General features: G+C 49.0%; 1 protein-coding gene across 3 annotated transcripts; it reads right to left on the bottom strand.

Annotated features, from left to right (window-relative positions):
• Positions 1-7,821: 7,821 nt before the first annotated feature.
• Positions 7,822-47,756, bottom strand: JCAD (junctional cadherin 5 associated). 3 transcript variants are annotated; one of them, XM_047740765.1, is made up of 4 exons: positions 47,643-47,756; positions 35,684-36,022; positions 16,552-20,327; positions 7,822-11,547 (listed from the first exon to the last, which is right to left on the bottom strand). In XM_047740765.1, the coding sequence occupies exons 2-4, from the start codon at positions 35,962-35,964 to the stop codon at positions 11,513-11,515; spliced, it is 4,092 nt and encodes a 1,363-aa protein (XP_047596721.1). In that variant the 5' UTR covers positions 35,965-36,022; positions 47,643-47,756; the 3' UTR covers positions 7,822-11,512. The 3 variants fall into 3 exon arrangements, with proteins under 3 accessions (XP_047596721.1, XP_047596720.1, XP_047596723.1); XM_047740764.1 differs by lacking the exon at positions 47,643-47,756 and adding an exon at positions 36,609-36,704; XM_047740767.1 differs by lacking the exons at positions 35,684-36,022; positions 47,643-47,756 and adding an exon at positions 27,521-27,706.
• Positions 47,757-71,328: the final 23,572 nt, after the last annotated feature.

Raw genomic sequence — 71,328 nt, forward strand, 5'->3', positions numbered from 1 at the left:
AACTCAGACACAGCAAGACAAACACCAGAGGCTCTCATGGACATTCCACATGGAATCAAAAAAGTACTGAGAACAGATGGGTGGTGGCTGATTCTGGGATGGTGGGGGGGAAGGGGAGAAGGTGGTCCAAGGTGCCACGTTTGAGTGATACAATCCGCATGTCATGGAATGTTCTGTGCAGCATGGAGACGAAAGCTAACCCTGCAGGATGAAGTCCAGGCTCTCCCGCTACTTGAAAGTACAGTGTTCCTAGGAAATCTTTCACAGCAGAAATGGTGTGAACTGAAAAGGGAACGACCATTCATTTCTACAGAAAAATGAGTGAGCGTGCTCAGACACCAAAAGTTCTTCTCTTTGGCTCTTCTTGGGCCTCAGGACACAACTTCCTCACGGAAGCCCAGAGGGGATGGAGAGAAAGCACAGCAGATGCTCACACACCCAACAGAAAGCACTGGTGGCCGGATGTGGAGAGCAGCACCCCAGAAGGAGCCGGTTGGGGTGCACGCTGTCTCTGTGGTGGTTCCCTGCAAAACAGATGCTGAACGTGATGCCCACTTTTTGACTTTTTTCATAAGAGGGAAATCCTCTTCAGGTTTCTTCCTGCTACCGGGGCTGCGTAATAACATAGATCTTTCCAAAAAGCCAAGTGTCTTACCATGAACTCTGAGAAAAGTGGGGGAGACTTGTATGTGAAAGTTGCTGAGAGGGTAGAAGTTCAGAGTTCTCCTGGACACAAACATCAGCAGGTCCACTATGAAAGGCATCTTTTCAGTGGGTGGAACATGGACTACCTCCTTTCCCCAGAAACCTCCTTTGCCTCACTTGGGACAACCCACATGAGCTGGGAGTTACCTCAGTTCCTCCTGTCTCCCATTCGCAACATCGAACCCAAATCCTGTGAATTCCATCTTCAGTAGGTACCCGGAATAGCACTAACCCCTCCTTCCAAGGCCTCCTGTCTGATCCACACTGGAGCTCATCTCTTGCCTGAGTTCCCGGAAAAGCTTCATGATTGACCTCCCTTGCCCGTCCTCAACCCTGTGTCCTCTGTTCTCAACACAGTAGCCAGGATGGCCCAGAGAAACAGGGTCCCATGGGGTCACGGCCCTGCAATGGCTTTCTGTCACCCTACTGTCACCTCCCTGAGGTCACATCCTAAGCTGTCTCTTGTGGCCACAGGGCCTTCTTGCTGCTTCTGGACATACCTGGTATGCTCCTGCCCCAGGGCCTTTACATATGCTTTCCCTTCCATTTAGAAGGCTCTAGATGTGACATCACTCACCTTCTTTTGAACTTGACTCAAGCATCACCTTCCTAGTGAAGTCCCATCTGGCCCCTCTGTGAATAGCAAACACCACTGCCACCTCCCCTTCAGCACCCCAGCCCTGTCTCCTGCTTTCTATTTCCAGAGCAGTTATCACAGTCACCAGACCATCTCGGCAAGGGCGAAACAGAGCCCTACTCGGCTGGTTTCACCACTGACTCCCTCTGATTTCCTAGTCCAGTGCCCTGGGGGAAAGGGTGACCAGAGCTCTTGCACAGCCAGGAACCCCAGACAATGGGTCTCCCTATGGCACCATGAAGACCATCAGGAAAATGAGCCATAAGAGGAATCCACTTGCAGATGAAACCTGAAACCAGACAACTTCCTCCATTCCAGGAGAGCACACACACGTCCGCCCCTTGCCTGATGTGCTCACCTGAGATAGCTGAGCAGAGAAGCATCCCAGGGTCCAAATCTCCCTCTGGCCAAGGTCCTGGGAAACTGACATCTGTCCTCCCTGCACCAGCCACCTGCGACAGACGTCCAGCGTCCTCCTGTGCTGGGGCAGAATGTGCACCTGGGGCAGAATGTCCTCTTTCCTGGGACGTCATCTCAAAACAGGCTTTGCCGCACAGTTTTCAGGAAGGAACCTGCAGGAGCAGCCACCGCCCAGGTTCCGTCTCAGTCTCACACGCGAGGCCCCATGTGGAACGAGAGCTCCGAGGAGACTGGTGTGCCATGTGGCTTGGAACCTAATGGCAGGAGTTGAGATTTCAGTTCCTAATGAAAACTGGCCTCTTCTGCACGGCACAGCAAAGGGGAGGATTTCTCAGGGGTGTGGCTCTGGAAGAAGTGCTTCTGCGCGCTGAATTCACAGATGCCAGGAGAGGACACCTGCGGCGCCTCGTCCGAGAGGGGCAAGCTGGGCAAGAATCCAGAACGCTGCCTGTGGGCTGCTTCCCACCAAGCTGCTGAGACGAGGGCTGGAGAACCCAACAGGAAGCAAGTTTCCTATCACATGTGCAGCAGGAGAGCAGAGCCCTGTCCCTGGAGCAAGCTGGCCTATGCATCCAGAGCGAAGGCCACCGCCACGGCTCACAACCTCCCAGCTATGATCTGACTCCCCTGCCAGGCCCACACCTGCTGACATGGTCACTCCTAACACCTGGAGACGGCTTTCCTCCCCAGCGCAATGCTGCTCACAGAGAAGCCATCTCCAGCCTCGGAAACGTTCATCGTCAACTCTGGAATTCCCTGGGCTTGCCTACACTAGCCCACCCAGTGTAGGGTCCCTTCCAGATCATTCCTCAGGTGCCCTAGGGTTTTAAGCCACCTTCAAGCTGCCCTTCAAAAGGCAGGAATAGGTCCTTTTAGGCAGACCAGCCGGTGACTCTGTGTGTGGGAAACTCAGACCACATCCTCCCTGAACACCAAGCTTCCAAGTCCAGGCTTCAAACCCTCACTCGCTGGGCACAGAGCGCCACATCAGTGTGAATCCGGCTCTTTCAGATCCCTTGTCTCCCGTTCCTTCAGATCAGAAGCCAAGCTCCAGGCACCACCCTGTTTTCCCTTCGGAGAAGTGAGGAAAAGGAGAAAATAAAGCACTCCGTGGGCACAGCACTCTTCTATCCACATAGAATTCCGTGTTCTTTCTCATCTGGGCAGCCCTACGTTGCCCATACTAATGAGAGGCGCCATAAGTTCAGTCCTCATAGATGTATCTGACCTTGTGTTTTTCCTTTAGATATTTGTATCTCCAAGTCAATGTCTAGATGGCTTTCTTAAAATAACAAGAATAATGATGATGTGGTCACGTAAAGGTCGGGGTGTCCATAACCAGACAACATGGCTCTGGTTCAGACAAGGATGAAGACACAACCTCTTCCCACAAAGCAAAGCCCACACCCTCAGGGATCCTGACACGCCTCACGGGTGATGGGTTCCTTTGCTCCCTGGAGTTGTCCGAGTGCAAAGGATGCAGGCACCCTGCAGGGTCGATTTTGTTTTCTTCATGAATTCCCCAGTTCAAGCCACAAGTGATTCAAAGGATCAGGTTTCAGAGGCCCAGGATGGGCCACCAGGTGAGCAGCACCCGCCCCAGACCCCGCCGCCACCAGGGAAGGCTCACAGGGGCTTGTGTTCCATGGGGAGCACAATGAGCCACTCCCCAGGCTCCTGAACAACCAACACTCCTCCTCCATTTCTCCCCCTCATAAAGGTCACTTCTCATGACATTTGTACCCAAATATTGTGAGAACTCATTCCAAATATTGTGAGATGTCAAGGAAATCTCGTGAGATTTCAGTCCAAATCTCGAGAGATCGCAGTCCCAATCTCCTGAGAAATTATTCCAAATCTCGAGAGATCTCAGTCCCAATCTCTCGAGAACTTGGGCAATTCTCACAAGATTTCTACCCAAATCTCAGGAATGAAGAGGTAAATCAGACAGAGGGTGTTGGGCAGCAAAACAAAGTTTATTGAGCGATAGTACAAAGCTCCGGGAGAGGGAGGGGGCCGAAGGGGGCTGTCGTGTAGTTTTTAAGTCTAGGGGCTTTGATGGGCTTGTTGGCGGGCTGTTTTAATCTGATACCCCCTCTAGGAGCCTGCCACCCAATCAGATTTTTGTCATCTACCTATCACGTGGGAAAGAAAAGGGTGGAGGGCTCCTTCCAGGGCGATATAAAATGCTTTTAAGGGTTGTTTCCTTTTATTTACTTATTTATTCATTATTTTTAAAAAGATTTTATTTATTTATTTGACAGACAGAGATCACAAGCAGGCAGAGAGGCAGGCGGACAGAGGAGGAAACAGGCTCCCTGCTGAGCAGAGAGCCGGACGGGGGGCTTGATCCCAGGACCCTGGGATCATGACCTGAGCCCAAGGCAGAGGCTTTAACCCACTGAGTCACCCAGGCGCCCCAAGGGTGGTTTCCTTTCAGGGCATAAGGCGGGGTGGGGCTTGTCCCTTGCCTGCCTTTCTTCCAGCTACCCTCATTACCGACACGCTAGCCTTGGACCATCTGCCTCTGGACTCCTTTGAAATGTGAGAGAAATCAGCTTTCATCTCATTTAGGCCACCGCTGTTTCTAACTTTCTGGTGTTAAGCCGCTGAATCTGATCTTAACAAATCCCTTTGGGACTGTAAGCTGTTACCTTCGGGTTTCCTAGCTGGAGGATCATTGTGTCATCTTCCTGGGAGGCAGCAATCTAAGCGGCACAGCGTGGACTTCAGGTTGGAACCCTGCTGTGCTGCTAGCCACATGCTGCGTTGTATCTCCTCTTTTCTGTACCTGTGTCTTTCGAAAGGTGACATGCATTAAATTTGTGTATTCAACATACCTGTCGCACCACAGGGACCCAACAATGAGTCCACCATGACTCAGCACTCATCCCCGTGTTGAGCACTTTATTTTATTTTATTTTTTTAAAGATTTTATTTATTTATTTGGTAGAGATCACAAGTAGGCAGAGAGGCAGGCAGAGAGAGAGAAAGAGAGGAGGAAGCAGGCTCCCCGCTGAGCAGAGAGCCTGATGCCGGGCTCCATCCCAGGACCCTGAGATCATGACCTGAGCTGAAGGCAGATGCCTCAACCCACTGAGCCACCCAGGCGCCCCGAGCACTTTATTTTAAATACTCAAAAGAAACGCTTGGTAAATGCACACTGGAGTTCATTTCTCGACACGCTGACCCTGCCGTCATCTGTAGGGAAACACGGGTGGGGTTAGGTGAGGTTAAAAACAGCCTCAGAGAAGGCAGCGGGAGCGCAGGCTGGAGGGAAGTTGCCAGAAGGAGAAGCGAATGGAGTCTCCTTGTGATCTGGAACCTCCTCTCACTCAGAGCAGAGCTGGACTCTCCGCCTGAAACCAAACCAGAGGCCCACGGGACCTGGGAGGGCGAGTGCCCCCCATACCCCACGGAGCGGTTATCCTCTAAAGGCTCAGCACTGGGGTGAGCGACTGCATTTCCAGCTGGTGGGACACAAGCTGACCAGTGGGGGAAGATCTGTGTGTGGGGTAGAGGCAGGAAGGCCTAGTGAGCCGGTGGGGCACCGACATCTGCGTTGAAAACTCCATTTAAAGGACCCCGAGCAGGCAGAGTGTGTGCGAAGCGCTCTCCACGGACACTGCAGATGAATGCTTTGGGCTGCCAGCCAGCATCGTAAACGCCCTGTGCCCTGCTCTAACATAAGAAAAATAGGCTTGGGAGAATTCAACATTGTCCGTCTCTTGGCTGGTTCCGAAGTGCGGCAAGGGGGAGAGAAGTAAGATAAGTTACTGGCATGGGGAAACGGACCACCCTGGTGAGCGAAATCATGGCAGGGCTCCCTGCCCCCGCAGGGACCCAGTCCACAGGCCTCTGCAGTGGCGGTTTTCACGTCAGTTTCCTCTTGGACCCTTCTGGCGGGGCAGAGACCGTAGGGACTTCCAACTTTGCCCAAAAAAATAACTATATGATCTTAGAGTTGGAAGAGACCGGTTAATTGAGTTCAGTCCCGCTTTTCCACTTGCGAAGTGTTCCAGAGAGAGCGGGGGAGGCAGCCAGAGTCCGGGCTAGTTAATGCAGAGCCAGGCCCGGGACGAGTCCCCCCGATCCCTAGGTTGTGTGTTCCATCTTATAGCATTAATCTGGTCAAAGGACTTCTCAGTTTTATTTTCTTACGTGGATTCAATTACCAACCAGCTGGGAACAGCTCTTACTTTAAAACCTGCATTTGAACAGGATCTGAAATTTCAGACTCCTGAGAGGGCCTTGGAACCCTCGAGCGTGGAGACCCATACACATGGGGCCAAAGAAGGAATGAGAACAGGTCTACAGAAGCCAGTGGGGAGGAGAAAGAGCTGAAGCTGGAAAGAAGGACCAAGTCATTTTTTAAAACTCAGAGACAACAGCTTCTAGGTTTCCTAGGCTACTGGAAACAAATCGAGAGCATGATGGGGTACGGAATTTGCATCTGCTTCCAGAACTAGGATACTAGAAATGAGGATCCCCATAAGAGCACTAAGTCCTGGATTTGCAAACCTACAAGCTCGCAGTCAAGCATTTCCCCCGTACCCTGTAAGATACAGGTCTAACTCCATGCTCCATCCATTAATGATCCAAAGTGTGGGCTTTTCTAGATGTTTGGTTCTTATATTCATGGAGTAGGAGAGGCAGGTGGGGAAAACAGAGGCCAGGGAAGGGACACAGGCAGGGCCACTTGGCTAACAATGGAGCCCAAATTCAAATCCTGTCCCCAAACTGACCGTAGGTCTCTTTCCACCCTGTGGTTAGTCTTTTGCGGGAGATGTGAGGGGAGCTTAAACACCCAGGAAAAGCTCAGGAGACCAAGAGGCAGTGGAAGTTTGTGGCCCACCCATCCCTGTGTTGGGGAACCATCGAGCGGCCACCGGCGCAGGGCCCAGCCCTGAAGGCTCATGGGGCAGCTCCTGAACCCACAGCCAAGGACAATGGACAGAGGTACTTTCATGCAAAATGTTTATTTGGAATACGTGTGCTACTGAGCAGGCCAACCATCCGGAACTAGCAAGTCTTTACATTGTGCAGAGAAACGAGAGCTCCCCGGGGACATTTATCTGGGCTCTGCCGGCATCATGACTTCTCCTCACCCATCTCCACCTCTCATCACCTTAAGGCCTCTGGTGCTGCCTGATCTGGGGGCGGCGAGCCACAGCTGGTGACTGGATGTGACCCATCGTTGTGTCTTTTCCTGGGATCCTCTCTACCTGCCTCCTTCTGCCTTCGTGGTGCCCAAAGAAATGATGGGCACATACAGACCTTCTGTGGGGTTCCAGGCCTTTGTGGTCACCACACTTGGGAAGGTATTTTTGGTTCTGTTTTGTTTTGTTTTGTTTTTTTTCTTCAAGATGCCTCTGTTTAGCTTTCCTGACAGAGCTGAGCGTGAGGGCTCAAATTTCAGCTGACCCAAGTGGAGAGTAACTCATTGATTTTTATAATCTGTAGGTTCCCGTTTTTCTCCCTGGCTAGGACATATGGTTTTCATTTCTAATTTCTGCCATATGCTTCTCAACTTGAACTTGCTTTTGTCTCTCTCTTGCTCCGTGACAGTGAGTGTCACACATGTGGGCCCTGCCACAGGGTGGGGTGAAGGAGACAAGTCTCGCCCCACTGGTGGAGCTGCAGCCCCCGCAGGCCGGGCTTCTGTACGGAGAAGGGGACGGATCACCTTATGGGGTGTTCTTCCTCCTCACACACCCCCCCCATCAAGGCAATGGGATGAACGGTTGGACAGTCTGGACTTGCCTTTGGGTTCAAGTTTCAGTCACTGAGCTGAGGCCACAGAACAAGGACCTCCCTGTCTTCTGTAATAAACACAACTGCGACAGGGGCTCTCGAAAGTCAAAGCCAGGAATCTGCAGGCACTCTGCCCGCCTCTCCACACTGCTGATGAACCCAAGGACTGTTTCAGTGGGCAGCTGGCTAGACCATATTGACCTTTTGAAGAGGCCTCAATCGGGACTATAGCCTTCCCTGATTTTTTTTTTTTTTTTTTAATAAAGTGTGAAGGCTGGAGATCTATCTCTCTTTAACCTTCTTTCACCATCCCCTTCCTTCTTCACTTGGTGGGTCCCAGAGTGGGCCAGCCCACGCTCCTGGAACAGGACCTCCCACCATGCAGACTCTTAAAGGTCACTTGGAATCTGTCTCTTAAATCCTGTCCTGAGTAGCAACTCTCCTCCCACAAACAGATGTACAGAATCTGCAGTCACAAACAAAAGAAAAAACCAATGCGAAAATCCCCCAGGCCTGTAAGGCCGCAGCCGGAGACTCATCCCGTCCCTCGAGCACGGACAGATCTAGTAGAAAGTGGCCTGGACACGGCGGTAACTGGTCGTGAGAACTCAGGAAACCAGGAGGGCTGCTCTGAGCCCAGCTCTTTAGAGAGTGGGAGCTCGGCTGTACTGGTCACTTTCCAAGAGCTGCTAACCTGACACTTAATTGTGTCCTACTTCACCAAACAAAACAAAGCAAAACAGCCAAGACACACAAACACAGTCTTTGCGGCGAGGGTCACAGATGAAATGGGGGCTTCATCCTATTCTCCATCAGTCCTTTCTGCTGAGAGCTGGGAAGTAGCCGTGTCAGTAGCAGGTCGGCTGTACCCTTCTTCCTCAGAAACCCGAAGCTAAGCCGCCAGCGGGGTCTGTCATCCTGCTGCTGCAAAATGCGGTCAGGGTCGAGCTCCAGAGTCATCTGAGTTCACACACTAGAACTTCCATTAACCATCACACTTCAACCAACAGTCAAATAGAAAAGGTTCGACTTAGAAATTGCACTCAGATCAAGACCTTCACCTATGATTCTAGTAAGGAAACCAGGATCTCAGAGAGCAGATACGTTTTCAGGGACTTTTAAAGAATTCCACGTGACAAGCGACATGGACAAGTGTTCTGCAGATGTACGCAAGAGCAGTGCCCCTTGTGCGGGCAGTTTTCTGCGGCCCACAGAGACCTAAGGTTGAAAATGGTATAATGAAGATACTTGGTTTTTGGTAATTTCAAAATTTCCTTCAAAGCAAGCCAGTTAGAGCTCTATTACCAACCTGTTTTCCCTTCTCTTGTAAATCAAAAAGTACAAATACATTTCATGTGCAATTCCTCATGTAACGTTGAGTCCGAATGGCCAAAGGTAGAATTTTTAATTATAGTGAGCCCCAAATTAGGAAACACCAACAGTTAGCATACATAGGAGAAAAACAATGACAAACACAAAATATGAGAACTTTTTTTTTTCTGGCCACAAATAATAATGGAGAGTTATATAAGCATGAGAAGTAGTAATAATAAAAGAATAATTCGCATTAAGTTCAAAACTTTTTGGGAAAACTATTTTGGATTAGAGAATGTATTATTTACCTCAAAGTGTGCAGGCTTAAAAGTCAAATTGTCAAAGTTATCCCCCCCCCACACACACACCACAAGATGTATATACAGGCTGGAATCCAGAAATTAAGGTTCAAAGTATAAATATTGATAATTTCAACTGAATTCAGAATGGTCTCAGAAAGATGGTACAATTTAGGATAGAAACTGAAAGAGTATCCTATTCTCCTTTGTGATATATGTAGGTTACCCTATTTTTTCTCTTCAGGATCCTTTTCTTTCTCTTAAGGAATAAGCTAAAATTTAGTTATTTTCATTCAAAGAACTTCTTAGATGCAATCAACAAATTGTAGAGGAAGTCAGGACAGAGGTCACAGATATGTATATGTGCATGTGTCTCTGTGTGTAGGTCCGTCTACAAATACTTTCTCCCATTTGCAGCTGAAGGAGGGAGGCATGCCCCATGAAGACCTCCAGGTCGCCACCCTCGTTTGATTCTACAGATGACTTGAGTGATTCACCAACTATAACAGACCGACCTCTACCTCATTAAATGTTTCTCGGGAAAAAGTTCCCGTCATTCCAAAATGCTGAGACTTGGCCCATCTCATTTGCTGGGAAAGCAAGAGCCTACTACAGCTTTTCACCAGAGCCAAAATCTGGAAAGAAGTAAGAGTAAGAACCAAGAGTGCAGATAAGTGTATTTGAAATGACTGTTCAGTATGACTTCGATTCTGTGTAGTTTATTACAGTCCAAAGACATGAAGTTCTTATGAAATAAAGTCATATGGTACAGATAAAAACAGGCCAGTCAGAGTTGTTTTGCGGGCCAAACTGCGGACCACCCAACAGTTCACATTTTAGGAATTTGAAACGTCTAAAAATAGATAAGGTGGTTTCTCAAAGAAAAAGAGAGAGAAAGAAACAGGGAGAGAGAATAAGAGGGAAGGAAAGAAAAGCGAGGGAAGGAGGAAGAAAAGCAACAAGAAACCGCTCAGGAACTGTTAGCTAACAAGACACCTTACTTGGAAAGAAGGGGCAAACGCATAAAAATGCGTCATTTGTGCAGGCTACGGCAACAGTAAACACAGTTGAATACATAGGCCTCATAGTAATTTTGTATTGGCATATATATATAATGTCTCTGGCGCTTTTAAAAAATATGCAGAGACTAATAATTAAGGATCATTCTAGACAAAAATACAATACATGGTAACGGGGCAGGGGTGGGGGGAGGAGGAAAGTCTAGTCTCAGGGGAGAGCCCCACAGACATTCCAAGATGAAGCTATGTTTTTTGGTAATTCTAGTGGATATGGCAGCAAAAATAGTTGTAAGGGTGTTGGCTGGTTTTGAGCAAGTTATTTTCAAATATCACCTTACAGCTACATTTGCAAAAGCATCTTTGTTCATTTTGTTAACCCTGTAAAATGTCTATATGGACATCTCTTTCTAAGACAAAAGAAAAGGAGCTGGGCTGTGAAGGGGTAAGGGATGTGTGCTTTAAAACAGACATGAACCCCTTCTGGGCTCCTCTCACACAAAGGAATACAGACTCTTAAATAAAATAATACTTCCTTAAAAATCTGCCACCTCACAATTGTTTACATCATAGAAAAATAGCATTTTTTTTGTAAAAAGAAATATAGTTACTTTGTTAAAATGGTCTTTTTTAAACCAGCAATTATTTTTCATATAAAGAATTTCTAAACATCCATACAGAACATAAAAATAGATAATACTGAGGGCAAAGCAGACGATGGCATGTTTGCAAATGATCAAAGTATTTCCTCGCCAGATAAATAATACTCTGAGTACATTATGGTACACGTTTTAATCTTTTAGGAACTTAAAAAGATATTGCTTTTATTCTCTGATGGCAAGTTACTTATAAATAGAGTTACTTGCAGCAGCAGAAGGCCAGACTGATTAGAAACGGGTCGTATATATTCATCCATTTCCCCTCAACTCAAAGTGCTGGAAAGCCAGGCAGCTGGCCCAAGTCCCAAACTCCTTAGCGCGAGCAGGGATGACAGGCCGTAGAGATGCAGAGGGGAATTTATGACATTCACAGTCCTTTCAAAATCATTCACGTCTGAATTTTCACATAGAACCAGATTAACACCAAACTATTTACCAGCTTGGCGAAGTCCATCATTACAGAGAGTTTGTGTGGCTCCTTTCTAAATATAGGTATTAACTCTTCATATTATGAAAACAGATGGTTTCAACGGACTACTGCTTTATTTCCACAAAGTGACTCTGGAGTTTCTTGGTGGCAGTGGGAGAGGCTGTGACCGCATACTATAGGCCAGCAGGCTCCAGCCGACACGGGGGCGAGCTGGGCCGGCAGACCAGATGACACCCCGTGAGGAAACTCTAGCAATCTCGGGCTTCACTGGCATCTCCTTACACCCTCTCCACTCTGCTAGGGTCATAGGAATCTGAAAAAGCAAAAGCAAAAAAAAAAAAAATATATATATATATATATATATATTAGTGATATATTCAATTAGTGTGTTTTCTGTTTAATCCTCAGACCACAAGTAAGTATGCTGAGGGAACAAAAAATCCACAAGTGTAAAGTGAATGCTTAGATATTTAAACAACACTGATTTCACTGAGGAGTAAGAAACTATCATTAAAAGACTATTTTAAAAGGACACGTGTGATCATTACCTAATTACAGATGGAAACATGGGAGTTGCTTAATTTTTGAAAGTCCTTTCCTATTGTCCACAGTGGAACAGGAGGACATCGGGAACTTGAAGCACAACACTGGTAAACCTGCAGGGCTACGTCTGGCTGACGCTCAGGAGTTTTTTCTTTTTCTTTCTTTTCTTTCTTCTCTTTCTTTCTCTCTCTTTTTGTAAATTACAACTCTAATGAAATCTTGCTTTAAAAAAATGCATCCTTGTGGGGCACCTGGGTGGCTCAGTTGGTAAAGCGTCTGCCTTCGGTTCAGGTCATGATCCCAGGGTTGCTGGAGGGAGACCCACATTGGGTTCCCTGCTCAGCCGGGAGTCTGCTTCTTCCTTTCCATCTAACCCTCCCCCCACTGCTTGTGCTCTCTCTCAAATAAGTAAATAAAATCTTAAAAAAAAAAAAAAAAAGCATCTTTCTAATCAAAAGCAAGCTTGGGGACCCTGAAATCCTGACTGCCTGGCCGACAGCAAGAAGCCTCGGATCCCCGACCATCACCAGCCAGCAGACAGGCCTCGGATGGACTCATGACTGGTAACACCTTCTTCTAGGCCTTCCCACATACCCAGGTGTACGAGCCTGGGCCACCACAGCCCACACTGGAAAATCCCAACCTGGGCCCACGTGAGCGGGGTTTCCAAAATGGGACCCCATACACAAGGTCATGCAGTCGGAGGGCTGCGGCCTCCTCATCCGACTCCCTCCGGACTCACAGATCTCGGGGACCCGGGTCAGCCTCCAGCTCACCTGTGGGCCTCCTACAGCCAGAATTTCCCACCACAGCAGATCAAAGGCGTCCTGACTGTTTAAGACGTGTAACAAAACCTAGAAGGGCTGGCAGAACCTGACAGTTACAAGGCCACTGCAAACAGTCTCTGCTCTGATCTGTCTGGGCCACCGGCCCTGAAGAAAGCCATCGAGATCCTTTCCAATTTCTCCAGCAGCCAGACACTCTGCCGCGCCTCCTCACACCGTCTCAACTCCGCCACATCCCGGCTACGATCCCTCTGCGACCGTCACAACGAAGGCCGTGGGGACAGCGCGGAGTCGGGCGGGAGAACCCAGACGGACGTGGTGCGGGAAGCCGCCCGCTTGGCCTCCAACACCACCTGCTGCCCCAGGGGCCCGCGCAGCCACAAGCGGGCGGGGTGCGGCGGGTCTGCTCCTTCACATCTCTGACACTTGGCCACGTGGCATGTGACCACAGAGGCTTCGGACAGCTGGGCCCGCATCTCTGTCCTCCGTCAGCCTCCCGGGTGCGGATTCTGAGGGTGACCCACTTGGAGCAAAAACCTCTTTTTCTCCCGGAAAATGGGGTGGGCGGTCCTAACGGAGGACGCGGTGGGTGGGGCGCATTTTCGGAGGCCAGAGGCAGGGAAGGGGTTGAGCGTCTAGGGAACCTCTGGGTCCGTATATAGGGCACGGGACCACCCACTTCCACCGGGCAGAGGGAGACACCGCCACACAACAGGCCTGCACCCCAGGGCCCCGCTGCCGAAGCTCGCCGCCCGAGCCAGGCAGCCGGGGAAGAGCTCTGGAGGACAACAGACTCCTTCTGCAGATCCGGGAGGATGCGGGCTCATAACCTCATGTTAAATTTTTCTAGAAGGTGTGTTAAAGCAAATAAAAAGGAACAGGTACAATTAACTTCAATAATATATCTTATTTTGCCAAAGAGACCCAAATTATTATCATCTCAACAGGTAACCAATATAAAAATTGAGAACCCCCCCAAAAATGTTTAGACTAAGTCTTTGAACCCTGGTGTGTAGTTTACACTTGTAGCCTGCTGTAGCCTCAGCCTCGCTGAGCAGAGAGCCTGATGTGGGGCTCAATCCCAGGACCCTGGGATCATGACCTGAGCAGAAGGCAGAGCTTTAACCCACTGAGCCACCCAGGCGCCCTGAAAGGACCACCTTTAAATTGCAATAAAGGTATTTTGTGATACAATGGGTACTACGACACCACACAGATCACGAAGTTCTAGAAGTGCGCATGTGTGTACGCTGGGCAGGGGAACATCACAGATATCCGTGACATAAACTTATTTTAAAATTCCAGAACAGGAGCGCCTGGGTGGCTCAGTGGGTTAAAGCCTCTGCCTTTGGCTCGGGCCATGATTCCAGGGTCCTGGGATCGGGCCCCACGTCGGGCTCTCTGCTCAGCAGGGAGCCTGCTTCCTCCTCTCTCTCTGCTGCCTCTCTGCCTACTTGTGATCTCTGTCTGTCAAATACATAAATACAAAAAATCTTTAAAGTTCTAGAACAAACTCTGAATCTGAGTGGCCTGTGAATTCGGGCACGGTGAAAGGGCTCCTACCCACTGGGATGGTGGGAACAGGGGTGGGACGGGCACTGAGATGACGATTCCTGTGTGTAGAACGATAAAATATACCAAGGGGAAAACAAAACCCAAGAGTTTATCAGCAAAAAAAGCAATGAGACTTTATATTAACTTGCGAAGCAACAATGAGGGAAAAAGGTAACGTGTCTCCAAGTTCAACCATCTCGATTATATGATCTACATTCCTGTCAGAATGAGTTTGAACAGGCCTGGTGACTGTCATGTGAGGGGCCATGGAGGTTCATCTGAGCCCCGGCGCATGGACGAAACCTCATGGGGTCCTGCTAATTAATTATTTAATCATGCCAGAGAGAGCAGTGTGGCACCCCAGAAGCTCTCTGCCTTTAGATCTGTGGTCATTTTATTATGTACTAAGAAATGCATCAAATGGAGAGGGGGAAAAAAATTCTAGTGATTGTCAGTAACTATTGTTTAAAAAAAAAAAGTTCTCCGGGCACCTGGGTGGTTCAGTGGTTTAAGCCTCTGCCTTCGGCTCGGGTCATGGTCTCAGGGTCCTGGGATCGAGCCCCACATCGGGCTCTCTGCTCAGCAGGGAGCCTGCTTCCCCCTCTCTCTCTGCCTGCCTCTCTGCCTACTTGTGATCTCCGTCAAATAAATAAATAAAATTAAAAAAAAAAAAAAGTTCTCGCAGAGCTGTTTCTAAGGGCTGGCCAACATAAAAACTGGCATTATCTACGTGTTTTCAGATACCTGTCCCACCCGCATTCCCATGCCAAATGATCAAGCTGAAACGGGAGGGAGTGCCTCACTGAACTAGCTGTTTTGTGTTATAAAATCCTCCCTGAAATATGTGGGCCGTGTACAGGACACAGAGACCTGGACAAACTGGCGTTTATTATTGTAACAGGATTTGTCTTGTTTTAAAATCCTTACAGTTCTTAGGATGAGGCAGGACTGAGGGAGAAACTCATTTAACTCATGCTTAAAAGCACGTGAGCATATTTCGGGTGGGGAAGGAGGGAGCAGGAGAGGAACTGGGCAGAAACCCGATAAATCCCAACAACTCAAAAAATGGGCCACGTAACACCTTCTTCCATCACTGGGGCGAGAGTTGCACATCCTTACTGTTGTCTTTCTTGGCAAAGACCAAACTGGTCCAGTCGGATGACCCAAGAGGGCCCCGACAAATGGGTCATTTCCAACATGTATTTTGTGGAAGCAACCAAACAGCACTCACTAACGCTCCTAACAATCATACTGTATTTGTGGGAAAATGTAGAAAGTGCCATGGGCAAGTTCTGTGGAACAAAAATTCTGGACATTTCTAGCTGAAACAAGGAATCCTGTTTAAATCCTTGGATTTCAAAGTAGGAAAGAGAGAAGGGGAGGGGTGGGGGTCAACCCCACAGTGAGAGACCAGAGGGCCTGGCTCAGGACAGGGGCCCAGGGCTCTGGGTCAGCGAGGTCACACACACAAGGGCACAGTCTCCCCTTACTGTAAAAAGGTCTGAATGAATGAGTCAAGGTCCCTTCCTGTCTGCAGTTTACAATCAGGCCTTTTGACATGTCCCTCCGCTCTTCTAGAGTTCTAGAATTAGTTCTAGAGTACATCATTGCTGATTCCCCGGCCCCTGAAGAAAATGCTAGAAACAGAGATGCCTGTTTGTGGCAGCGCTGAGAGGGTGAGACTGCGTTTGGGGGAAATCCCTGTTGCTGTCACCAGGAACCCGCCTTGTGCTTTGGCCTGGAGCAGCTCTGAAGGCGTTAAGGTGATAGGAGGGAGAGGCCCAAAGGCCAAAACCCTCTGTCCTGGGCTTTAGCACTCAGACCTTTAGGGGGCCTCCTGGGACAGAGCTGGTGGGTGAACCTTTTAGGGTAGAGTGTTGAGAAAGTGCAAACTTCTCCTTTTATCTACTAAACCTTTTTCAAGTTTCAAAAAAGGTACGGTAGCAAAAACAGATAAAAGTGTGGGACAAAGGGTTTTGGAAGGTGCGCGGTAAGACCCGGCATCACAGGCTGCGTAGTTCACGTTGTTATCTCGGTACGTCTTTCTTAATCAGGTGAATAAAGAGAGTGCCGGTGGCCTGGGTGAAGGCTTGTTTGGGGCGAGAGCGCAGACCACCCACAGGACGGCCTCCTACAAGGTTCGTCAAGGTCCGACCAAAGCGGGAATGCTCTACTGATTTTCCTCTCCACAGTAAGGGGCCTAAAATTTGTTTCTGTAGGTAGCTGTCTATACTTGTTTGCATAGGTCATTTCCACAAAGATATAATCCTTCACAATATGCACAGGATCTTGATTCTTAAGCAAAGCTTCTGGATAATTCTTTGTAAAATAAAAGGAAGACTCTTTTGGTACAGCAATAACTGACAATCTCGGGATTTTCATCACCCACCAACCTCCGGTTTTCTGCACACCCGCCGGCTCGCCTGACCCCTCACCTGGGCACCAGAAGTCCTGCAGGACGTCATTCTCCTCCCTCTGTGCCGACGGATGCCCGTCTTCTTCCAGCGGGGAGCCGCCACTGGACACAGGGGGGCTGTTCCCAGGCTTCAGAGACACCGGGCCTCCGGGCGGCACCCTGGGGTCCCTCTCGGCCTTTAGGTCCTCGGCCTCGTCCACGGAGTCCGCGCTCCGTGAGCTCAGGAGTCTCATCCGAGACACTGAGTTCACCTCCTTCATCCTCATCAAGCGGTCAGGGTCTGCCCTCCTCGGGGGGGAGGCCAGTTTCTCTTGTAAACTTTCGATCACTTTGGAAGTGCTTCTGAGCCGCTTTTCGGAGCCCGGCACACTTGGGGTCCTTTCTATAAAATGGAACAGCGTGGACCTGAAGGGTGGTTTTGTCCCCACATCCTTGTGATTGAAGGGCTGGGACTCCTGGGGGCTGGGCTGAGGCTCCGGGCTGGGGGCCTCGCTGGGAATGGTCCCGTCCACACTGGAGTGCTCAGCGGCCAGGGGAGCCCAACGGTCACTGTCCCTCTCCCCGACAAAGAGAGGGCTTTTGGTCCAGCCGCACTTTCTCCTGCCATAAAAGGCATCAGTGGACAGCGGGGGGTCATCCGGCGGGACTGAGCTGGACACAGACTCCTCCCTGGGGGCTTCTGGCCCGAGGGCACTCCCGTCAGGCTCGGGGTGCTGGTTCTGTCCCGTTCTCCTGGTGCCTGGCAGTAGGGACTCCACGGCCACCTCAATGCCCAAGATCCTTGCAGCCCTCGCTTGAAGGGACTCATTCGGGGGGATTTCTATTGCACTCGGTTCCCCTAAAAACCCATCTAATTTCTGGGCACTCTGCTCTCGTGCGGGCGGCAGCCCCACGGACCTCAAGTCCGGCGCCGAGAGTCCTCGGGGTTTGCTGGCAAGAGAGAGCTGCGGCGGCGGGCTCCTCTCCTCTCTGGCCCCCGCCTTCCGAGGGGCTGCTGCGCTCGGCTCCGCGGAGATGGAAACGGCCGGCAGCTCCTCACCTCCCTGGGGCGGCCGCAGTTCAGCCGGATCTGACGAGGGCACTGGTTTTGTGTCACTTGACCTAGAAGATGTCCCTCTGTGCAGCGGACCCGGGCCGTCCGCCAGCTTGTATGCTCTGGGCTCAGCCTCCTGGTGTCCCTCCTCCGTGCCCAGGCTTCTGTGCACCCACAGCGAGGCTGCACCCCTGCCGCCACCCACTGTCGCGGGGCCCGGGGACAGAGGCGGGGCCGGGGACCAGCTGGGCTTCTGCTGGTCACTCCAGCTCTCAGACTTACTCTTCACTCTCCCCGGCCGGGCCCCGGGCTCGTCCAGCACCGGCCTCCTTCGGGGCTCCTCAGCTCTCCAGGCCCGGCTGTCTTCACCGAAGCCCCAGGTCTTGCCCAGGACATCAGCGTGGACTTCGCACGGCCACTCTGTGTCACTGTCCTCACTGCGACTGTCACTGCTGCTCTGACCACTGTCCTCCTCCTCCTGAAGCTCCTTGTTAAAACTTTCTAGCTGGCTGATCAAGTCCCAGGGCCGCCGGCTAACCGGCTTCAGGAGAAACTGCCCGAAAGGCTGCTTGCTGTTGTAGGGGCCGGTGGTCTCCCCCTTCACCACCTCGCCCTGGGGCCTGGGGCTGGTGCCGCGGCCGCGGCCATCCATGTCAGCCTGACCCGGCACTGCTTTCAGAGCAGGTGCCTGGTGTGTGCAGGACATAGTTCTTGAGAAAGCGCTGTTGCTGGAGGGGCTCAGGGACATCTGACCTTTGAGGGGAGGGGCCTTTGGCCCCTGGTTCTGGTCCCTGGAAGCTAATGCCACGGGCACGTGAGCGTCAGAGGCCATGGGGTCTGAAAATCTGGGAGTCAGTCCGGCTTTGGGGGACCCTCCCAGCTTCTCGGTGGGGGGGTGCCGTGGGCTCTTGGAGTCCTCAGTGAAAGTGGTTTGTGTTTGCTGATCTCGGTACTGGTGCCCTGGCCACGAGCCAGAATACTTGAGCTCTCTGTGTTTTGCAGGGGGAATGAATCTGAGGTCATCTGTTTGTTTGCCTTCTTCTGGTTCCCCCAGATCTTGTTTCTGGAACTCTGTTCTCCCAGCCATGCTTCCTGTGAGAGCCTGCAGCTCCAGGTCGGTGGAAGACAGGCTCAGCAGACTCTGTTCTTGCAAAGCCGTGCTCTTATCAAGCCCATTCTTTTTCTCGGTGCTCTGTTTTAAGTCATTGTTGTTCGTATCTGTATCTGGCAGATGTGATTCGGATTTAACTGGGATGGAAACCAAACAAAATATCGTCTCATTCATTTTTTTCTTTGAACTTTTCTTGGCCTGAATCCCAGTTTCAAACTTCTTGAGCTTGGTCCGAGTTTCCCAGGTACTCTCGCCCTGTGGGCTTGGGGAGGAGGCTGGGCCTTCTGTGTGTCCATGCTGGCCGCGGCCCACAGCAGGCCACCGTCCTCTTGTGGCGCCGTGGGCTCTGTGGTCAGGAAAGCCGCCGTTCTCCACATCCCTGGGGAGCTGGCCCCACAGCCGCTGGGGACTGGGCTCGGTGGTGATGGAGCCGCTGATGCTGCCTGGCAGGGTCGTCACCATCTGTGAGCTCAGGGTGGCACCATCGTGCTGACTGCGTCCGGGCGCAGGTGTGGGGACGGCGCTGGGACTGCAGTTGTAGGACTTCTCCTCAACCTTTGTTTCCTGACAGAAACCCTGGGGGTGGGCGAGTTTAAAATGTCGGATCCGCGGGTCGTCGAAGGGAATATAGAGAACAGAGCTGTCATAAGCGGTGGTGGGCCGGGGCTGCCGAGGGGAGCTGCGAGGCGAGCGTGGGCTCACCCCATACGTGCTCCCGGCTCGTGGGGGACTGGGAGGAACCCGACAACCAGAGCCGGCCAGCTCCATCGGGGCCAGCTGCTGACGGGGACCACCACACACGGGCCGGGGGGCTGGATCGTCCCCATAGGGGTTGGAGATGTGCTGGGGCGGTGACCGGTATGACGGCGGAGGCACGTACACGGGCGGCTCCAAGCCAGAGTCGGACACACACGGCTCCAGCCGGGGCTCGTGAGTCCTGCTCAAGTAGGAGATGCACAGGTCTGCCTGCTCACTGTCCGGAGAGTCGCTCTTCTCCACTGCCACCCGGGTGTGCTGGTGAGTGTCGTAAGATGGGGGCTTGAGGGGTCGCCCGAACTTAGGCCGGGGTAAAGGGGCCGAGGAGGCGCTCTTCTCGGGGTTCCTTGTGGATTCCAAATTTGGTGCACAATTTGGGGGATAAAATGGCATTTTAGGAACACCTGGAAAATGTCCATCGTTTAACGGAATGGGAATGTCCATGCAACTCAGGCTCTCAGGCAAAAGAACCCTGGGCAAGGACTGGGATTTCCCTTTGCTTTGGGAATTTAGTGCTCGCTCTCCTTGCATGAATGGGTACAGATCTTGAAACAATTTCTCCCCATCACCATCAGACATCTGCCGCCCTAATTTCCTTGGCTGATTCCAGCTCTCAAGGCTGATATTCTGCCACTTGGCAGGTCCCGCCATTCTTAGCTCTTCTTCCCAAACTGTCTTCTTCATCACATTCTCTGTCCTTCCTCCAACTTCCCATGGACTCTCCCTCATGTGGACAGGCAGACTGTGCGCCTGGGCCATTCCTCTGTCCTCCAGATCTTCTCGGTCCCTTGGCCCCAGCACGCCACTGACCTCCTCTCCTCTTCTTCTCCGGTGGGTGTGGTTGGGAGCAGGCTGGGGCTGAGAGGACCACCTTAGCACGGGCTGATGATAAAACCTACAAAACAAAGAGGCACGGAAGTTATACCTGGGGAGGAACCACACAGAAGAAACATGTCCTTCTCTGCTTCTGTGACTGGTGTTCCAAGTCAAACTCAGGTCAGTAATTCTGCAAAATATCTTCCCAAGCAGAGTACTTACGGACCTTAAGGAGAACATGGCCCACTAATTACGGCCGGAAGGCAGCCATGAGTTTTGCCACCACGGGCCTAGGAGTGGCAGCAACAGGCTGCCCACAAGAACATCAGGACGTTGGTGGTACTTGAGAGGTCAAGGCTCTTGGAACTCTTAAGTGCCTAAGGGAACAAGGGTCAGCTGGAGAGCGGTATTCCTCCAAGTGTGCTCACGGGCCCCCGGGAGTCCCCTCCCTGCTGCATCCTGACCACTGAGCTCTCCTGGGAGTCCATCTGGGAACTTGCTTCTCAGAACCCTACCCTAGGGCAGTGGCTCTTAACTGCAGTGTGGGCAGGAATCATGAGAAAGGGTTGCTCAGGCCCATACTGCCGGGTCCCATTCCCAGTTTCTGATTCAGCAGTTCCGGGCGGGACTCTGCAGAACTGTAATTCTAACACCTTGCCAAGCGATGGTGTCCCAGGCACCCCACTCTGAGAACCATCACAGCCAGTCGCTGTGAACCATGACTGCACGTTAGAATCCAGAGGGACTTCCCAAGTCCTGAGGCCCACACATAGCCCCGCTCCATCACGTCAGAGTCCGAGAGGCGGGAGGCAGACCTGGCAGTGGGGTCTCTCCAGGCACTCCACACTCCCAGTGTGCAGTTTGAGAGAGAACCACGGCTTCAACAGAGTTCCCGTAACTTCCTTGGTAGCAGGAAGCCCCCAGGTCTCGTTAAACACATACGTTACCAAGTCTCTTGGGTAAAAAGTTCCCATTCGGGAGGTCTGTTCAGGGTCTGGTGCCCACAGGTGATGTGGGAAACACTGCTCGTGCGACTTGGAGATGCACCAGGAGGAGGGGGGCTCTGTCCGTGGGGCAGGAGCCCTGGGCAGGTAGGAGATGGTAGCAGCCGGTGCCAGCCTGCTACCAGCTCGGCCCTGTCACCTGGCCACACGGCAGAGTTTCCTTGGGAGTGCCCCCGTCTGGCTAGAGGGATGACATTGCAGCATCCCCTCACGTGATTCCAGCACGCACTGGAGTTCGGAATCACTGCTCTAACGCAGCTGAAGAAGAGATCTGCACAGCACCGTGGCCCGGCGCGGAGATGGTCGCAGGCTGCTACGAGTGACCGGGGGCTGCGAGGCTCGCTTCTCGGAACTGTGGAGAAACCACCAGCCTGAAGGCAGCGTGGCCCGCGCAACTGCTCTGATTAACAGACAATGATCCGACTCCAAAACCGTCGTTTGTTTTTGAAATTATAAAAGCAATATGCATGTGTTGTCAAAAATTTGGAAAAATAGAGGAAAGTACAAAAGGCAAAAATTGCTTGTCATCCTTCCACCCAGCAAGTTATTTTGATATATACCATCGAGTCTTGATGTGGGTGAGAATGTGGATTTTCGAGGAGCCCTGGTTCCCGCTAGGGTCTGGTTTACGCAGACACTTCCCTGCGCACACAGTGCAGGCAGCGCGGGCGCCTACGTGGCTGTTACCATGTGCTCAGTCCACGCCAAGTGCCTTCTGTCCGGTAACGCACCAGCACCCCTGAGACAGGAACTGCTGTCCTTCCCACTGGACAGAGGAGGAAACGGAGGCACAGAAGGTAAGTAACTTAACACTAACATGCACTCGGGCACTTATACCGTGTCAGGCACTGTGCGAAAGATGCCGAACGAACTGTATTTCCACTGTTCTCTCTCCCTTTTACAGGTAAGGAAACTGAGGCACAGAGAGGTTCAACATCTCTCCCAAGTTCCACAGCTTGTAAGGAGTAGGGACAGCTTCAAAGACAGTTACGTGTGACCCAAATAAAGCCCATTCAGGTAGCCACTCCGTTTCAGTTCTTCCAACGTAATGCAAAATTCCTCAAGTGCATAATTTTAGCAGATGAAGTATTGTATCAGATCCCTTTAACCACTGTTGGGCCTCTCTAGAGGACATTCTGAGATGCTCTGAGGAATGCTGTTGTTCGCAAACACTAATCAGGTCTCAGCTTAGAATAAATCCTGAGAAAATGACAGATGCTGGCGAGGATGCGGAGAAAGGGGAACCCTCCTACACTGTTGGTGGGAATGCAAGCTGGTGCGACCACTCTGGAAAACAGCATGGAGGTTCCTCAAAATGTTGAAAATAGAACTACCCTATGACCCAGCAATTGCACTACTGGGTATTTACCCTAAAGATACAAATGTAGTGATCCGAAAGGACACGTGAACCTGAATGTTTATAGCAGCAATGTCTACAATAGCCAAACTATGGAAAGAACCTAGATGTCCATCTACAGACGAATGGATAAAGAAGATGTGGTATATATACACAATGGAATACTATGTAGCCATCAAAAGAAATGAAATCTTGCCATTTGCGACGACATGGATGGAACTAGAGGGCATCATGCTTAGCGAAATAAGTCGATCGGAGAAAGACAACTATCATATGATCTCCCTGATATGAGGGAGAGGAGATGCAACATGGGGGGTTGAGGGGGTAGGAGAAGAGTAAATGAAACAAGATGGGATTGGGAGGGAGACAAACCATAAGTGACTCTTAATCTCTCAAAACAAACTGAGGGTAGCTGAGGGGAGGGGGGGTGAGAGAGGGGGGTGGGGTTTTGGACACTGGGGAGGGTAGGTGCTATGGGGAATGCTGTGAAGTGTGTAAACCTGGAGATTCACAGACCTGTACCCCTGGGGATAAAAATACATTATATGTTTATTAAAAAAATAATAAATTTAAAAAAAAAAGAATAAATCCTGAGAAAAGGAATTAGTAGACTGGGGGCATTATGTTATCTATATTGTCAAATCTGCCCTTACATCCACGGTTCCAACTGACTCTCCCCTCTGTGGTGCCAGGAGAGCCTATCCTGCTGAACCTTTCCCATCTCTGGTCATTACAATGAAATTGTTTCCTTATTTGGTAAGTGGAAATAACTTCTGATTGGTTTTAATTTGCATTTCTTTGGTTCCTAGTGAGCTTAGCTGCTTCCCCCCCCCTGGTGCTCAGGTATCATTTGTGGTTTCGAAGGCTTCCTACAACACAGCCCACTTTTCGGCTGACAGACAGACAGTGGCGTGAGGATGGTGGGAATGTGGGGAGCTCTGGAGCCGCTGGTTCTGGGCAACAGCAGGTGAAGGCCTGGGCGGGGGCTGTGGGGGAGCAGCTGCCAGGGACGGGCTGAAGGGGGACCATTCCCAATGCGCGGGCAGAGGCTGCTGTTCGGCGGGGGCCCGGGTGGTGAATGACTAATAAATATCTACGAGCATCATCATCGTTAACACAGGCATACCTCGCTTTACTGTGCTTTGCAGACTTGTTTACAAACTGAGCGTTCAAGATTTCGGGGGAAGAAGTCGGGCAGACCGGGCGGTAACAGCAAGAGAACAAGAAGTAGGGGCGGAGCCTGGAGATAGGACTGAATCATTGCCATCTTGCGAGAACCCAGGAACGGGTGAGGCGTCGCTTTTTATGGACGAACAAAGAAAGCGGCTTCTGGAGGTGGAACCCACTCCTGGTGAAGACACCGTGGAGACTGGTGCAAGGACAACAGAGGACTTAGAACACTACAGACACTGAGCTGAGAGGCACAGGCCTTGAGAGGGTTCAGTCCAAGAGTGGAAGAAGTCCTGCGGGGGGGTCCCATGCTGTCAGAGAGCATCACCTCTCACAGAGAAAGTGTTCACGAAAGGGAGAGGTGACTGGTATGGCCAACGTCACTGCTGTCTCTTATTTTAAGAAATGGCCACAGCCACCCCACTTCAGCAGGTACCAACCTCCAGGCAAGATCCTCCTCCAGCAAAAGGACGATTTCGCTGAAACCTCAGATGGTGGTTAGTGTTTTTTAGGAATATTTTAATTTTTTAATTTTTTATTTCGTTAAGTAATCTCTACACCCCACATGGGGCTCGAACTCACGACCCCGAGAGCAAAAGTCGCATGTTCCACCAAGGGAGCCAGCCAGGTGCCCCCATTTAGCAATATTTTAAATTAAGTTACGGGCTCTGCTTGTTTAGACGGAACACTGTTGCGCACGTAAGAGACCATGGTGTGGCGTGCGTGTGACTTTAGTATGTGTTGGGAAACCCTAAGACACCTGATGGAACCCGCGCTGTCCCCAGGCACGCCATCAGCAGTGCGGGAGCAGGAATGGTACTTCGGAATTACTTCTTTTGCCTCAAGTCCTGCTCCCATCCCCGTTCCAGATAACTTCTCCAGCAGCTACTTAAAGCAAAACTGAGCTATGGGTTGAAGAAGTAGAAAATACGCAAAATCAATTCAAGGTAAAGCATTTGCACGGAGCGGCCCGAGAGCTTCTGCGCGGACTCTTCATACAGAGTGGCGGCTGTCCTGACACTGGGCCTGGCTGAAGGCCGACTTCTTTGTCTGCTTTTGTTGCTACTGAAATCTTGTTCCGAGCCCTTAGGATTTGAATGCTTAGCAGAACCTTCTTGGGGCAGGTTCCACAGGGACCTGGCAGGGTGGAAGCCATTGCCTCCGCCCTCCTTTCGTAGCCCTGACCTGGGGGGGTGGGCAGCAAGTCGCCACCATGAGCTCTGGAGGCACAGGCCCTTCCCTCAGGAAGTCCTCTGTGACTGCCCGTCCATCACGGATGTCCTGAGAAACAGCAGAAGACGAACGGACTCTGGGGTCTCAGACTCTATGCACAGCCCAAGGGCAAGACTTAAACTCAATAATAAGTGACAATTGTCATGGACCCAATTAAGAGAGAGCGAAGAATCTCTCTTGCCCCCGTTCTTCAGCAGCTGGTGAGTGGGCTTTGTAACCACATGGCTTTAATAAGCACCGCGCTTACTCCTTCCAGTCCTGTGACCATTTTCCTGGGGCACCTGATTTTATGAAAAAACCACATTGCGTGGCTTTCGCTCATTTTCTTAATGGATAATCTGGCTTCTCAGTAAAAGTGTGGGGTGCTTAAGTGCCAAGAGGTGGCCGGGACCCCAAGGTGCTATTTGCCTATGGACGTACTGTGAGCACGACGAGAAGACAAATAAAGGAGGACATAAATAGGGCAAGAACACAGATCATAATTACCTCCACGAGTTATGTAGTCCCTTTTCTACCCCACCTAAAAAGGTGATGTTGTATCACCCTAACTTTGTCAAAACTGCCCTATCTAACCAATCAAAATGGCTAAGCATTCTGGATTCAACTTTTTTCTATTTGTACAAGACACCCAAATCCCAATTTAAGGTAAATACAGGTCATCTGGGAAATATTAATAATATGATAATAGAAAATGCTAAAGAGCCTATTTAACAAACATCTACTGACTCTGGCGGTTCAAGTGCACCCACCCAGGAGCAGTTCTGGTCAGTTTCTCCCTCAGACAACTTATCAAGCATGGGTATCTACGGGCTTCGATATCTGATGTCCATTCTCTGCATGGCTTCAGGGCCAAGAACAGATTTTCTCACACCTTTGAGGAAATGAGATGAGATCAAATTTTTCTTTTTAAAAAAATGAGAGCTAATAATTTACATCTTAAAAAAGTTAACAATGGGACGTTTTACAAAAACAAGCTGAACACATTAATCAGGGTGGGAAAAAAGATAAGAAAAACAAAGTGGAATGTGAGAACTCAAATAAATTGTGTGGCCAAGTTCAAAGAGACAAGCAGGGTCTTTCAACGGAGCCCCTGGGAAAGCAGGACAGAGGTGAGACAGACGTTACACTTGCTAACAGCCCCACCTTATCACAGAGAAGAGACCTGATGTCAGCCAAACAACGGATAAAAACTGTTTGGAAAGTACCTGAAAGGTGAACATGTGAGAAACAACATGTCCAAAGGAAAAGAGACAAGCGCATTCACTTCATATATAAAAGCTAATGATGAGGGGCACCTGGGGGGTTCAGTGGGTTAAACCTCTGCCTTCAGCTCAGATCATGATCTCAGGGTCCTGGGATGGAGCCCCGTATCAGGCTCTCTGCTCAGCGGGGAGCCTGCTTCCCCCTCTCTCTGCCTGTCTGTCTCCCTACTTGTGATCTCTCTGTTAAATAAATAAATAAAATATTTTAAAAAAAGTCTACTAATGCCTTTAAAAAAAAAAGCTAACGATGAAAAAAGTTAGGAGACATTTCTATTAGTACACTCATGACTCATTTTCAACCACAACAGACAATACTGTCCTCCTTTAAAAAAAAAAAAAAGCCTCCTCAGAACGGCAGTATGGGACGTGACTTGGAACCACAGTTTCACACACTCCGGGACCATCTTCTCTGTGGACTCAGGTCCTCAGGAGCTGAACCCACTTACCATCCAGGCACACGAGAGCCGAGCTCTGTGTCGATACTGTCGATATTCCTCCATGAACAAGATCCTGAACCTGGTTCCCTGGGGGGCAGCCCCCGGGGTCTGGCCAACTGTGCTTCCTGCTGGAGGTCCAGGTGGAGGGTGGCAGGTTCCACCGACTCGGACTCCGGATCCCGAGAGCTCTTCCAGTTGGCAAGCCTGCCAGTCTAGCAGACACAGGTGCTGCTGATTGCCCTGCTACCCTACCGGTCATGTCCTACGGGACGTGAGGGACAGTCGTGGCGCTCGGCCAATGCTATTCCTTCAGAAGCCACTCCCTATTCCAGCTGGGCCCATCCGACCCAGACGCACAGTCTGAGCGTAAAGGCCACTTAAAGAGCCCCCCACTCCTCGAAGGGAAAGCTCTCTCCATCCAGACTGGGAGAGGCGTCGGGCCATCCCTTCAGAGTGACTCAGACTCACCAGTCCCCGTGCGAGATGTCTGACATGCTTCTGTGATCGGTCAGCCATCTACTGCTGTGGAATTTGCTCTCGATGCCCTCCAGGCCTGGAAGCCTGCAGTTTCATTTCTCAGTGTGCCTCGGTATACTCAATGCACTATACTGTGGAAACCACCCGCCCACCCAGGGTAATAAAGAGGGGATTTTGGAAACGGGGAAACATGAGGGCAAGAGAAGATTAAGACTCACATATGGAGGGCAGCATAAAGATGGGAGAAGATAAGGCGGCTCTGGACACATTATGGATCAATATCCCTGTCGAGCAAAAATTCAGTCTGAACAAGAATTGTTACCTGTACTTACTACCGGTTACTCATCGCCATCTGATCAATTTCCTAGCTTCGGGAAGACGACAGAGCAGAGGGCAGAGAGGAGCTGGCAGCTGCGGTCAGGCCAGAAGGAGCCCAGCGAACCCGGGTCCGCCCCCAGGGAGGGTCAGGGCCTGGGCGCCCACACCCGGCTACAGGGAGCATGGCTGGCTTTGGGTTTCTCCGTGCACCAGCAGGGAGGGTGTGCCAATGCCCTGAGTGGAGCCCGAGCACCTGGTCTGGACGCCGGGCTTCCCCGCCTGTGCCTTCCACGACATCACTTCACTTCGCTTTGTCTCTGATTCTTCATTTCTACTCAAGGGATGGGAATAGTTCCTTCCTAAGTTTCCTGGGAGGGCTTAATGAGAAAATACATTTAAACTGTTTGGTGAAGCATCTAACACAGTAAGCCCTCAGTTTTTTTTAAAACAAGTATCACTATTATTAACCCAATTAAAATAAATTCTCCGCAGCGACGATCATTTTGAAAATTCTTTTCCTCACGTCGTCCGAGGAAGGAGGTAAGTGGCACAAAGGAAAGAGAGAACTGAGTGTTTGTCTTATGTGATGATTATTTTAGATTGGTATTGTCTTTTTTGAGTCCTAATCAATGGGCCTTCACAATAACAGGAAATGATGATAAAGCTGACTGTCATAACAAGAATCCGCCCCTCCGGGGACGGCTGGTCTCTAAGGAAGAAGCTACACCCGCTTCCACAATGATCATGGAGAACAAACCAATTTAGTTTATTAAAACAAAGCAGGAACAGCAATCTCTGATCCATTTTTTTGCATGTAACACCAACAGGTGAGGCAGATACTGAATTTTCATGTTTTCTCTTTTTTTTGTTTTAAAGATTTTATTTATTAATTTGACAGAGATAACAAGTAGGCAGAGAGGCAGGCAGAGAGAGAGGAGGAAGCAGGCTCCCTGCTGAGCAGAGAGCCCGATGCGGGGCTCGATCCCAGGAACCTGGGATCATGACCTGAACCGAAGGCAGAGGCTTTAACCCACTGAACCATCCAGGCACCCCTCATGTTTTCTCTTTAATAAAGACATAGCTCTACCGTGAAAACGTCTTCACCGGTGCAGTCTACACAATGTCGCCATCAACAATGAGGAAAACCACCCCTAGTCTCTGGCTTCTCCCCCACGATCCTGTCACCATGCACAAGGACATGCAAGGAGCGCTCTCCATGCCTCAGAGGCTAAGCTTAGAGCAGTGCCAAGTGGGGGAGCCAGCCCCTGAGAAAGGTCAACCTGAGCCAGAAGGGGCTCAAAGGAACGAGTCCACTCTGCGTAGACAGACGAGGACACTGCCCTCCGTCAAGTACAACAAGTACACGTCAGTGCATCCACTCCACTCTGGTCTCGGGCTCTTTGACCCTCCTCAAGAGCTCAGAGGTATCATCTCCGAAACAAAGTGAGCCAGAACTGCAGACACGCTCAAGGCTCTGTTTTGGACCCATGTTTCATCTCCTCACCACCCAGTGCCTCTCACCTGGGTATCTGCTGGCTTCTCTCACGGACCCAGTTCTTTGGTGGAAGAAGGAATTCAACTCAATTCTCCTGATGAGGGCCCGGCTACCCAGGTCGGTCAAGCTCTAGGCTGTGCTGTTGGAATCTCCCCATTAGCTCTAGGGGCACCTCCTCATCCTCATGGCTGATATTCCAGAAGTCTCACGTTTAAAGGATCTAACCTGCTTCTTGTCGGGAAGCCCTGGTAGCAGGAAAGCCACATGAGAAGGTGTGTGGTGGGGGACCGGCTGCAGTTGTGTCTGGATGGTGGCAGCGCTTAACAGCCAGAACAAGGCACCTCGCGAGAAGGGTTTACCAGAAACACAATGGGAAACACAGGGGGTCAGAATCTTCCATGTGTGCCCATGAGCTCCTCAGCTCAAACAATTCGGACTCTCCTCTGTGAAGAGGTCAGGATACCACCACCCAATAATTAGGAAATGAAGCAAGCAACTCAAAGACAAATAATGTCTGTGGAAATACAATTTTGTGAAGAAAAAGAGATACAGGGAAACAGATGTTAAACTTGAGGCCTTCCTTTTTAGAAAACCATTATGAGCAGGCGATGTCCTGAGAGAAGCTTGAAAGGCCTCTGAGAAGTGACTGTTTACCACACCCATTAGCCCTATCGAGAACGGATGTTGGCTAATCAAATGGAAACCTCCTCAGATGAGGCCCGACCACATCAGAGCCCCTTCTAGATGGTGTGCCTCTCCTGAGCGACGCCTGCCGCTGATGACCAGATGTAATTGCTAGTTATTCTCTTGGTTAGCTAACAAACAGCTTTACCAGAATTCCTGGGGCCACGCAGAGAAGAACCTACTATGGTATGACTTTCAGATCCAAACTCCTGCTATGTTAAGTTATTTTACAGCTTCCTCTGATTATGGTCTTTCAGCGGAAACATAGTAAGGAAACCGGGAATGCCTGATAACGGCCTTTTACATATTTTATAGGTAGCTAAGTATTATTCAGTAATGGCTACTTACATCTTAAGCATGCAGTTTCCTCCACGTATAGATAACAGCTCGCTCTTGCCCTGTGCCCGCTTCCTCTGTTCTCTCCTTAATCTCGCTGCGTGCACATGCTGACAAGCCAGCCTCGGAACAACATAGGACGTGCAGCAGTAGCTCAACTTTGTGCAAACTGATGAACTAAACAGTGCTTCTCATTATTCTTTGAACACAGATGCAACCGTGAGCTTTAATAGCACCACTTCCAGACTGCCGGGGGGAGGACACAGGCGCCACACACGATGCACTTGAGAAGTTATCTGTTGTCGGTTATATGGCAAAAATGGGGACATGCTAAAAATCTAGCACCAACTCATCTGGTATACAGAACGCTATCTGGAGTTTGACGACAGCCACGGTCTTCCAGCTATGAACGTGTCAATCCTGCAGTGACATCTGAAGGGACCCACGAGGCTTTCCCTATACCATGTGAGCGGCTTTGGTGCAAAGCCTGCAGCTGGCTTCGTGGCACCATCTGCTAAGCCTGCTAATCGAGACCACTCAGGAGTGGTTAGCCTCGAGGTAAGCGCTCGGAGTATCTGACTTAAGGGGGAAACGCCAAGTATACGGAGTTACTAAACGAACGACCTGTGAAAAGGGCAGGTTTCGGGATGCATGCTCGGCACCCCTCTCCCTCATCCACAGCCCCTTTATGGAGTGTGGGTAAAGATCACATAGCCACATCCGGTCACCTCTCCTCCCTGTCCACCTTCCCTTCCCTACCCAGCCCCTGCTCCCCATCCCCCTGATGGGATAGGGCTGAGACATGCTAAGCAAAGCCCAAGCCTGACCACCGAGTCCTTCTCTCAAAAATTGAAGAGGCTGGGGCAGGAGTCATGAGCGGCGTCTGGAGCTAAAGCACCGTGTAGAAGCAACAGCAGAAGTAAGTCACCGTGAGTCAAAGTTCCTGGCGAGTAGGGGCTGCCGGTGATAGGAATCGGCTCCTCTGCAGAGTTGGGAGCAGAAGCAGGGGGAGATGCAAGCCCGGCGACAACGGGCGACAGAGAGCGAAGAGTCCCCCAGGGGAACAACTCAAAACCCCGAGGGAGGTTGACTGACTACCAACCTTGGGTCCCAGGTTTCTCATGCCACATCAGTGAGGCCCCGCTCATCGTTGTTCCTCCCCGCGGGTGCTCCCAAGACTCCCCCGTGATAGCCTTACAGCAGCTCGTCCCTCACCACCGGAGTGGGCTGGGGTCTTGCACCCGCAGAATCTACAAAGGAAGGAAACTTTCCCTGCCAAGGCTATTCAGCCTCTTGGGAGTTGTGCTACGTCCGTGTCTGTTCCTTCCTTTCCCTTCCTCCCTTTTGTCCCCCAGGAGGTAGTTGTGTGGACAAAGCCATAGAAACTACCATCTCAGCTGCTCAGCCTGGAAAGTCAGTGCCCCTTCTTTCCACAACGAAACCTTCCCAAGCCAGCCCCGCCCAGATCCTCTCGCTAGGAAAAACCTTCTCCACTTCCCATCCCGTCTTATCTCAATGTTCCGAAACACTCAGCATTTCCACAACCACCTTGGCACGGAAGTACTAGGTTTCATCGGATTTATTTAAAAATTTTTCTTGAGTGTTAATAAATACAAAATTCCTTAATAGCAGTCAGCAAAACGAGATGAATTCGCAATAGTGTCAGCTTTTGGGAGGCGGACAGTGCTGGGGACCAGAAGACAGCACTGGCAGAACACCCAGGGGGAGCTGCAGAAGTCCTCAAACTGATAGGAGGGGCTGCCGGTGGGAGCTAGCAAGGGGAGCTCTGGGTGCACCCAGGCAGGGCTTGGTGCCCTGGGAGCACACGGCAGTGTGCCCAGAAGAGGACAAGGGTCTGGGGCTTGGAGGAGGAGGCCTGTGGGCCGCTCCAGAGCTGGGGGATGATGTCGCAGACAAAAGGGACCAACGAAGGGACTTCAAAGCTCGCACCAGCCCTGACACGCACAGAACACACCCAATGGAGCTTTGGAAAGCGGTTGCTGTCTTCTCACTGATCCGGATACCTGTGTACAGGAAGCGACTCGGTCCTGTCTCTACCCCCAGCACAAGAGTTTCTGGGCGAACCAGCGGGTCCCTTCCCTCCCCACACAACACAGTTGCCAGTCTCCTCTCATCCCGGGAGCGCAGTGTCACCTGATCTGGGAACAGTGCCAGCCGGGAGAGCAGCCCCTTCAGCGCGCTGGGAAACACGCACACGGCATGTTGGAAAATCGAGTCAAGACTCCAGATGTGAGGGCTGTGTTTGTTTTGTTTTGTTTTTTTCTTAATTGAACTGGATCTAAGCAGCCCTTACCTAAGGAACTCTGCTGGAAGACAAGGTTAATTCCTGAAGAAAGACCGAAGTGCCAGCACGCCCACCACCAATCTTGATCTTCCCGGCGCGCCCCCGACGCCGGACGATAGCGTCCTTACCAGGCACACAGGGCGGCAGCCTGCGCACGCACATCTCCTCCAGGTGCCACCGCATGTGCTCCTTGGGCAGCTGCCCGGACAGAAAAGGGACGCGGCTGTGCTCCGAGAGCCACTGCACATCCTCACATGCCGGGGGGGAGGGCAGAGGATGAGGAAGCGAGTGAGGACAGCCCACTCCTGGGGCAGCTTTGACAGGGGCTCACAGAATCCTGCGCCCCTCCTGGATGGGGGCAGGCCTCACGTGGGCAGTGCCTGTCCCGGCCTGACGCTGCTAACCATGCAGCCGCCTCCAGCCTGCCTGGCAGCCCAGAGCCTAGGGACTGAGCCAGGCATCAACCGCTGTGGCACCGAGTGGCCCTTATGGAGTCACCTTCATGGTGGCCTTCGTGTCCTTTGGCTATAAACTAAGGACACTGCTAACTTGCCATCCCACCAGAATAAAACAAATGCACCTTCTTCCGCCCCTGTGGCCTTTCCAACCACTCTGACTACCCTCTTCTCCAGGGAGGCCCCAGGGTACGGAGGACTGGCCTATGGTGTGGGGATACACTCTAGGGCAAACCTCACCTCACCCGAGAGAGACACCGCCAGAAGAGGAGGCCCTCCTGAGACTTTCTTGTCTGCTGGCTTGGGGTTGGGGGCCCCACTGGCCCCTCCAGGCCCGGAGATCAGCCCCGCAGCATCACTGTGTGGGACAGGCACGCAGCAAGACCTCAGCTGCACTGGTCCAGACCGAAGGCTGGGACTTGGCAGAGTACCACTCATTCATCCAGATTCAGAATTCACATAAGCCAAAGTATTGTTGGGTTTTCTTTTTCTTCAACTTCCAGGCTTTAACTGCTAGCACCTATTTATTTCCTCCCGAGGCATTTTTGTTGTTGTTGTTGTTTCCTGAAAAGGAAGTCTCCTGCCTACCTTTCTGTTCACTTTTCTGTTTGCCTCCTGTTTCCAGCTCTGTATAAGCTACTAAAGAAAGAAAACACCTTTTCAATTCAACCCAGGAAGCTTTGCAGCTGGTCTCTGAGCTCTGGGCACTGGCATGGAGTTTTGCAAACGTGTAAGCATATTCTCTTTTTACCGGATAAGGCAAGCTTCCATCTGAAAGCTACCCTGCATCTCATAAGTTAATCAGCCAACCTCAGAAATGGGCGGAAATGGCCAGATCTGTCGAGAACTGGATGTCAAGACATCCAGTGCTACCAAAAGCTACCCGTCTGAGCACTTTACTCAGGACAGAAGGAAAGGCTGCCTATGGGTCCCATTATGCCTACTGGCCTGGAGGCTGGGCTGTGAGCGCTGGTGGTCCTCAACAGCCTGTCAGCACAGAGGGACGAGAAAGTCCTGAGGAGGTTGTGGACAAGGCTGCGAGACACACAGCCCACCCAGAATTCTAGAGGGGATTTTACTGACCCGTACTCTGATCTCCGAGTCGGAGGGAGACCCACACAGCCAACCAAGCCCCTCTGCAGGGATTCCACCGCCTCGAATTGTTACAGTTGTTACGATGGTGGCAGAAAGAACTGAATCCCTGAGCACACATTACACACACTACGTGTGCAGGACTGCAACAAGTTCTCTGGCAGATACACAGGAAGGGGCTGACAAGGTGGAGAGCCTCAGTGCCCTGAAATCCCAGGTAGAAGGTACAGACACATTCAGCACAAAGCTAGAAGACAGAAGGCGGGACAGAATCCGGCACAAGTCTGCGTAGTGTAACTAAGGCTGCCTGTCTCCGCCAACTCATCTGTAAGCAGCCTCTCCCCAAATCCAGGGCGGGCAGGTTTCTCCGGGCATGGGGTTGAAAGGAGACTGAAGCCCAAGACAGTAGTGGACACAAGTGTGAGTCTGAAGGGCAAGGTTAAAAAGGACATCTTCAGGTCCCTTTCCATCCCGGTTTCCTCCTGAACTGGCCACATCAGCGGTCGGAGACACGGCACTCACGTGGCAGCATCAGCTGCTCGGACCAGCCTGGGCACTAGGAGGGCAACTGATCGCCTCTGCTTTCCCTTGAGAACCAAGGTGCCGAATGCTCCACATTTTTTTTTTAAGATTTTATTTATTTATTTGACAGAGAGAGAGAGAGAGAGATCACAAGTAGGCAGAGAGGCAGGCAGAGAGAGAGATGGGGAAGCAGGGTCTTTGCTGAGCAGAGAGCCCGATGCGGGGCTCGATTCCAGGACCCTGAGATCATGACCTGAGCCGAAGGCAAAGGCTCAACCCACTGAGCCACCCAGGCACTCCTGGAATGCTCTATATTTTAAGAATAAAATCCCTCCCGTTTTCACGATCCCTTCTGTGAAAAGGTGACTTTGAACCATGGAAGGCAGGTTCATTGTCTTGCGACTGAATTCACTCCACTTTTTGTTTGCTTGGTGTTTTGTTTATTTGTTTCCCTTGAAGACCAGCCTCTGCTTCCATTTGTGTCATTGGTTATGCACAATTACATGACACGCTCCGCCCCCCACAGAGCCCTCCTCCCCCAGGCTGAGCCTGGCCCCAACACAGCACTGAAGACAAACACACTTTTATGAAGTGATGACACGGGTTTCCTCTCGGTTGAAACTGTGTGCGTGGGGGTCGCAGGGCTCCTCTCCCATGCTGGCTCTGTGGCCAGCTGCCCGGAGTCCCTCTCTTTTAGCCCTGCTTTCCCAGCCAACCTGCCTTCTTTTTGGTCGTAAGAAACACCCACAGATACAGCTGTGTTCAGACGGGACACCCACAGTGGGGCCAGTGTACACGAGGGAAAGATGGGTCAGAAGCCAGTGGAATTATATGAATATACAAGAAAGGTTTTCTTCTTCACACACAGAGGGGAAGACACAACTCTTTCAACTCTGCGACGTACGCAGGATTGAAACCTATTTATAAGGAAGCCTAATGGACTGGGAATGTGCGCCCGACAGGAACTAGCTTTTACGGAGTTTTGACATGATTCGTAGCTTAGGCAATCCGAGGGGCTTCTAAGGGCAAACGGAGGGGGGATTAGAATGCCGTGTGTCTCATGTGATAGAATTCATTTACTCACCACTATTTACCGAAGGCCTGTGGCCAGGCCCTGCGCTCCGTGCTGCTGGAACACCCCACATACTCCAGTGGAAGGAGGTGTTTTTGTCTCTCACCCTCTCCCTCCCTGGCTCCTGCCGAACACACGGCATTCAGGACCTGACTTCTGCATCCACTGCCAGATCCCCGAGACAGAAGGACACGGTGGGTTCGCGCTGACTCTTACCCCAGCTCAGGAGCTCTGGGAGCCGAAGCGCTCTGGGGCTCTCCACGGGCTCTGGGAGTGCGGTGGCTGTTCTCTGAGGTGCTTGCGTGGCCCTTCCCCTGGGACGGCTTGCTCCGTGGGAGGGCGGCCCGGCCGTCGTCGCACCCGTTGGGCAGGTCCTGGCCAGCTCTGGCGCGGCTCCTGGCTGGCCGGCGGCCCTCGCGCTCATGCCCGGGGGGCGCAGGGACGCTCCGCGACACCTTGTACCCGTGAGAAATCAGGAGGTCTTCTACGCTGTACATAATGCACCTGCTTCATCAAAGCCCAGCCCCTGGGACCGTTGCGCTGGCAGGACCCGCACTGGAGGGACGACAGAGAAAGGGTTTGTGAGGAGTCACCGAGGGCCCCCGGAACGCGCCTGACACCTCCTGCTCCCTTTACTCCCACCAAAACCAGAGCCCGGTTATGCACACGGCACAGTGGCCGCCCCGGCCGGGAAGCCCAGAGGCTCCACCTCACGTCGGTCTCCATCCCACGGAGCCGGAGACCTGGAGGCCCCACCTGCCGCCAGGGCCTGCTGGAGCAGAGTCTGGACCAGTGTTTAAGCAACGAGATGATTAACAGTGTCCACCACTCCCTCGCCCGCGTTCTCTGAAAACACCGGGCATAAGCAGCCAAGACAAAATAAACACGGGTTCGGAAGCTGCAGTTTCATCCGGGAGTTTCTAAAAAGAGCGGAGACCAGTGCTGGCTTTACCTCCTGACACTTCGCGCTGCCATCCCAAGCCCTACCTCTGGCTTCCCAGGGCGGGCCCCGAGCCAGGAAGGGCAGCTGGGGAAGCCTCTGGATGGCACCACAGCGGGGACCCCACATGTCTCCCTTCACCCGGGAAATCTGCAAGAATCACATTCTCTCCCGCAAGAAGTCTTGGGGCAGCTTTCCCGCCTCTCTGAGCCTGGGGTGGCCACATCCCAGCTCCCCACGGGGTACATGAATTCCACTGCGCCGCCTCCCCTGGGGCCACCGTCCGAAGGCCCCAGCGCTGCTGAGAACAAAAGGAACAAGGAACTTGGGAGCCCAGTGTAAAAACAGGTGGGGCTGCCATGTTTATTTTTATATAAGGGAATCTTCTTTCCTGTGTCTTCCGGTGGTTCTGGGGATGGGCTGCGGGGCGGGCGGGGAGCACGCAGAGTCCCGGCCTGGAAGAGCTGCCAGAGCGGGCCCCGCGCCAGCCCCGGGCCACCGGTGGGCGGAAAGCGCGCAGGGGCAGCCCCCGTGAACAATGGCCAGGAAACGCCTGCTGGCCTGGGTGCAGGTGAAAGGCAGACACATGTGCTTCCTGTCGCTGCACATTCTGACTGGGGCCCACCGCCATTCTGCTGACCAGGCACATCCTCGCTCCTCATCACATGCTGGCTGACGGGGGCCCAAAAGCCCCGGCCGTCAGCACAGGGAGCATCGGACTTTGGAAGCGGCCGATTTTGCATTAGGTCACCCCATTTCATGGAAGGCTGACGAGCCCGGGCGGTTACTGCACAGTCCTGCCCTCCTGAGGCTCCTGTTACAGGCCTCGCAGGGGCTGGACCACGTGGGTCGTTCACACAGAAATGGACGGACCAGAGAGGCGAGCACTTGCTCTCTGATTCAACTGAGCACATCACTGGACTACAGTCTGCAGGAGAACGTGATCCCACGATGAACACAGGGCTAGGGGAGCACCGAGGCCAGGCCGTGAGGCCAGGGTCCTCGTTTGGTTCAGGGCTACCCCCGTCCCCAGCATCCAGCACACGGTAGGCTCTCTCAGATAAGAGAACACACAGATACGAGAAAGGGACATCCCAGCTAGGTTTTGGAGAGTGACAAGGAGCTCACTCTATCAACTGCATGCTTGGGTGTACAGAGAGAATATAGACTTGGGGAACGATTATCTCAGAAGTAAAGAAATGACATGCCAGCAAAATCCTGGTGGCCTACACCAGGGAGGGTCCCCACACTGACTGGCTCAACGTCACATGTCCAGGTGGCACCAGAGTTAACAGGGGAAGTTGGGCCTCACTACACTCAGCTTCTCTCTCTCATACTAAGTCAGGCTCTTTCAAAGCCAATCGGGCTGTCCTCCAAGTGGCCGCACTGCGCTCGGAGGAGTGGACAGCGTCCACCGAAGAGCCCACGGGGCTGCAGTCCACTGCGGGGGGAAGGAGCAAAGGCCCCACAAAGCATGCATGTGTGCATCGCCCTCCTGAGGCAGGAGTCGGTCTAGTCGGTCTAGTCTGGCCAAGTCAGCATGCTTACTCTGCTTCGCAAGCCCTCGAGGGGCATGACAATCCAGCCAAGCCGTCTTCCGAAAAATATTCAAAGTCGAAGAGCCATAACTTGACCTTACAGGTCTGAGGTCAAAAGCGTATCGATTACTGGAAACGTGCAACTTGTTCTGTCTCACAGAGGCCAGCAGCCCGTGGGGAGCAGGAGTACGAAGCACAACAGCGTGAGCACGCCCGGAGCCGTGTGGGTAGGCCGAGACGAGAGGGGATGACCCACGAGCCCCACGACCCAAACGAGTGTTCCCAGCCGCCATCCTGTCCACAAGGACTTCTCTCCCTTAGGCCAACTCTGCACCTTCTGATCCCAACTCAGAGCTGGGGTTTCTCCTCTTTTCCACACCCCTGCTCAGCATCGCCACACCCCTAGAGCCGATTTCTGAACAGTTACGTGGTTCTTCCTGATCCCGATCGGATTCGGCTTTCTCTCTTCAGCATCCTGATCTACTGAACACTTAACGGGCTGCCTCGAGAGGTAGCAAGCGCCTGATTACGGACACATGGGTCCCAGCGGCCACCAGGAGAAGACAGTGACGTGCTGAGGAGACGGGCCTCCAGGGAACTGCTGGGCAAAACGCTGTCCCTTTTAGAGTTTCTCTCTGACCCTGAGATACCAGCATTCTAAATCAACAGTATTTAATCTGATCACCCACCCACCAACTCAAGGCATTGCTGTAAAGAAAAACACAAAGCAAAACCTGACATAAATGTCAGTTATTATAACAAAAGACCTAACAACTTGGAAATGTATACGTACAGTTAAAGTGTGCAGTATCACGTGTGATGCTGACACCCGCCCCAGCTGGGACCCCTGCAGGCAGTGGCTAACTGCACCAGACCGAAGTTTTCTGATCTGCAGTAGCACTGATCTGAGTAGCACTGCTACTCTCTTCCATCCCACCAGGCTGTTCTGAGGACCAAATAAGATCTTGTGACAGTGTAAGTCACCACGCAGACACAAGACGGTGGATTTAGCATGCTACAGTGGCCTTAGTTTGTCTCTAAAGAGTTACTTGCCTTATGAAAAGACTTCACATTCGTTATTAATTTTCACTTTGAAATTCAGACCATTTCCCAATTCCTCTTATATCACTTAGGATGTAACTTTTGATTTCCAAGGTCATACCTTCTTTATATCACCCATATGTCCTGTCTTTTGCGAATGGACACTTCGACCTCCTTCCAAGTCACTTAGAACAGTGTTATCTTATACAGTCTGAAACACTAAGACACAGTTCCTGAGCACCTATAATGCACGAGGCCCTACAATGATAGTAATGAATAAGACATATTCTTTGTCCTTGAGAATCTTACTGTCTTACTGTACAGACTGCAGGAAAATAGGCAGAAGGGACCCTAACCTGATCTCAAGGGGTTAAGGAAGCTTCTGGAAGATTGCTTCTAAGCCAAACTAATTCTCCACATCAAGGTAGACCCACACTGTAAGTATGATTTTCCAGGCGGTTCATTTAAGAAAACTTTTCCTTTGCTACTTCTGTTTCCTTGTAGCAAATACTCATAGTGGAACATCTTGGAAGATTGGTAACAACAATGCAGGTGTCCACATACAACCTCAGCTACGGGGGGATTTCTAGCATGGGCTGGACCCAAAACACAAGAGACGAATGAACCCACTTTAAATATCTTTTTCATTCCATGAATATCTAAATACCATTCATACAGAGGAAACATTTAACATAAGAACAAACAACTTTATCTCATTATACGCCCTCAGCAAACTTCTAAGGCCTCCATGAATGTCTCCATTTTACAGACAAGAAAATTGAGGCTGAGGGCCTGAGCTTGGAAGCACAAATCTGAGGTTCAAACCAAGGTCTGTTTAGTTTCAAAGCCCTTGCTACTTGCTACTATTTTAGGCTCACCCATCTAAAGTTCCTTCCTATCAAACAATAGAAGTTTCTTAATTTACTAAATAATGCATAAAAATAAACAAGAAAAGATGAAGTCATGGCGGCATTAAAATGGAAACTGTATTTAAAAGGAAAAAAAATCTCCTTTGTTCCACTGGATTAGGATGGATCTTCTACAGGATTCCTTCCTTATGCACACCAGGCACACACAGGCCATGCACACACATGTACGTACATACATGCACACCTGTATGCACATATGTGTACATATGCACAGGGCCCGTTGCCTCACTTGACTGTGGTATTTTGAAGGCAGGGCTTGTATTAATTTTAAATGCTCAGGAAGACAATTCATTCACAAATAGACCGTGTCCTGGCTTCATGACCTTCAGCGGACCTCAGATCATTTTTGATTTCAGTCTCCTACAGAGCTATCATAAAACTTGTTGGGTGACTCTGAGAAGCAGACAAACTACATCCATGATAAATGGGAAAGGAGCGAGTAACTTTTAGGGAAAAAAAAAAACAAACTAAATTCTAAAAGAAAAATGATCGATATAGAAACAGTCACTTTACGTACAACACAGATAGAATTTGTACCTCGTGAGAGCAGGCACTGGGAAACCACAGGAGTGGGCAAACGGGAAAGACTGCCTGACAGTCAGTATGGTGGGGAGGTGGAGGATGAAAGTGGTTAGAGCAAGGACAGACGTGGGGACAAGTAGTTACAAGTCTCTTTACTGAACGTGCACAGGTGGTAACAGGGGATGGGGAAAAGGAGTTGAAGTACATGAATTCTAGTCTTTGGTGACTAAGCTAATGGTCATTTCATTGAGGAGAAATAAATCACAAATAACTGATAGCTATTGGTTGGAGGAGATGACAGGTAATTTGATTTTAATTTAACAAACCCAGTCCCATAAAATTTTCTTTTTCCCAAATCACTTTCAAGTAGATTTTCATCTGATTATTTGTCTCATACAAAAAATGAGAATGAGATCACTTCCAGTAATCTTACTTTGTGGAGGATTTCTACGTTCTTTAAACATCAGCCTGGAGTGTTTAGGCGCAGGGTTGCCTGCCCCTTCGCTGTGGGGGAGATTCTGCCGCTCCTCGTGGCTCGGTACTATTGTTCTAGTGAACTGAGCCTGAGACACTGCGCCAGAGAGGGAAGCTCCTTGGGCTTCAGTCTTCCCCAGAAGAAGTAAAATAAAGTTGAACCAGAGGTTCTTCGGGGTCCTTTTAGCTCTAGCCATCTGTCCCTCTCCCGAGCCTGTTCACCCTTGAGACGAGCAGCATGCCTTTCTAAGTCAGCTGGCCACAGTAACAAGGATACAGCTTGTGGCCATGACATGGAACAAAGCTAAGGAGGTCATGTGAAGAAAGAACCTCTGACCTTGGCCCCATTACCACCCAGAAAGGCCAACCAAGAGAGCTAAGCTATATGGCCACATGGGGAGAAGAGGTAGCAGTGGGGGTGGGTGCAGAGGCCGCAGGGTACAGCAGCTAGCAACTCTCCATTCAGAGGTCCCAGAGCACAGTATTGGACACGTCTTCCAACTTATGTTACTCAGGACACTTGCTTTACACTGACCGTGTGAGGCACGGGGCTCTGGGCTGGAGATCAGAAAGACAAGCCCCATCCACACCCTCCCCTGCAGACGCTATGGTCTACGTCGTGGTGTGTCCATTAGCGCACGCTCCTCATCAGAGATGGAGATGGGCAAATGAACGTTACTTCGTAACATGTACCGTTTCCTCCTCCCTTTACATTTATAAAAATAAAAATAGTTTTTATTCTCATATTTACAGTCATAAGGCTCCCCAAGGCAGTGAAATAAAACTATTAAAGAGCGCATTAGATCAACCAAAACTTTCCTTCCTTGTTAAAAATTGCCTAAAACATGAACTGAAAATTAATAAAGAGACAAATACCCGATTAAAAATGTAAAACAGATGTTTACTCTCACTAGTAATCAAAGATATGTAAATTAAACCAAAATGCTATTATTCACTGATCATATTACTGAAGCTTTTAGAAGGCAGTATTTGTTGCAGGTGAGGGCATGATGGGCTCTCCTATTTGTGGGTGTATGACTGTGTTGGGGGGGGAGTCTGTTGTAAATGGGTATTTCCTTTCTTAAAAGTGATTGATATGCTATAAAATCTTTAAAAATCTGAGACTCTGCGGGCTAATCATCTTTTATCTTGGAATCCATCCTACAGAAATAATCAGAAATATCCACAGTCATCTATAAACATACTTACTCAAGTCTTAATTATGATAAATAAAAAATTAGACCAAATAAATGTCCATTTAAGATATGATTTAAAAATCCTAATACATCTATATGGTAGACTTGGATATGTATATGTATGTATAAAATTATGTTTCTGGATATACAATGGCACAGGGAAATGCTTATAGTACCATATTAAATGGTAAAGACAGGATACATAACCTTATGTTAAGTACAATAGTAATTTCACACACACACATACACACACACACGGGAGAAAAAAAACACCAAAGAAAACATATCAAATTATCAAAGGTGGTACTGCATTCTGGTTGTTTCTTTTTTTTAATGTCCTTATTTATACTTCACTATACTTTATGATGTCCTGTCATGAAATATATTTGGTAGAATCATAGGAAGTTGCCATGTTGCAGGAGAAAAATGGTCAGATATTGGCACTTTCATGTACTTTAGCCTGATATGATTTCACCATCAGAAGAAAATTTAGGGGCACCCGGCTGGCTCAGTCAGTAGAACAGGCAAGTCTTAATCTGGGGTTTGTGAGTTCGAGCCCTACATTGGGGGATGGGTTTACTTTAAAAATAAATATTAAAGAAAAAATTTAACAACAGTTTCTTAAGTAGGATTAAGAAAATGTATGTTTGAACATTGGAAGACTTCATGAAAATAAAAGAAACACTGAAGAATAAATGAACAGTGAATTATGTAAGGTTCTACGTGTCTAGTAAGGTTCTACGTGTCTAGTATATGGTACATGTGTCGTATCTGCTACAGAGATTCTTAACCTGTTTCCAGTGAGCCAAAAGTTACATGTTCTGCTAACAAAATCGAATACAAGATTACAAACAGCATTCCAAGGGTCTTGATTAGACATTGTTACTCTTCTCGAAAACCTAAAACTTCTCAGTTATACTCACTGACATTCCATACTTAAGATGTAATTAGTCCCTCAAATTGTTGGCAGTTCACTGTAAATACTTCTTCAACTGACAACTTCTCAGCCTAATGTTATGATTAATATATAACAAAGTACTTTCTTTAAACAAGAGGTAAATAGCTAAGACCTAAAACAAAGCAGAATAGGACTCATCGCTAACTGATAAATGGACATTACTGCTTTCTGTGGGTTTCTTTTTTTAATCGTAGAACTATGTATTTTATTATGAGCAACAGGATTGCCATTTCTCTTCCCAGTCTTAATAATTCAGTCGAGAACTCCAGAGTCCCAGCTAAAGTGCTGGGCCAGTAAGTGCTCACACACCACTGTTACCATCGCACAACAGTGTGATGGCCAGCTCTTGCCAGAGCCCTCAAGTTGTTAGTCTCCTAAACATAAAAAGCGTATTTAATCTGTGAAGTAATAATTTTAGTAGAGCAAACATCACTGAGTTAAGTTTCTTTAAGGTGACAAAAAAAAAAAGGAGGTGGAAAACTTGGGTCTGAGATCAAAAGGATCCTGGAATGCTAGTCTTGCTGGGTTGGGTCAGTATTAAGGCATTGATTCCAAAACACAGAGAAAGAGAAGGAAAGTACCAAATGTTATGCACTTTATTTTTTTCATAAATATTATCTCTTCTGATTTTTTGCCTATTCTCCCAAGACTTGTGTGAACACACCCAGAAGCACACATACACCCATGCACTCCTATCATCTTTTTCACCTCTAAATTCTGCCATTATTGCTTTGGCGACCTCACCCTCTTCTTATGAGACCCTAAGTACCTCAGTAACATTTCTGGAAGATTAGCAGTCATTAAGAAAAGGAGTGAAATTGGATAAGATTTTTTAAATCTTCTGGAACTTTTGGCTATTTGTAAAAATAACTGTAAAACTTAGATTAGAATGTAATCCCACTACCATCATGTAAATCAAACTCCATGTGTTAAGATTCCTGATATGGTCTATTTAACTTAAAACACACTAGTTTTCTTTTAAAATATCTTTTGGATAAAAGAACCAAGGTCTTATTATAATGTTAAAGTTTAAATGATTTCATATAACTTGTAATTATTTTCTAATTGCAAAAGTCATGTATATGTATAAAGTTATACTAGCAGTAAACACTGCAAAATTCAGTGTTTCAATAAAAAGTAAAAGTTCCTAGTAACCCCACTCTGCCAAGCAACAGTCTGATTTCCATTTCTCCTACTACTCTTTCTATATACCTACAGTTGCTTTCTGCCTCTTCCCCCCCTTCTTTTCCTCCTTTGAAATATATCTTGGTGTCTCTTCATAATAAATTATTTCATTTATGTACAAAAGAAACAAGCTTAGAGGTAAGCTATAGAAAGATCACCAAGAAGCAGCAAATTACAAGGATATTTTGGGGTCTGATAATTCATCTTTACCAGCTTGGCCTGACTGTTCCCAACTATATTACCTAAGAAAGTTTTTGGAAAAATATATTTAAAGAAAGTAAAGGTAACAATCCAAATTTTATTTGACAGACAAGATCATAAGCAGACAGAGAGGCAGACAGAGGGGTGGTGGGGGAGGGGGGGTGGGGAGCAGGCTCCCTGCTGAGCAGAGAGCCTGATGCTGGGCTTGATCCCAGGACCCTGAGATCATGACCTGAGCGGGAGGCAGAGGCTTAACCCACAGAGCCACCCAGGCTCCCTACAATCCAAATTTTAAACAAGATATCATCAATTTAAATCAAGATAATTGAGATTTTAGTATCAGGGTGGTTCCTATAGTTTTTCAATGACTTTTACATTTTAAAGGCTATATCAAAGTACTGGAGACTGACCTCCCTCCCCTGCGCGGGGCCCCAGCCAGTGATTGTCCCTCAGCATTCCTTAACTCCATAGGCTCTTGAAACAAAGCACAATAGCAAGGTTTTAATGAGTGAGATAACCCCTGCCATCCAAAAGGTGAAAAACAACATCTGTTAAAAAACCAAATAAAGCACAGTAATGGGTTCAGCATAGGCCTGAAATAGGATTTCAGGGAGATAGTCTTCCCTTATCAAAATCAAAACCACAACAGAACAATTGTTTCAAATCCATCGCTCTGTGTTCTAAACTCTCCCTAGATTAATTAGCGTGAAGTCCCGCCAAGCTCATTAAAAGAGAAACTCTAAACTCCTGCAGCAGGGTTGGTGTTTACTGTCCTCCCAGACTAGAGGACTCTCCAACGAGGACAATGAGAACTTGGCGGAACCACAGACTTCTGGGCTTTCTTTACTGATAGCATTTCTAGTTTATTTTTAAACTGCACTTAAAAAAAAATTATACTCCAAGGATCTTTTCAGATTTTTTTTTTAACTGAAAAACTGGTCCTTATTTATTCTCCTTATGTACCTCCAATCTCTAGTTGCATTTTATAGCTATTGATCGATAGGCCATAAGCTTCTAGAGTCTATGACTACTCAGATGGCTCATTAGATAACTCTGATTAGATTGTCAAGCCTCCAGAGCACTTTTAAGTTATATTCCAAGGAGGTAGAAAGACAAAATTCTCTCTCTTTTTTTTCTGGCACAGACTTTCTCCATCCACCCAATCCCCTTAAATCTCTTGGGCCTGCCAAGGGCCTGACCTTCCATTCTCTGTAGCACAGGAGTAAAGTTTGCCAGGAGGAAGGCCCTGCAGATTAAGACCTCCTTCAACAAATATTTGCTCACCCACTCTTGGGGAAGTGAAACTGCTACATGCTGTCTACACACAGTAATAGTTAGGGACCTTCAGGACCGCTGTTCAGCTGGTAGCCAAGATTAAGACACTTAATATCAAGGTAAATACATTATGTTCAAAGCCACACAACAGTATAAGAAACGAAATGAATTTACTGAATTTTCAATTTCACGTGCAAACCATCACAACTCCCCTGAACTAGAATTTGCATGGGATTTCTAAAACAACGATACACACTTGCCTTGCTACATGCTCTTAATCCAGTCATCTTAAATTCTAAAAATGCCTGGCATCAGGCACTGTTTTCCTGAAGTTTAGCCTGTGACCACTCAGGTTTGAATACTGAGTCTGCCATTTTTGTCTAAGTATTTCTGGCTGTCTGAATCCTATGTCCCTCTACTCCCAGGAATCCTCTGCTCCCCTCCCTCCACACACCCGTCTTCCAACCTTCATCTCAAATCAAATTTTTTTGCAGACCTGAAAAAACAAGCCAAGAGACTGAAGACATGAAGATATAGGGAAAACCTCGAAGCTGTATGGTCCACAGGATTTCATCCCTCTTCCCAAGACAGACCAGGCAAATAGACTGAGGGAGGGACAGGCCAGCATGAGGGTAGGGGGAGGAGAGGCAGAGGATGGGGGTGGAGGGGAGGGTGTTTTGCTTAAGCGAATTGCCCAAAGTCCTCTGCTCCTACAGAGTAGCGATGAGCAAGGAACAGGGCAGGACCAGGCTGCGCTGGCGTAGAGTTCTCGTTTTTAAAAAATTTTTTCTCCAGTAGTGAAATCACAGCTTCTTTTTCAAACCCCCAGAAGAATCCGAGGCTCTGGGCACTACCTCCAGTGACAGGGAGCAAGAAGGGAGCTTTCAGCTGTAGGTGCTGAACCCCACTGTGGCCAGGGCATCTAGGCAAACCCTGGCATTCTAGGGTGATCTGATGGCTATTGGGAGGTTAGGGGGGTGGTGTGACGAGGGTGCTCAGGAAATCGGAGTGCGGAGACCTGGGCGGGCAGCCGGGCAGGCAGACAGGCAGGCAGGCTCCAGATCCCATAAACGAGCTGATTAAGGAGATTTACAGCACTCTCAGGCGGGGCTCTTTCCTTTCTCCCACCCCTTTCTCTCTCTCTTTCTTTTTCTTCTTCTTCTTTTTTTTTTTTTTTTTGGCTTAACCACCAGCTGCTCGGTGCCGGGCCGCCCCAGGCACTTCCTAGGAAGCAGAGGCGATTAGCGCCCTAATCCCCGGTCCTGACCCCGCAGAGCCGGGCGCGCAAGGCCCGGCAGAGACCCAAGCAGGGAGCGCGGGGCGCGGCGGCGAGCTCTCAACGTCCCGCGGGCGGGTCCGGACTGCGCGCGGGGTGGAGGGGGGAAGGAGGGAGGTGGCCACTGTGGGAACCGGGGACCGCTGGGACTCTGAACAGTGGCTGTCAGTTCCTGGGGTGATGTCCGCCAAGTAGGGGCGCGCAAGCGAAAGAGGGGACTGGTTGGAGCCGGGATGGCGGGGAGGACGCCGAGAGGGAAGCCCGCGACCCCCGCCGTCCCGGGCCCTCCCTGCGCAAGGGGCCAAGCGAGCGCTAACGCCGGCCGCGGCCCTGGGCGCCGGACCCTGGAGTCCCGCACGCCAGCCTGGCACCTGAGACACGGGGCCGCCCCCTCCCCGCAAAGCGGGCGCTCCCTCACCCCCAGGCTGCGGGCAGGCGGCCGGGCCGGGCACCTTGCGGGACGCCCGGGGCGGGGGTGCGGACATCCCCTAAAGCTGGGGGAGGCTCAGACCCGAGCAACGTCCGGACTGGAGAAGTTGGGGGAGAGCGCGGGAGGCTGGGGGCGAGGCTCGCGTAGCGCAGTGACTGCGGGCCAAATGGACGGCGGGAGTCGGGAGGGGCGAGAGACGCCGGGACTTACCGAGCGGCTCCCTCATGCTGCCCCGCGCCGCCGCCGCCGCCGCTCGGGCCGGCCGGGGACCAGCGCGACCCGCCCCGCTCGCTGCCGCCACCGCCGAGCATGCCCGGAGCCGCCGCCGCCCGCCCCACCCACCCTGGGCCTCGCCCCGCCCTGATCCCCGCCCACCGCCCGCCCCGCCCCGCCCTCCGCCCCGCCCCGCCCGCTAGGCGGTCTCCAGGCTCCGACTCTCTCCGCCGGGGGGGGGCGGGGCACCTGGGTGGGGAGCCAAGCTCCCCCGCCTCGTGCGGGCCCTGCCTGGGTGGGTCGTCCCAAAGGCACAGGTGAGCTGGACAGCTATCTCTCTTCCTGTCACTTGGGTTCAGACGGCTTCGACCCTGTGCTAATGTACACATACACACACACACAACAAAAATATTCACATACAGAGGCACCCACATTCATGTATAGTCACACACTTGCGCACCAACACGCCCATATGCAGTCACATACAAACTCGCACACGCATAGACATACACACACACAGAGACAAAAGACACTCGCATAAAACACACAAACACCCGTACACACCGTTTCACAAAAACACAATCACGGAAGTCTTGAAGAGCAGAAAACAGTGCCGGGGACAACAGCTTAGTGCTTGGGATTTCCTTGTTTAAAAAAAGACCTCTAAGAGTCTTAGCTATAGGGCTCCAGGAGACTTTAGAGGTCAGTCTATCCTCTCCTGGGACAGATGAGGAAACTACGGCTGGGAGTGGGATCTGCCTAAAGGCAAGAGTAGGAGGTGGTCAGTGGGAGAGTTCAGGCTGGAATGAACAGTTACCTCCTAGCCCACTCTATGTTTCCCTATGTTTCCCTGGCAGTGATTAGACTGCCAGGTCCGTTCAAGGGCAAAAGCCTTGTACTCCGGAGGGTGGAGAAAAGACATAAAGTGTTCAATTTTGCTGATGAGTTGGGGAGAGGGAGAGGGTGTCGGCTAAGTCGAGTCCCCAGGGCTGAACATGGATGGCAGAGCAGACAGGAATCCCTGCAGAACGAATTTTTAGAAAGCCTCTCAGAGCTAGGGTTGTGCTCACTGTAACACCACCAGTAATACATAAAGTTGTTTGGCCTCTCACTGTGGACGACCCCAGTCTGAGCCCTTCATATGCATTATTTTCTGGTAATCCTCACCACAGTCCTATTGTGGGAGTGGGGGAGGGTGCATGGGACACTGGGGCTCCGGGAGGCACACAGATAAAGTTGCAGAATCTGGCCAAAGACCTTTGCTCTGAACACTAGCCACAAGGAGCATATAAGCTAAGAGAGCAAAGAAAAAAAAGCCAAAAACACTAGTGCTGGAGAAGAAAAACCATATGATCCAGTGCTGTGTGTGGCGTTATCTACAGGGCTTCTGAGTAAATCCCATCGGGGAGATGGGGCAGACAGGACAGCATGATCAGCTGCTTGAGGAAGACACAGATCCCAATTTGGGGTGCTTCTGTCACTTTCTAGAAGTGTTACTTGACTTCTATCCTTCTCGGTCTCCTCTCAGACAAAATGGGGATAAGGATATAGTGCTCACGTCCTAGGAAAGCTGTAGTACTGTCACAGAGTGAACGTGCAGAAACTGACATCTCCTGCCATGGGTGGTTGTACTAACAAGTGTTCTGTGGGCTGGAGCCACCGGGGAAAGCTTTGTGGGGGGCCCGGAAGGACAGCTGCATTGGGTCTAGGCAGAGGCAAAGGGTAACATCTCCAGACTGGGGGAGTGAGATGAGAAAAAGAGAAAATGAATCGCAGAGGCTTTTGTGGAAAATCATAGTCCTAGGCGGTGGTGCTATTACTTCTTGCCATAAACATGTCTTTCAGGGACAGTGTTTCAATGACATACAATTCCCATTTGTCCTCAATTTGTCAACTCAATGAAATAACTTTTCCTCCTTGTGGAACACCTATACATGTCTAGCCCTCTGCAGACCCATATGGAGCCAAATGTTCCTGCGAGATCATTTATCAGCCAGCAAACCGATTAGAACAATATGATATTGTTGGGTTTTCTGGGTCAACCCTGCTGAAGTTGTACAATGTAACTGAAATGCTGTATGGTTGCAGTAGGAAAAAAAAAAATTGAAGCGATGCTAGAAACTAAGCTAAGCCCACCCAAATAAAGTTTAATGAGAAACTGTGTTTCAGCAGCAAGTTTGGTAAGGGCAGATTTAATTAGAAGAAGCTAATGAGATTGAGCCGCTGTGGGTTCTGAAGATGACTCTGCGGTTTTGAAGATTTCTGTGGTCGCTGAGCCCTGGTTCTTTATCACAACAACTTCGGTTCAAACTGTTTGGCTTCCCCCTTTTTCCAGCACTGATACAGCCCTAGCCCTGCTCTGCCGATTCCCAGCCATGACTAAGGCCACTTGAGATGAACAAGCAAAATGAAAACAGGACAGAACGTGGTAGATGAGCTGGGGAGTAAGGAGGAAGGTGGGAGATTTTTTTCTGAAGATTTGAGAATAGAATAATGATGAAGGAGGTTAAGGTTGAAAAGATACATAAGTATCGGAGGGTTGGGTTGTCTGAATTACAATGTAAGAAGACAGAGGCTCAGGGGAGGGCAGTGCTTCCCCAGAGGAGGAAAGAAGTTGGTAAGGTCGGTCCACTGGGCCAATTTGCCCCACTGGTGAGCGGTAGGTACACAGCTATGAGATCATGGACATGGCACATGAGAAACCAGCTCCACAGCCGCGTGTAGTCTCAAGTCGTCTATACATGCACGTATGCGTTTGTTGGTTGTTATGTTTTTAGGAAAAAAAGGATTTTTCTTTCATAAGTCAGGACTCTGTAACTCAGAAACCACCTGCGTCAGTTTCATCTTGACCGTAGGAAGAATCACAGTCCTTCTCCTCACCGCCCACCCCACTTTCCTGCAACTTCAGTCCCTTCCTCCTACCTACTTGATTTGGGGAGGTTTAAACACAGGGGAGAATATCTATCTGCTGCTTCTGTGATATGTGATCTAAATTATGATTTAAACCAACGTTGCGCATGACGCCCTTAGAAACCCAGCACTGGTCTAAGGAACGTGTGTCAGGACCGGCCCTGGGTGCCCGAATGTCCCCGCCTTCCTCTGAGTGCGAGAGAAGGGATTTCACAGACTCAGGAAGGAACTTGGGTTACTGAGTCATCAGGGCAGATGTGCGATGACCAGAGAAGAATGCTTAACGGCCGCTTAAGAAAAAAGGAAAAAAAAAAAAAAAAGACAAAACCGTTGTTTCTTTAATTCCCTGCCTTTTCAAGGACCTTAAATAACCCTCTTCCCTCCTTCCTTTGGGGCTGTTTTGTGATGACCTACTATAAGGTTTCCTTTAGTTGACTTAGATATTCTTTGATGTTTTTCTTTGTCTGAAAAACACTGCCAGTCCTCATTTTTTTAAAAGATTAATGTCTTTGATAAAACCTTGAAGTCCTTCTTGTTGACTCGTTCTAACAGTCAGACAATAATAATTATACAAACACTGGAACAGGTGCCAATAAACCTAATATTTTAGGTAGTGCCATGCTATATATTAATTCAGAGAGTAGTCTGCATAATTACTTTTAACCATGAACTAGAACTCTGTTTCTCAAAGTGCGTTCCATGGACCACCTCCTTTAGGATTAACTGGGGGTTTGATGGATAGCCAGGTGCCTGGGCCTAATCCATATCGGGCACAATCAGAATTTCTAATTACTACAGTTGAGGCCCAGCAATCTATACTTTACATACATGTCCAGTAAGTGTCCAGATGATTCTTACACACAGGTAAGTTTGAGATGCAGGGATAGAGCACAAGAAATAGAAATCGCGTGTCAGAAGCCTAACAGAATGATTAGCCCATGATAAACATTCAAGAAAGACCAGAGCAATGTCCTTGGGAATAAAATTCAGGAGGTGTCTGTTAACCATTGACTTAGACAGCAATGGTTAGGGCTGTCAGGGCACCAGCCCAGACAGAAAGCTTCTAATCCTGGGAATTAAGAGAAGAATAACAAATGTTTTTTAACCCTATACCTTCATTCTAAGGAAAGTGAATCTGCAGAGTTATTGCATGAGAAAAATCATTTTTGATTATTTGCTACCTCTTTGTCAGCTTTTTCCTCTCTGAGGCCACGCATTAATGGGAAACAGCCTCTTTGCCTCTCTCCCAAGCCCTGTCACCACCCTAGCGAAGGGTGGCTATTTACTAGTGGTTGACAGAACATTCCAAGCATCCCCCTGCTTGTAGGCTGCAATTCTTGGCCAGATTCATTAGGAAAATCCTGTTTTCCTATCCTCCCGGGAATGACAGTGGCTGGCTGGGATCCCACTGGTACAAGGGAGACACACATGTGGCCTCAAGAAGACAATGGTGTGGCTGGCACCAGAGTGGTCCAGACACGGGCACCCCTGACTTGCCTCTTTTCATCACACACAGGCTCATCAGGAACCAACAAAAAGAACTCTAGCATTTTCTTTAACCCCGTGTGACTTCTCATTTAAAAAAATGGGAACTATGTGAACGACAACAAAACAAGTTGTTTACCAACATTAATTGCAAGAAAAAAAGAAAGAAAAGAAAGCTTCCATTTGGGACGAGAATAACATATTGGCCTTTTAGTAAGACGGTGATGGCTAGCCACACAGAAATGACACCACATTGTGCCAGACTAGTGGGAACTACCTTTTATCTAATGTTTCTTCTATGCCAGAAGGCTGACTAGGCCTTGATCTGCATCCTTCCATGTCTATAAGGGCAACATCCATTACCGGAGTGGGATGACTTTGAAGAAGGGAGGCCAGCTGAGCGTTGAAGAGAATGGAAATCTCCCACACAAGAAAGCTTTCTATGACTTGGCATGTTTGCCTCTGTGAGACCCCTACAGCATTCTGCTTAAGCTGCAAGGATAGATCATGGCCTATCCTGCATTTCAGCTCCTAGATTCTGAGTTCCCGGGGAAAGGCTCGGTCACCCCCCTCCCAAACATGTTTTCCTCTGTTCTGCGTTTGTCTGTTTGGCATCCATGAATTACAGTGCAGAGCCCACCTACCAGCCACAGCTGTTTCCAGCCCCCCTGTGATTCAGAGCCCATTCTCTAGACCACCTTGGTACCAAACTGTCACACTCCAAGCCCGTATGTGCCCTGGCTTGGGACCGCCCCTACCACCCCAAAGCCTACTAGAATTCTTCAGACCAGCCGATCCTCAGCTTTTGCCCTAACCCTGCCTTGCCTTTTACACAGAGACCCCAATAAAGGCCGTGGTGTGTGCTTTCCCCGTGCTCCTTTCTATCTCCTGGTGGACACTGGTGGCCCCCACCCCGCCTGTGGCCCCTGCATGGCCTGCCACGCCTCGGGTTTCTAGGGGAACTGTGAATTACTTTACACTCGGCTTTCAGTGGCACCGACCTCTCCACGCTGTCACTCAGTCACCTTTGTTAAATCAAGACCCAGGTACAAATCAGTCCCTCTGTTTGCCCCAACCTAGCCCCATATCCTTGGCAGCTGGATGAAACAGCTGTCCATTGAACTGAATTGGTGACTATCTCTGAAGCGGAAAATGATCAGGAAACTCACACCGTACAAGTCCCGAGCAATAAATCCTCACCATGCAAATGGGGCCAAAACATTCAGCTGAGGGTCAGAGTTTACCAAAGGAAAACTGGCCAGCACTTCTAAGAAAATGACTAGTTTCCTTGAATTATTTATGGGCTTGTTGTGAATCTGTTTTTTGAGTGTTACTTTTGTTTTTTCCGCATTCTGCCTTAAAAAAGTTTACTGTCCTCAAACTCTGTTTATTGACCTCTTAAGTACCTGGGTGATATACCAGCCAGAAGGCACGCTAGTTGTCTCTTTGGTTTAATCCATCAGAAATTAAATTTTCTAAAAGCAATCTGTATGAAACATGCAAAAAAGAGAGGACAAAGGGAGTAATTAGTAGTTTGCAGGAAGGCAACCAATGGACACGAAACATAATTCAGAGAAAAGAAAACAAATCATTAGTGAAAGTCAGCTTTTCATCAGCAATGGTTAAAAAGTAACAATAAAAGTCTGAACCCAGTGTCTCATTCGGCTAGAAGGTTGGTGAGTAAGTTCGATAGCGGCTGCAATGTTTCTCTTGTCACCCACCCATCACCCACCCTCCCCTGATAACTTGGTTCATTCGTCCCCAGGCTTTGCCGATAAGACCCAGCAAGACTCCGCATTCCAGCAAGTGCCATCACTAGAGCCTCGGTCCTGCCTGGGAACCTAGAGTGAATTTCCGCCGTCCGAGGCTGTTCTGAAGTCAGCTGGAACTGCACGTACTTTTGGGTTTTGTCAAACTAGTGAATGTCTTCGTTCTTTGTCTAAACATTTTTACTGTCTTCCCTACAGTTCTGGATGCCGGGAATGTGCATCAGACCTTTTGCTCAAACCACCAAATACCTGAAGGTTACCATGACTAACTAGTCACAGAAGGAGTACGAAACCCACTCTGCTTCCCCGTCTCTCTACGGCATACACTGGCGCTATGATATTATATTCTTGGAACAGATGATACTCATGAATACATCTAATATCCTTTCCAGAGAACCTGCCTTATTTGTGGTCAAGGGCCACCTGTTTATCAGTAGGCAAACCTTTATATAAGGTAACAGTGGATTTTATATGTTGAAGGATTAATTTAAAATGTAGAAGAATATGTCCTAGGGGCGCCTGGGTGGCTCAGTTGGTTAAGCATCTGCCTTTGACTCAGGTCATGATCCTGGGGTCCTGGGATTGAGTCCCGCCTGCATGGGGCTCCCTGCTCTGCAGGGAGCCTGCTTCTCTCTCTTCTTCTGCCCCTCCTCCCTGCTGGTGTGCACGTGCCCCCCCACACACACGTGAACGTCTGTGTATGTGCACACACATGCACATTCTCAAATTTTTTTAAATAAGTGTTTCATAGTTATAAATTCTTTGCTGCTACCTCATAACAAATTGTTCCATTATTATTATTATTATTATTAAGTTTTCCCAGATTTGCTAATGAACTGTAGTGTGAACAGGGCACCAGCAAATGGGGAAGGGAAATCCTGACAGAGTTAGGAACATGGAGACCAAAGTTAGGAATGTGGGGACCATTTGCAGGATGGCAAATCTGATTTTCAGCCATTTGATGTAAAATTTTAAGGTCTTAATAACTATGTTTAAAGGAATATATTTAAAAGTTAAAAAGGCAGGGGAACCTGGGTGGCTCAGTCAGTTAAGCAACTGACTCTTGATTTCGGCTCAAGTTAAGATCTCAGGGTCCTGAGATCAGATCTAGCCGAGGGTCAGGCTCTGCACAGAGTCTGCTTGAGACTCTCTCTCTCCCTCTCCCTCTGCCCTTCCCCCCACTCATGCTCTCTAAATAAATAAATAAATAAATAAATAAATAAATAAAATCTTTAAAAGCTAAAAGATTTTCTCTGAGGTGTATTTGAAATGCCAATATAAAGATAGCAAGAAGGACCCCCACAGACACCAACGCTTGAGGAAGACCAAATCCTCTCCCCTCCTTCATAAAGGCAGGTGCCATGAACCATCTTTAGTTCCCACATAACTCTCACTGCTCAGGTAAGTCTATTTATTGAACATTCCCACTTATTAGTCTACTAATATCTCAAAATAAGCGCCCGCCTTCCTGCTGCATGGCTATGTGCCCAAAGGCCTCCTTCATCCCGCTAGATTGGGAGTTCCTTCGGGGCAAGAGAGCTGAGGACAGCTGCCGTTCACAACAGAAACCATGAAGACGAGAAGCGGCACCGTCTGAATCTATTGCAGTATGAACCCGCAGAGCTGCGGGCCGTTTGCGGAAGGATGAGTGGTGCGCTGTCATTGGCCAGGAACCTAGGGGTGGGGCCCGGGAACCTGCCTTTTAAGCAAGTTCTCGGATTCTAATGAGCCCCAAAGGTTGAGAGGGGCAGCTCGTGACCTATCCTAATATTAACTTGCCCCTACCGGCAGGTTGTCCTTGTCCCCCGTCTCCTCTGGCTCCGCAGGTCTGGTTAACCGCCAGGCAACCAGCCGCCAAGCAACCAGCTGCCCCGCTGGGGGAGCTCAGTGCGTTGACAGTAACGTGCCTCCCAGTTCCTCTGCTTGTCAGGAGGTGACACAACCTGAAGGAAGAAATACTTAGGCTCCTGGGTCAGGCAGATTTGGCTTGGAGCTCGTGGTGCTGTTTAAGAATTGGGCGTCTTGAGTTCTCTGAGCCTCAGTTTATACGATGACAAACCACAATCCGGTTTTGAGGATTAAATGAGATATTTTGTGGAAGTCTTGAGCACGGAGTCAGCATTCCATAAATGTAGGCTGTTCTTTCGCTGCCCTCTTCATCGGGTTCATGTGAGAATGAATGAGGGAAATGCAGGGCACCTGGCACGTCATAGCCCTCTGCAAACACGAGCTATTAGTATCTTCAGTTTCGAGCAACTAAATATAACTTATGAGCACAGTGCCTTCATTTGTTGAGAACCAAGGGAGGAAACTATTTCTATATTCATTTGCTTTTTATAGGAAAAAATGTTACAGAGATACTAGATGATTAACAAATTTTAAGAAAGACTGTTCCACTTAGCCTTTTAGATGGAAAGCAAGATTGGCATTTCCTTCCCTCCTTCCTTCCTTCCTTCCAGACAAGGGTACTGTATTGCAGAGAGCATGTGCATTCTCAGGTTAAAACAAAGTGTTAGAACTCCTTAAAGGTACTGAAATAAAGAGTTTAGTCCAGATACTATGTGAAGCAGGATATTTAGAAATAGCTTCATTTTTCCAGGGAGCCCAGGTATCACAAGATTCCAAGAGAACATTTTAATAAGAGGACTCTCGTTGGGGCGCCTGGGTGGCTCAGTTGGTTGAGTGTCCAACTCTTGATCTCAGCTCAGGTCTTGATTACAGGGTCGTGAATTCAAGCCCCATACTGGGCTCCATAAAAAAATAAAAATAAATAAAAGGACTCTTATTTAATGTGAAATGTGAATTCTCAGAGCTTAATCAGAGCATATGGCTCTGTGTGTGTATGCGTGGAGGGCAGTAAAAGAACTAGCTTTTAGGATTTAGAAGACCAGTTTTGGCCCAGTGACGAGAGGATGAATAAATGTGTTAGAAATCTTGACAAAAATACTGTGGACAAAATAGCCATCTGATACCAAGCCAAGCATATACTTTGAAGCATATATGAGCAGGATAAATTTACATGACTCTTCTTCTAGATATTAACACCTACTGTACCTGTGGCTAGCCCATTACCGCACTACCTTTCACCCCTTCCTTCCAAATGTAATGGAAGGACGCCAAGTAGGCAGCTGGTCAAGGTGAAAGGAATGCAACCAGATTATAAACCTACTGAAAGTTTCAGTGATTTCAAGATTAAGTACTCTAATGTATCTTGAGCCAAATTCTCTGGCTTAAACATCCAGAAGAGTCAGCCTGGCTATCTGAGCCTGGCTTCCAAACATTCCCAGGTGGGCAGCATCTCACCTCATGTATCATTGGGTCATGGCAGGGGTAGTGTTGATGCATACAACTCAGCAATGGTTTTCAGGGAAAGGCAAGATCTGCAGCTGTGTGCTTACCCCCAGCTGCCAGGGATCCCTCCGTGGAGGAGGAATCGTAAAAGGCTCTGAGCCGGGTTGTGGGAGAGGAAGGACACGGAGCGTCACGGAGGGCACATCACCCATGGCGTGCCCACCCTTCCCCTCCCCGTACCCATCACATCCCAACAAAGGATGCTTCTCCTACATGAAACAAAACCTGCTTATTCTTAGAAGGCAGACCCCTTCCTTTGCATTTCTCACCTCAGACTAGCTTTTAGAAGCTTTAATTATTTTATTTGAATTCTGGTTACACAAACAGGAAATCTATACAGACTCTTAAGAAGCATCTTATTCTTTCATGGGGAAAAAGGTCTTGGAATCCAGAATGGAATGGGTTGGGGTTGTCCTAACCTCTGAAGGAAAGAAATGTGCTTTGAAAATGAAGGCTCTAACGCAAGCACAGTTCCCCTCCGATCCCAGGAAAAAGCCCATATAAGAGATTCTGTGACATGTTGCTTTCAATATGTTTTTAGTAGGATTCCCGAGGAACAATATGCTCTTCTCATTAGACCTGTTAGTCTGGTGTCATCTCACACAGCTTTCTCCCAGTTCCACAGAACGGCTTCATTGATTTAACATTCCTGTCAGGACCCATGACCCTGGGTAACTGTCATATAATCATTGAGCTGAGGGCCCTCTAAGGAGATCCAGTGCCCAAGGTTTGCTCCGACTTTGTTGGACTTCGAAGCGAAGCTGTACCCCATAGCCACTCTAGGAAATTATAATCAATCTGGATAAAAATGCTTCCATACAAGGAAGCCAGTGTCACGTCAGAAAAGCCAAGCACCAAACACTGGCAGATGCCAACCTGTCAGGTTCATGCCATCAGATCATGGAGCAGCACAGTGGAAAAAAACTCAAGTGAGTAGGAAGGGGGAAATGGCCTCGAAATTAGGGCAGTTTGTTTTTGCTTTACTAATATCTGCCAAAGGGGGAAGAAGTCTCCTGGAAGAATCAGGGTAAAATCAACAGAGCTGTCCTGCCTCTGGTCTGCTCTGTTCTCCACAGCCTGCCACGGTCGTCTCCTCATTATATTATAACACTTATTCCCAAGCATTGTCATTTGTTCCCAATCTTCTTGACTGAGATGACAAATGGAGTTAGCCTGATGCTTCCTGGGGCGTACATGTTTTCACTTCTAATTTATAAATATGGTTCAAACAGGACTTTTTGAGCATTTGGTGCCCAACCAGAATTGGGACAGTTTCTTCTTTCTAGAGATAGAATGCCAATGCTTTTCTTCTGTCGAAAGAGCGACACTGTCCAGGTGTTCGTTGATTGCAGGAACCACAGCTGGAGCTGAGTTACCAAGTGTAGTCCTCCAAGGCGGTGGGTCTCCCTCGGCCAGATGTAGGAACAGGGCTTCACGCTTCAGCGAGGGATGCATCCCAGAGCTGGCCCGTCTGCCCTGCTCGAGTTTTGTGCCACAGTCGTGATGCACTCTCCGTGTGTGGTTCGGACAATACAAGGACACACGTGTAGTGCCGGGTAGCACGGCACTGCAGATCACGAGAGTCTATATTTGATGGGACCGACAGAAGGCCCGTTATCCTCAACTTCACAGGAATGAAAGTCAGCAAGAGAGCAAAACCATCATCTTGTCAAGGGTGGAAGGAAACAAAAGACATCCTCTAAGCTGGTGAGAACCAGCTGGGAAGGCTGAATTGCTCAGGCCCATGTTTTATTAATTTTAAAAGGGTTTCTCAGGGAGAGGAGAAGGCACATTCCCCAGCAGAACTCGCTTGCCCGGAATGGCAGGCGAATAAACGGGCATGTATGTGATTGAGCTTGGAAAAAATCTAAGAAGACATTTGGAATGGCAGAGAATATTAAGAGGGCTGCTGCAGGCCAGCCGGAATGGTCCAGGGAAACCTGCCTCCCAGAGTCAGAGCTTGTAGTCTTCTGTGTGACAAGGGGACACCAGGGTGTGGCTTCTTTCCCAACCCCTGAGCAGAAGACAATACTCGGAACAGAGCTGCCTCTGCCCTCGGCGAGTAACTGAACAGGAGAATGTACTTTTCCATATATTTCTTCTTACGAGTTCAACCATCTTTAAGCGTACAATTCAGTAGCATCAAGTACATTCACGAGGGTGTACAGCCGCTACCACTGTCCGTGACCGGAGCTTTCTGATCACCCCTCATAGAAACCCCACAGTCGTTGAACAGTAATTGCCCACTTATCCTTCCTTTCAGCCTCTGCCACCCTCTAGTCTATTTTCTCTTTAAATTTCCCTATTCTGGGCACCCGAGTGGCTCAGTCTGTTAAGCATCTGCCTTTGGCTCAGGTCATGATCCTGGAGTCCCAGTACCAAGCCGGCATCGGGCTCCCTGCTCAGTGGGGAGTCTGTTTCTCCCTCTCCCTCATGCTCCCTCTTTCTCTCTCTCTCTGCCTTTCTCTTAAATAAATAATACAATCTGAAAAAACAAACAAACAAACAAACAAACACAGGGGCACCTGGGTGGCTCAGTGGGTTAAAGCCTCTGCCTTCGGCTCAGGGCATGATCTCAGGGTCCTGGGATGGAGCCCCACATCGGGCTCTTTGCTCAGTGGGGAGCCTGCTTCCCCCCGCAACTCTGCCTGCCTCTCTGCCTACTTGTGATCTCTGTCTCTCTCTCTGTCAAATAAATAAATAAAATCTTTGAAAAAAAGAAAAAAGAAACTTCTCTCTTCTAGGTACCATGTAGGGATGGGATCCTATAATACATTTCATGCTGTGACTGGCTCATCTCACTCAGCACAGAGTTTTCAAGGTTCCACGTTGGAACATGTGCCAGAACTGCATTCCTTGTTCAGGCTGAAAAACAGTCCATAGTGTGTAGATACCACATCTTGCTTATCCGCTCCCCTATGGATGGGCGTGGGTTGTCCCATCTTTTAGCAATTGTGAGTAAGGCTGCTGTGAACAGTGGTGCGGAAATGGCTGTTTGAGTCTCTGCCTCCAGTGGTTTTTCAGCAGTGAGCGGGGTTGCGGATGATAGTGTTACTCTATGTTTAACGTTCTGAGGCACTCCCTGTCTTCCACACTGGCCGAGCATTTCCCATTCCCACCCCAATAAATGGGGTCCTAATATCCCCACACCCTTGCCAACACTTGTAACATTTTTTTTTCTTTTTTAAAATAGCCATCCGGATGGGTGCAAAGTGGTATCTCATTATGGTTTTGATTTGCGTTCCACGCTCTTAATAACTGAGTCACTAAAGATAGGAACAGCTTTTCTGTTGAAATTTCAGTAGCTCGCCCTGGTCAGCCAAACAGGGCTTGCGGGAAACCTATTTCCTAACAAATCTCGGAGCCACTCTGCGGGGATTTCATCTTGTAGCTGTCGCAACCACATAGTGCACGGGGACGGATTGCAATTGTAGAAAGGCAAACATCTGAATCAAGAAAGACACTTTGCACTCCCAGTGGGCCGGATGAAGGGCTTCCTTTTTTAATGTGGCAGCATCCGAGACCCGCCGCTTAGTGCAAACCCAGGCAAATCACCCATCAGCCCCGGGAAGATGGTTGAAATAGATTCTTTCATGGCTGAAAAGCTAGACAGAAGGTGACCATGGCCAGGGTTTCTGCTTTTGAGGGAAAGGCTGATTGCTCTGACCCGACAGCAAGGCCAGTAAATTATACCTGTGATATTTGGAAAGAGCTGTCTGTGGAAGGATCCATCAGAGAAGTTGCCTCTCGGGTGATCGGCCGACGGCAGCAGGCCCCTTTATACTCCTACATAAAAAGGCTGCAGGACAAGCGTGCGTTCCTCTTTTGAACTAGATATATCAGAGCTTTTCTCCCTGGTGACACTTCGGAGGATGGCGGTCCCGATGCGGGAATGGATGCTGGCCACCCTCAGGAGAGAAGGCATCTTAAATACACCGTGGCAATGGATGGTGAGATGGCATGGTCATCTCTGCGTGCCCTGGAAGCAGCCAACCGTATCTGAGGCTGTGGACATGGCCATGGGAGTTCCACAAATCTGGCTCCGGCCTCCAATTGTCAGACGCTGGAGAGGCTCTTCTGGTTAGCATCAGGGGAGTTGCCGGTGATCCTGCTCTAGGGATCTGATGTCCTGAGGAGGTCAAGTAATTCTAGGAGCTCCTGGCTAATGGGCAGCAGAGTACAGAAAGGTAGAGTGAACTTTAGACTGATGGAGAGATTACTGTTTCAGATGGGGTTCTTTGAGTAGCTAAGGAAGGAAATTTCTAAGAGAAAGAAACTGATTAGCTTACTATCATCTCCTGGGCAGAAACGTCTCCCCAGGTTTCCTGCCGCAGATTGGCTGACCCGTGTCAGCTCCCCGATCAGGTTCCCATGGGCGTGGCTAGGGGGTTGGGTCACGTGACACACACCCTGGCTGCTCCCCTTCAGATACTAAAGGGCAGTAGGCAAGAGGGTTTCTGGAGTGTCACACTGTTGTTGATGGTTCTCAAACACTCATCGTTAACTCTTAACTCACAAAAACCAGACACTAGGACTTCACATTTGTCTCCCTTGCTTAAAACTCAGAAAGATTTCCGTGGACTATGAGAATATGATAGAAGAATTCAGGTCAAGTCTTACATCCATGGTTATTCTCGGTTATTATTCATCATTTGTTTAGTTTTTCAAACAACACCCCCCTCCTGAAGAAAGAACAAGAATGAAAATAATATCCACATAAAAGTCTTGGCAGAAAAAACAATCTCTAAGCAGGTTTCCCTAATGAGTTACCTGAGTTGAGTAGCTGTGATGTCTCCTACAGTGAGCCCAGATGGAATCGATCCTCTCACTGTCCAGTGATTTGATCTAATTGTCACTGAGTGGAAAAAAAAAATTGTTCTTTTCGGAATTCTCGCCTTAGAAGAACCACTAGGTCTCAAAGTATCACTTGCACCTTTCTGCTTACAGAGTACGTGTTTCCCTCTCCCTCTTCCCTGTTCCTGTCTTCAAAGAGCTGCATGAACGGTGCCCTCCTCTCAGTTCCAGGGCTCTCTGCTCGGAATCAGCTGCAGCCCCTCCTTCCCCACATATCTCTTCCCCTAACAGAAGGTCATCACTCTGTGTCCTTCTAGCCCGTCCCTTCCAAGCTATTCCTGCAGTTCTGGTGACAGTGTCCTGTCTGGGGCTCTGCCCTTGCCCTTCCTCTACTGCGCAGATTTCCCGCACAACGCCTGGAGAACAATCTGGCATAACCCCCATGCGGACCACCCTCCTCTTCTGTTGGCAGACCTTTGGTAGAACCTCTGCTGAGTTTAAATCCGATGTCGCATGCTTCCTACATTAAATTCCTGTTCGTGGGGCGCCTGGGTGGCTCAGTGGGTTAAAGCCTGTGCCTTCAGCTCAGGTCATGATCCCAGGGTCCTGGGATCGAGCCCTGCGTCGTGCTCTCTGCTGGGCGGGGAGCCTGCTTCCCTTCCTCTCTCTCTCTGCCTGCCTCTCTGCCTACTTGTGATCTCTGTCAAATAAATAAATAAAATCTTAAAAAAAAATAAAATAAATTCCTGCTTGTGGGCTTCATGGGTTTCCAGCCCTCCCTCCTACATCCAACCACTCTTCCGTCCACGGTGCCAGGCCTGCTCCCCTCTCAGCCTTTCGACAGGCCGTGGCCGCCTCTGGAATGCTCCTCATACTCATCACCCTCCGGGCCCCCTTGGATCCCAGTCCCAGCAGCAATCCCCAGAATTATAGCACAGGCCTGCCCCTATGGAGGCCTTCCTTGAACGGATTTCCTCCAGCTCAGCCTGTGTCTCCTTGCCTGTGGCCCTTCCAGCCCAGCTGGCTCTGGAGCTCCTTTCCCACCTGAGACCAGGAGTCTACCAAGACTTGTTTTCCGCTTATGGAAAGAGGAAAACAAGCTCTTTTCACCAGGGGGATCCTGGCTTAAGGCTGTACCAGGTACTGTGCATACTCCAGACTCACGGAAGAACAATAGAACATCTTCCCGGGGCCAAAATCCCCTTCCTGTTGACTGCCCAGAGTTCCCCAGGGGAAGGCAAATGCTTCCTGAGGTCAAGTTTAGGAGGCATCTATGTTGTTTGGGAGAAATAAGACCTTACCGGCCCCTGGCGAACTCATACCGTGGACTAGTCTCCCAAGTTAACTAGAGAGTAGGGAATAAACTAGAACAGAGGGCCACTCTATTTTGATATTTTATACATCAGTCAGGAATGATTCGCTGAAAGTGGCCAAAACGCAGTGTGAACCAGCGTATGGCATATCAGAGAGAGAGCTGGCTCCTAGGGCTGAAGAAAGGTTCAGACACACAAATGGGGTAGGTACACGCATGGGATAGAATCAAAAGCCGGAATTCAAATGCCAGCAGGTAGCACGCTGGTGCTGGTGTGTCTTGGACTAGAAGGGAGCCCGGTGTGGCGGGACACGCCTCTGGGAAGACGGCACCCAGCTGTTAGTAGACTCGTGGTTGGAAGCTGTCACTCCTACTCTGACCTCTGGCACTGCCTGCCAAACTGGAGTAAACATAGAATGTTCTGGGCGTCTTCAGCGGTATCAAATGCGTGTGGAACTAGGAGCTGAGGGTGTATTTGTTTAAATATTGCCTCCTTGAAGCCTAAGTGTAATTGTGTTTTTGCCTTTTTCTTAGAAATGCATAATTATGAATATATATTTATACATCTCCCACATAATGGTGATGAGAGAAACCTTTAAACGTGCCGTGGAGCAGATGGTAGTTTTAGAACAAAACAGATCCATTAGCTGTCAAACGCAGCTTCCCAAAGGATGAAAAATAGAGTCAGTTCTCAGGTAGTGCTAAGAAAAGCTCTCACTTATTCTAATCCCTTAGGATATGGATTCCTTTGTAAAAATTTTGCTATGGGAAGGCTATGACAACTTGTTATTAAGGAATGTCACCGAATGCAAAAAAAAAAAAAAAAAAAAAAAAAAGGCTTCTGACCAAATGGTCTGAAACTTAATTCCAAATGTGTTTTAAGAGGTGATGCAGTTAATTCCTGACCAATTCCAGGTACACATTTCCAGGGTTTTCCAGAAATGCATACTATTCCTGTCCTCATCTGTAGAAATGTTTTATCTCTTATATTAAGCATAAGAAGGAGGAAAAAAATCTATTTTATGAAAGTTAGAGTTTTCTAGAACTGAAGAAACCTCAGAAGTCATTACAGATGAAGCCAATTACTTCTTTAGGGCCAGACCGTGGTTTAGAAACAGAGCAGTGGCTGGAAACCAAGCGTCCTCTCCCGTGCCTTCCCACCACCTCCACCCAATGCTAAGCGGGCATTTTCTGAAGGACCATTTCTATAAATGGTAACTTATATTAGCTTTTCTGCCAATGTGCACTTACGTGGATCTATGGAATGATTTGATAAAAGATTCTTAAACAACATTTTACATGACCGCAAAGAGTTTTGAAGATTTCAAATATTTTTATTTGAAAATAAATAAATGTTTTATAAATATATTTGAAAATAAATAAATGTCTCCCTTTACTCTATAGAAACAGCAGAGTTCTTCATGTACACCGGACTACAGAGCTACAGACGGCCATAAGAGTTTTAATTTAATAGTTAAACCTCAAATGCCTACCTGCTAAGTCATCCCATCTGTGTTTAAACAACTTGATCCATCCTTTTACACCGGCATCAAATGAAACTTCTATTGGCCCTTAGAGAAGTCAGTCCTGAATCACAACAGAAATGCAGTCTTTTAGACCATGAGAAAAAACATGCGCTTGGACAAAACAGTTTTGTTTTTTTTTTAAAAGATTTTATTTATTTATTTGACAGAGAGGGAGATCACAAGTAGGCAGAGAGACAGAGAGGGGAGGGGAAGCAGGCTCCCTGCTGAGCAGAGAGCGCGATGTGGGACTCGATCCCAGGACTCTGGGATCATGACCTGAGCTGAAGGCAGAGGCTTAACGCGCTGAGCCACCCAGGCGCCCTGGACAAAACAGTTTTAAAGAATCTAAGAATGTCTCTTATCCATGAGGTGGGAGAGGGAAATTAAATTAACTTAATATAAAATCATTTACACTCTGGGGCGCCTGGGTGGCTCAGTGGTTTAAGCCACTGCGTTTGGCTTAGGTCATGATCTCAGGTTCCTGAGATGGAGTCCCGCATCCGGCTCTCTGCTCAGCGGGGAGCCTGCTTCCCTTCCTCTCTCTCTGCCTGCCTCTCTGCCTACTTGTGATCTCTCTCTGCCAAATAAATAAATAAAATCTTTAAAAAAAAATCATTTACACTCTGGAAATCACCACAGTGACCCAGTCCATGATCATTCTGTTTTCTGCCTTCGTATGGTCTTCAGATTGGCTTGTCCTGTCTCTTCCCCCACAAAAGTCAAGTCACAATCCTGGTACTAGACCTGGCAGTACACTCGGATCTGCACACTAGAAATGTGAGAGGCAAGTGTTCTGCTCTTCATGGTTGTCTTTTCGTCCAGTCATATAAACTGGGTTTTTTTTTTTTTTTGGTTAATTAATCCTTTGGTTTCTTTGTGAACTCAAGGTCAATTTCTACATTTTCACTCTTGCAAGAGGAGTAATTTGATTGTCTTTTGGTCTGACCTAGACACTTGGTGTTAAAGTCAGTGCCTCAAACTGTGAAGTCAGGCAAGCCTTAACTAAAATGATCCACTATAAAACGAGCACATTGTGGCCCAGTTCGGTGTGGACCATCTGCTTTATCTGCCACTATTTTTATGTGACTTTGTATTGGTCTTTACTCTTCAGTAATGTGACTACATATGCCCCTTTGCCTTTACTATAAGATTCCTTCCAGCTCAAAAATTCTGTAATAAATAAAAGTTATTGATTTCAATAAATTTACCATGAAGTTAGAGAGAAGATATGTTGGATTGCAATATAGGACACAGGCTTTGCAGAAACTCAGATAGAGGCCACAGAAACTCACAAGATAGAGGCCAGTGAAAGCCACGTGATCACAAAAGGTGACTTGAAGGGAATGAAATGCCCTTACAGGATGGGAGGAAGGAAGGGATTCCAAGTGAGGGACAATGTGAGTTATGAGTCAAAGAAATGAGAGTAAGTTTCAAGAACCAAGGTCATATGTTGGAAACTGTATGTGTGAGTTGGAAATGATGGGTTGACATTGATGATTCCCTCCATCACTGCACCTAGGCCAAGAGCCCAATCTGTGGTATCACTGAAGACTCAGTTTACCTATTCTATCTAAGAGTGCCCATGGATCTAAGGGGATGGTGCCCAATCCATGGGCTTCTAAGAGCCACCCCTGCTCACCTGCACATCAGCCTATGGCAGCAGAGAGAATTAGTTAAATTATAACCCCAATCAAGTCTTCCCTCTAGTTTGTATAAATCAACTGCTTTGAAAGGTTAAGAATTGAAAGGATATGGCAAATGGAGTGGGATTGTAGACAAAATGTATAAAACTCTGTATCTCTGCCAACTGTTTTGAAAAATGGGAAACTCAGACTCTTTCTTAGCATCAAACTGTCACCAGAAAAATAAACCAGTACACTTAATTTTTTTCATAAAAGAAATTTTCCTCCAGGAAAAATGAACTTATATAAAGTACACAAAAGATGAACTGCCCAGCAAAACAATTAGAAACAAAGTCTACTTATTATCTGCCTCTTTGGGGACATTGGACTTCTCCCCTCCACAAAGAACTGAGCTGTCCTTTGGCAGGCAAATCCGAGTAAATGATGTGTCAGCTGTGTGGGCCATTAACCCAAAGGGGACGTTTTACTGACAGGGCAGATAATAGAGTCTAGTACTGAGTTCGAAATGAGCTGCGTTAGATAAATCAATCCAGAGCTCACTTCTCTTGGTTTGCCTGCAGGATGAGGTCAGCAGGCCCAAGGTGGGAAGCTCAGATATCTTCGCTTTGATTTTCAGCAGTGACTTGTGCAAGCCGAGAGTCACATCCCAAGGCTGTATCGTTCAGCACTCCCTTGCCTTGGTGTAAATCCAGTCTCACTATTGAAAAGAGCCATTCAGTGCTTTTTCTTCCAACTGACAAAAGGCATCCTAACTTTTTGACCACGGTCCTTCCTGTAGCTCATACCTTGGGTGGAGAGAGGGGGGACATCCACCTAGCTTTTTCCAACCAGCAAACCTGAACTCTTTCCAATGTGGGGCATCTGATTTAAAAATGTTCAATGCTTCTTATAAGCAAAGAAATTCAATCGATCCGAGAAGTCAGAAATAGCTTTCTAAAAGGCACATTGCTAGATCTCTCTCTCTCTTTTTTTAAAGATAAATTTCTTAGTTTTGGTAGATTTTTATGTCTCACTTAAAGAACTCTGCTGTCACCTGTTAAGAGAGTAGGGTAGGAATAATGGACTAAACCCCAGACTCTAGAGACTTGGGTGGGAATCCTGGCTCTTCCGACGTAGGAACACCAATAAGACGGGGGAAGCCCTAATCTCCGTTGGTGACACAGTCAGACTCCAGGCTCTCCACCCCACTGTGCACACTGTACCCCAAGCAGCAGGCAAAATGGCATCTCACTATCAAGTCTGGGAGGAACTGAACACAGCTCAGCGCCTTCTTTCTCCCTCTCTCTGAGCCTCCCTGTCGACACACACACGGTAAGTCGTTCCTCCAGGCACATGGTCATGGCTGTTCAGCCCCAACGCTGTCTACAGCTGAGAGTGGGTCTAATTTAGGGGCATGGTACTGAGCCCACTTGGCCAGTAGACTGAAACCACGTTCTCCAGTATCATTTTATTGGTAACACAATTGCCTGTCTCAACGGGTTCCAAATGTGGCAAGGGAAAAGTCAGGGCTGTTTTTCCTTCATCCCTCTTCAAAAAAGACCTAGTATGGTGCCAGGAACCTCCTTGAACATGAGTAAATTTTTGCTTAAAATTAATAAAGATAGAGCGGAGCTGGTGGGAAAAAGCAAAGTAGTCGAGTATGAACAGTATAAATAAGCGGTTTGAAGCTGTGGATCCAACTTTAGGTCCTCAAAGATAGATCATTGGTATTAGCATAGAAAATGCCAGTATTTCTCCCCACAGGACGTTCAGATAGAAAGGGCCCCTTAGACGTGATAGAACACAACCCTGTGTAGTCTGCTGGTCTTAGCCCAAGCTGGAGGGAGGAGTCCTCACGGCAGGCCTCCTGGTTGCTCTGTTTACTCAGAGCGAGTGGACAGATCTGGCAGCTCAGGGTTCGGGCTTTAAATCAGATAGTTTGGAAGATAGTAAGATAAAGGCTCTAATTCAGTTTCTTTCTCTTTAAAAACCAAACCAAACAAAAAAGCTGATCAGGTTCAAAAACACAGTGATTCAAAAGCAGGAACTAGACAAAGTCCATTTGGTTCCAAGCCCTTGATCTCTATCCCGAGGAGGGAGGGGTGTACAAACAACAAAGCTCATGAACCAAAATCAAGAAGGCCCCTCCACCCCGCCTTTAGGACAAACTTTAGAAGCCATGGACAGCACAAGGCCTTCGGTTCCTCAAGCCCTGCTTCGCCTTTATGATAGACACAGAGCACTGGGTGTGATAGCCTGACCACTGGAATGGAGTCGAGAGACTGGAATTTTCCTGAATCATTCCATGTCCTTGATAAATCACTTTGCCCGTCTGCATCAAGGTCTCCCCATCTGTGAAATGAAAGGCTGGGTGGCTTTCCTCCTTTGGTGGTGAGGGTGGGCCTCCCGCCTCCAGCTGCCTCGGTCTGGCGAGCGGAGCGGAACCGCGGTGGCATGGGTGAGTGGCTACCTGCGAGAAAGCAGGAGGAGTATCCGGCTCTCGGCATCTTGAATAGCACCCCTTCTCTCCCTGCCTCGTTTGGCTGCCCTAGTTGGCAGCCACTTGCAAAACTACTGCTGTGTTTCCATCTGTCGGATCTCAGCGGAACATCGGGGAGAAGGGTGTGAAATGGGAATGCTCCTTCTTTTTTTTTTTTTTTTAGTTGCTGCTAATGGCTATCCAGGGACAGGGACAGCAATGTTGGAAGACCTTTGTGGAAGTCCCTTCCAAAATGCATCAAAATATCTAGAGGTCCCTGGGTAATCGTTTCATAGAATAAAGGCCGGCCACCACCGTGTTTGTAGCCAGGGACGTTGTCTGATTTATCAAAAGAGAAGTCACTGTAGATGAGTTAATCACTTGGAATAGGACAGCAGGTGCTAGCTGTCTAGCAGACAGCAAGACTTTTCTGTATTCGGGGACTCTTAAAGTACACACACACACACATCAACTCTGCTGTATAAATGTTATTGGCAATATATGAAAACACAATTGTTTCCAGATAAATTCAAAACGACTAGTTTGCTTCATTCCCCGTTACGTTTATGAAAATGGTCAGAAGAATGTCTGGGTCCCAGTAGTGAACATCAAGGGTCCACAACCCGGTTAACTTTTACGAACAACTGGAGAATTTGTTGATATTTTCCTTCTCAATCTAATGGGCACCTATTTAACTAATTTAGGGGTTTAATTTAGCCAAAAAGCTGCTAGTCCGGCAGTGTGATAAATGGTGTTCTGTAAATTCCTTCTGTTTCCAAAGCCAAGGACGACTAAAAATACTCTGAGAATACACCAAGGTCCAAAACTCAGCCTGGACACCACCTGGCTTACTTGCGGACGGCTTGGGGAACTTCTTAGGAGAAGTATTTGCACAGGTGGTAGGCAGCCACAGAGGGACGGGTGGATAGAAGACAGAGTTAAGGGAAGAAAATGTGAACATTCTAGATCTTATCCTTGTCTACTCCTTAATTCCTTTCCATCCTCAATCAAAGGTCCTATCCACTCTTGAGAAGCAGGACCCTTAAAATTGGAAATCCAGTCACCGCAGGGTATGGGGTATATCCGGGCCTCTGGGACACAGCTGTCCTCACCAGGCGGAAGGGTGGGCCGTGATTAGCTCACTGTCTGGTAGCTTCTGCTCTAATTCACATACTATTGATAAATAAGATCGGGGGCACGAGAGGGAATTGGAGCCAGGCCCCAGGCAAGATTAGAAATGGCAGCCTGGCGTGGCACAGACGCAGTCCCAGCCAGCCTGGGACCTCCCAGCCACACTCATTCATCTCCTTCGGGGTCTCGGGGGGCCAGAGACTTATCTTCCTCTTTGTGGCTGAACAAAAGCAGCGAAACTCTGGAGGAAGAGCAATGTGGTGACTTAAGATGACTGGTACATTTTTGAGAAGCCCAGCAATATGATTTCTGACAGTTGTTTGGCATAATTAAAAGATCACTAAACAGCGCTAAGAAAAAACTTCTCAAAAATAAATGCGATTCTGGATGAGATTCTAATGGCATAATGGAATTTCTGTTTAAATTTATCTTTCAAGGAAGTTCCTGTCAGAAGGAGGGGGTGCTCACACATGGGAACTGACGTCAAATTGTCTCGGACGGGTGTAGGAGTTAAGGGGGTGGAAAGGCATAGAAAACTAGTTGAATTTCCTCATGATGGCAATAACCAGATTCTAAACTCTATTCAAGTGCCCCCCAACCTCCTTTCTGTAGAAAAATCACAGAGTCCATTTTCTATGACACAGAGGGAGGCTCTGGAAGGAGAGAGGCGAGTGGAGAGTGGAAACGAGGGCAGGGCAGGGGTTGGGGAACAGGTTGTGGGATGTGGGGATCTAAGCAGGGCCGTGACAAAGAGGCAGGGCCCCAGACAGGCCTCGAAGTGCCCATCCGCAGCTCCTGGCTTCTGGTGGCAGGCGGAGCAGAGCAGCTGGGAGCCTCCGTAGTTGCCAAAACCATCGCCAGCACCCCTCACTTCCCCGGTCTTCCTCTTGGGCCCTGGCAACGGGAGCCAACAGGCCAACCCCAGGGCTCTCCTCACGGGTACCTGCACCCATGGCCAACATCCTGAGGGAAGGCCTCGGTTCTGAACACAGAGCCCAGTGCTGCGTGTCTCACTGGGAGTGGTCCAAGGTTTCCAGAAAGAAGTCACTCCCTTCCCGAGGGCAGAATTAAGGGCAGGGCCAGAGCCGGCGTGCACTTGCCGCTTGACTGTTCCTGGTTTTGACTCTCTGTGAATGACCCCGAAAATCTGTGACATTTACTAATCTGTTCTTCGGCTGAGGCGCTAGAAGGGTCTGAGAGCGATTGCGTGGGGTGAGGGCAAGCCATTTAGCTGGCAATGAGCTCGGCCTTCGTCTTAGCATCTGTCTGCATTTCGACACAGGTTTCCCCTTGTTTCTGCTCGG

This window comes from Lutra lutra, chromosome 8 (assembly GCF_902655055.1).
Source record: "Lutra lutra chromosome 8, mLutLut1.2, whole genome shotgun sequence".
NCBI lineage: Eukaryota > Metazoa > Chordata > Mammalia > Carnivora > Mustelidae > Lutra > Lutra lutra.

Excerpts from the sequence above, each read along its gene's own strand:
- JCAD (XM_047740765.1), bottom strand. The coding sequence starts at position 35,964 with ATGTACAGCGTAGAAGACCTCCTGATTTCTCACGGGTACAAGGTGTCG. Across the intron at positions 20,328-35,683 it reads CCCAGAGCTCCTGAGCTGGG|GTTTTATCATCAGCCCGTGC; the intron begins GTAAGAGTCAGC and ends TTTGTTTTGTAG. Across the intron at positions 11,548-16,551 it reads GCAGGACTTCTGGTGCCCAG|ATTCCTATGACCCTAGCAGA; the intron begins GTGAGGGGTCAG and ends TTGCTTTTTCAG.